Source organism: Rhinoderma darwinii, chromosome 1 (genome assembly GCF_050947455.1).
Source record: "Rhinoderma darwinii isolate aRhiDar2 chromosome 1, aRhiDar2.hap1, whole genome shotgun sequence".
NCBI lineage: Eukaryota > Metazoa > Chordata > Amphibia > Anura > Rhinodermatidae > Rhinoderma > Rhinoderma darwinii.
The window spans coordinates 24280813-24352901 of record NC_134687.1 but is presented as its reverse complement, the minus strand read 5'-3'; the positions used below and the strand labels follow the sequence as shown (position 1 = coordinate 24352901).

At 43.6% G+C, this 72089-nt stretch overlaps 1 protein-coding gene across 5 annotated transcripts; it reads right to left on the bottom strand.

The window, feature by feature from the left end:
• Nucleotides 1–25151: 25151 nt before the first annotated feature.
• Nucleotides 25152–58824, bottom strand: KRCC1 (lysine rich coiled-coil 1). Of its 5 annotated transcripts, none has more exons than XM_075856413.1 (7): nucleotides 58754–58824; nucleotides 41246–41352; nucleotides 38294–38395; nucleotides 37505–37688; nucleotides 35157–35414; nucleotides 34491–34587; nucleotides 25152–26325 (listed from the first exon to the last, which is right to left on the bottom strand). In XM_075856413.1, the coding sequence occupies exons 2-7, from the start codon at nucleotides 41348–41350 to the stop codon at nucleotides 25581–25583; spliced, it is 1491 nt and encodes a 496-aa protein (XP_075712528.1). In that variant the 5' UTR covers nucleotides 41351–41352; nucleotides 58754–58824; the 3' UTR covers nucleotides 25152–25580. The 5 variants fall into 5 exon arrangements, with proteins under 5 accessions (XP_075712528.1, XP_075712501.1, XP_075712511.1 ...); XM_075856386.1 differs by lacking the exon at nucleotides 58754–58824 and adding an exon at nucleotides 58533–58747; XM_075856396.1 differs by lacking the exon at nucleotides 58754–58824 and adding an exon at nucleotides 58533–58747 and having other exon boundaries at nucleotides 34491–34584.
• Nucleotides 58825–72089: the final 13265 nt, after the last annotated feature.

Genomic DNA, 72089 nt, shown 5'->3' with positions numbered 1-72089 from the left:
ATATGTACCTTATAAAGTTATTCTGTTATGTATACCACACCGTAAGTGGCATAAATTTAAGACGCAAAAAAGAATGGTGAAATTTAAATTACGGTTTCATTTCCCTTACCCCCCAAAAAGGTTAAGAAAACGTAAGATTAAAACGTAAATTAATGGTACCCCAACATGATGCCATTAAAAATACAACTTGTTCCGCAAAAAACAAGCCCTCACACGACCACGTCTATGGAAATATAAAAAGTTATGGCTTTTGAAATGCGATGATCAAAAAAACTGAAAAAAATCCCTCCGCCACTAAGACCCAAAATAGGCTGGTCACTAAAGGGTTAAAGGGGTTTTCCGATAATCGATATTTATCCCCTAACCATGGGATAAGTAATAAATATCTGATCAGTGGGGGCCCGATCGCTGGGACCCACACCATCCTGAGAAGGGCTTACCTGGCCATCCCTATGCGCCCGATATGAATGGCGCGCTACCGCTAAATTCACTTTCTATGGGGCTGCCAGAAATGGCCCCATAGAAAATGAATGGAGCGATGGCCAAGCATGCACATTACTGATATGGGGTGCACAGGGCCCGCCAGATAAGCCCGTTCTCGTTATTTATCACCTATCCTGTGGACACGTGATGAATATCGATTATGGGAAAACTACTTTAATCGTAGCAACCCGTACAATACTATGAACAAATTATTTATAATGAATTTCCCCATAATAAAACATAATATAAATGAAGTCCTTACTTACAGTATGTGTATCAGAAAATGACGCCTAAAAAAACTACCACTGCCAAAAACAAGTTCTCATACACCTGCGTCGTTGTAAAAATAAAAAAGTGGAAATTGGAAAAGCAAAAAGAAAAATTCTGGCCGTCTGAACATAAACTGCAGCTAAAATGACAACAGTAAAAGGGTTAAATTACAAACTTTGTGGCATGCAGCGGTCTCCCTCTGAGGGTATATTTTTACACATGGCGTTTTCGCCGACATTTTTGGCATTCTTTGGTAAAAATGTCAGGAAAGTATAATTGTGTAATTTTTACAAAAATAAAACCACAAAAAAGTGCAGTAAAAACCACAGCGAAAGCGCCATGTGTGAACCTTACTCCCGATGACGGCAGGATCGGTGTATAGTATACTGGTAAATGTAAGGAGTTGAGGCAAAAGGTGCCCACTATGACCCATCACCCAAGGCCCCACATAAAGCTGGATCTGGCCCGGTCTGGTATTTTAAATCAATTTCTAGAACACAAGATAGGCGGTGGTTGAGTGGTTAATGTAAATGAAATGATGTTACAGAAACTGAGAGCTGAGTGCTCGGTGTTAGTCATGTCTGTGGGGAGATCTGTTTTCCCTCTGTCTCCCACATGGATGGAAGCCCCAAAGTCTGCTACAGAGACGTCACGGACTATGATTCATGGTGAATAACGGTGAGGGTTCCCTGCCAAGACCCAGTAATGTATTCGCTGTTCTGTCACGATCAGTTTTCGCTTTGTTGTATGGATCATGTTTAAATAGATATAACAAAAACTCCAATGTAGTTTTTAAATTTTTTATATTTGTAGGGTAGAAAAACTATTTTTGCTTTTTTAATGTTGCTTTAAGATGTATTTATTTATTTATTTAATCATTCATTTATTAAATCAGCAAAGCTGGAATGTGAGCTTCACAAGGCAGGAAACATCGCCTATTGTGTTTGCCCCAGTGGCTATTGTGTTTCCGGAATTTTTTATGTGGATAGTCACATAAAAATAAAATGAGTTTACCATAAAAGCCTAATTTAAGTCATGTCATTTCGAGGTGATATATTCAGTTAGTCATATTTTATATGCAAATTTTGTCCATTTTTGCAATTCCCAGTGTCAATGTTAGTTAGGCCCCACGCACACGACCGTGCTTTGCGGAGCCGCAATTGCGTATAGTATAGGACACATTCCATTCCATAGGCCAATGCACACGACCGTTGTTTCCACGGTCCGTGGATTGGCTGGGAACCCGTACGCCCAAAAAATAGGACAAGTAATTTTTATGGGCCGCATTTGCGGTCCGGGCTACTTACAGTCAATGCACATCTTGGATGACACTCCGTGGCTGTCTGTGTCCGTAATTACGGGCTGTGCAAACGGCTATGGCCGTGTCCATGAGGCCTTAATGGAGCAACATTTTTTAAACATGCTTATCCTTTTTATAGGCCATGTTGGGGGCCATGTCCTCCTCATTGTAGCCTATGGAGACGGAGCTTCATTATTTAATACAGTTTTGGAAACAAGGTCTATGATGACGCAAGTCAATTGCCTGTAGTCTAAAAAGTCAAATTAGTCTCAGAAGAAGAATATGCCCCTTTGGATGACTGTGATGTACCAGGTTACAAATTGGTAATAAATGTGTAAATATGAAGTGTCTAATAGTCAAATGAGGGCCTATGTCCTGATGGGACAATCCGTTTAAAAGAGTTAATCAATTTCCGTATTGTTTTTGTTGAGGTAAAAAGCTTAAAAGGCTCAGTAAACCATTGAGCACATTTTATATATTTTTTTTATATATAAAACAACGTATTCCAGGATTTTAGACAACTTTTAAACTGTTTTTATTTAAAAAGTTTAACTTTTTGGGATTCAGCTTTTATGTATCCTGGATACATAGAAGCTGTATCTTGCGCTCAAACTTGAATCCATCAGGTCAGCAGGACTGACGGCTTAGGTGATAGCGGTGATACGCAGGATCCACCTGTTATCGATCACATCTAAATTATGAACATAGATGTGGTCGATAACAGGTGTAAAGGAGCCGTTGTCACCTAAGCCGTCATTCCCGCTGACCTGACGGATTCCGGTTTGAGTGCAAGATAAAGCTTCTATGTATCCAGAACACAGAAGCTGTCTCTCAAAAAGTAAAAAAATAAATAAAAACAAATCAAAAAGCTGCCTAAAATCCTCTAATATGTTGTTTTTTTAAGAAAAAAACTGGTGCATGAGGGAGCCCAAAGGACCCACGCCACATAAAAAGACAGCAGTATTAGGTAACAGGGTAGGTAACGGGCCGTGTTACACATTTTGTATCGGGGTCCAGGACCTTAATTACTCTTTGCAAAAGTCTGTGGGGCCTGGCAAACCTTCCTGTGGGGGAAACAAGGATTGGGTGGGTGGGAGTTTTTTTTTCTCCTATCCTTTTATTCCCCCAATCCCACCAGATTTGTCAGCCACGCATCTCCGGGGCTGTATCCTAATATGCAGGTTCGGTCAAGCAGAACTTGTATGTCAGAAGATGCCATTGGTGAATGCATAGGCGGTCCAATTGCAGTGAATAGGAGAGCCTAACTAAGAATTGGCGGACTGAAGATCTCTGAATTGGATGATAAAAGGGCACAGAGCTCCTCCAGTGGGGGACATAGGGCAATTATAGTAGGCAGCAGTCAGCTAAAGAAGAATAACAATACGGAGAGGGAACAACTTTCACATGTCTACAGTTTCCAAACAAAGCGAAAAGCAGAACAGTTTTCCCATATATACAAAAATTGTGAAAGTGAACGCACAATAATTCCAGATGTAACCATGTGCAATATGAAATCACTAAGAGTAACAAACTTAGCCTGTGTTCACACCACTTTGTTGTGCATGTTCTGTATATGTGCCGGGAGTATCTACTGGAGTGTATGCTGAAGGAGTTCATAGACCACCATAGAACTGATGAAGGCCACGAGGCAAGTTTTTTTTTTTTTTTTTACTGTATAGTAAAGCGTAGTCTGCTGCACTTCCTAAACAGTCGACCACCACTAAAAAATGTATACCGTGTGGTATAGATTATTTTTGCATGGGGCCTATAGATGATGTATGCCACTCTATGCTTGTTTGTTGCTAATTTTTTCCTCCTTCCATTGTCTTTGTTTTTCTTAGATGCAATTCTAATATTTTAGGGGCGTCTATGATTGGTCATCAGACACAAAGTTTATTGTAACCCTATATTATTTACTGACTGTATCTGATGGTTGTTGGCCCTCTGACCTGATGAATGTTTTAGGTCTTAAAATGTAAATAAAAATGAATCACAAAAAAGATTACAGCTCAGTTCACATCTGCGCCTGAGGCTTCGTTAGAAGCCTCCGTCGCAGATTCCACGCTATTTAGTCTGGCAAAATGATAGACACCATATCAGAAACCTGACAGAACCCATTAGAGTCAATAAGTTCCGTTGGTTGCCGTTGGTTTCTATCGTACGACAAATCCGGTGGCTCAGTTTTTTTGTTGTTCTGCTTGTAAGACATCGTAAAACAATAGAAAGCCTTGGCGTAATGGCAACAAAGGCTAATTCTACAAACATTCGCACTGGTCCAGATATTCAGACAGTATGAATGTTGCAATGTGGTGCTGAGTTTTTCTCTGGGTCATGAGTTAGAGGTTGGCATTCGGCAAAAAAGTGTCAAGTGCTGCTACTTGAGTGTCTTGCAGAAGAGCATAAGGCGGAGGCTATTTGGTGACAGAGTTGGAAATTTGGGGATGGTTGAAAAATTACTTGTAATTTTTGTCCCCTCGGGATATAATTGGGGCAGCAAGTGACCATGATTAAACTGCAATATACCCCCATTTTCGGTCATCCTTAGTGTGGCTACCTGGACTTTTTGTAGCCCAGCTTTCCAATTTTACCTACGGCGACAGCTGCAGACAGATAAATACTTCGAGCTGCATGCAGCATGGTGCACCCCGTGGACAGCAGCTATCACTCAACAGTTAAAATTGGAAAGTCACGCTACAAAAAGTCTCCATGTAGCCCCAGCCTTACGCTCCCAAAATTCTGGAAAATTAAAAACACATTTAGGACCTTTTTATATTGTCCTTAAAGCCATACCTATACATGAAAACCATTTTAAATGAGTCGTATTGCCCTATAAATAGGCAGCCTACGCAAAAACTGGTACTTACAGCAGTGCTAGATCAATAAGATCATGGTCCAAAATCTCCAGGACCACAACAAGTGCATTCAATTTTGTAACTTTTTATAGATAAATGCTTTTTGCATTCAAGTACACATTATTTTTGGGTAAAAATGCCCTTTGAATAGTCAAAATAAACAAAACATAAGTTCCAACAATAGCCTTGGAGAATGTATTTCTGCCCCTCACCTTTCACTATATAGAATTATAAGCCATATATTATAATTCTGCCTGTTAGTCGATGTTGATTTTCACCGTCCTGGTATCCTACTTTTCATCGCAGCTGTTTTTTTGTGCTTTTGTTTTGTGTTAACTGCAGTTTTCTTTTTGCTTTTTTGATCTTTTGCTACAAAGTAACTTCTGACCCACATTGATTGTCATCTCTCAACATCTGGAGCATCTGCTTTCCCACTTATGAATGAAGCTTTACTATTGAACTCATCTAGTTTTAAGCCTAAGACCATATTACGGGTCCGTGCTGTATGGATCTGTTATACTGCACCCGTAGACTGCTGTGGCCCCATACTGTATCGCATGTGCCTCCCATTATACAAGGCGCCTCGCAGAGGGTTGTTTCTCATGCATTCAGAAAGAAATAAAATTGTGGAATGTTCCATTGGAAACCAGATATATTCTCCCCTGCAAGCATTGCATCTATGGTTCCCTGTGGAAGCACTATATGGCAGCACGTAGTGCCTATAGTAGATCTATATGAACTTTGTTCTCCTTATGCATGGCTTTGCAGTATGCATGGTCCTTGAGGCTGTTTTTGACAGATTTTTTGGGGAAACATGAATGTTTTGGGGAAAATAACACAATAACTGCGTCAAAACTTTGGAGAAAAACAGCATGCGTGCATTCAGTCGATGAGCGCATCTAAATGGCGGTACTTTTAGTCTATGATAGGTCAATAAAAATAGGAAACCCTTTCTGCTGTCCTCTGTTGGGATCTCCTCCCGTATCTGCTCCCGTTTTGGCATTAAATATACAGAGCTATCACTGACCCCCAAAAATACAGTTGTGGGAATGTGCCCTATGACGATGCTTCTCTGCTGTCCTTGTCACTGACATATTATTGAGGCCTTATTCACTCCGTGTACCACCATATGAGGTCTCCGCACGGCACCGTATTCTCCATAGGAGCAATGCTTCAGGGGAGAATACCATTGTAATATGGCACGTAATGGAAAATGCCATGTATACCCATATAACCAATATAGAATCAGCATGGGGCATAGGGAGGTAGAGTGTGAGTGCATTTCTATGGGGGACGCATTATGGATCATTACAAAACGGATCTGTTATATTCGCGTGTGCGTCAGTCCTTTTACATAGAGTTTCCATAAACTGGCCGAGGAATCAGTGATATTGTTTTCTTTTCAGTATTAGTATTGGTACAAATCTTTAGAGATGATCTGAACAACATTCCATTGAAAAATTGTCCCAAATGTAGCAAACATCAGTAGGGATTTACACCTATGTTACCGAACATGGAAAATTCTCAGCCGAATATCGATAAACACATAGACAAAAACATATTTATTGTCTATAAAATATAGTTTTAAGTGCTTACTATTGGTCGGTCACAATAGGTTAGGTCATGAATGGCCCGAGCTCCCGCCAAATTCCTACACTCTTGCTTGGCCACTGTTTTTATGGAACATAATTGAAAGCAAACATAAAAAAATTTAGAAAGTTGAAAAAAAAACTTTCTCCTTAATCAAGTGGTCATGCAGTACCTAGATCTAGATTACAGCCAAATTTATATTAAACATGTAACTCTTTTAGGTTTTATACCAATGTTTGGACTAAACACAAAAAATGTTTTTCACCCAACGTTTCCCGAATACTAAAAAAAGACGCAAACATTTTTAACTTCTAAGATGAAAATTTTGTTTGTTTTCGTATTCGTTTTTTTTTACAGATTTTGTAAAAATGAAATAGCAATAAACATGTAAACGCGATATTAAACAACATGTTAAAAAAATGAAATAAATAACAAATAATGAAATGCTTAAAATATCTGAGATGTTTGTTTCAAAATCTTTTATAGGTAAAAGTTTGATTAAAAAAGATAATACCCGTTGTTTTGAAGCGGTTTTGTTTTCACTCTCATAATGAGAGTTGCCAAATATTGTTATGAAGGCCCAGAGTAGGGAGTTATAGATGGTAATAATAATATCCCGTGTACAATGTTTTTTAAATTTTTGCTTGAAAATTATTACAAAATGTAATTCCATTAATAATGATTAATTCTACTAAAATATAAAACACAAAAACATTTTCCTTCTTTCTGATCAAGACATTACTAATAAACACTTGTACACTTCAATTTCTGTTTCGTTTTAGCAACAAGCGTCTAAAGCTCGAATTCAATCTAAAAAATTGAAATTGATTTAAAAAGTTAGAATTTCCTTCTCAAGTCTAGACTAGTTCTGAAACGATCTGAACAGTCCAGAATTTTTCTGAAATGAAATAAAAATTCTAAAGAAAATTCTTGGAATTCTGTACACAATTGTGAATAACTTTTTTGTAATATTGACAAACTAATAAAACATTCCTTACATTTTTTCTCAAAATTGTTAGGAAACCATAAATTGCCCCATATCACTGAGATACACGGTGTAGAGACTTCTCTCATAAAACTGTAAAGGTTTCTCATTTTTTTTATTGGTGGGATCATTTGTCTGAGATTTCAAAAATATCTCGCATGTATATATTATGTAGAAGTCTGGTGGTGACAATACTTTATTAATGAACCAATCAAAATCATTGTCCGATCACAAGACAAAGGCCGAAAAGTTATCACAAGATAGTAGTTTTATTATATGAAACATAACATTGCACAAAATGACATGTCATATTGACTTCGAAAAAAAAAGTTCTGTTGTGGCGTCTATGACAAACGTAAATATTTTAATGCATTACCACAATTCTAGTCAAGACATGATTTTTAACAGCATTACGCTTTCCAACTATATTACTGTCAGATGTCAAAAGGACATAATCTATCTATCTATCTATCTATCTATCTATCTATCTATCTATCTATCTATCTATCTCTCTATCTCATATCTATCTATCTATCTATCTATCTATCTATCTATCTATCTATCTATCTATCTATCTATCTATCTATCTATCTATCTATCTATCTATCTATCTATCTATCTATCTATCTATCTATCTATCTATCTATCTATCTATCTATCTATCTATCTATCTATCATCTATCTCATATCTATCTATCTATCTATCTATCTATCTATCTATCTATCTATCTATCTATCTATCTATCTATCTATCTATCTCTATCTATCTATCTATCTATCTATCTATCTATCTATCTATCTATCTATCGATCTATCTATCATCTATCTATCATCTATCTATCTATCTATCTATCTATCTCATATCTATCTATCTATCTATCTATCTATCTATCTATCTATCTATCTATCTATCTATCTATCTATCTATCTATCTATCTATCTCATATCTATCTATCTATCTAGCTATCTATCTCATAGCTATCTATCTATCAATCTATCTCACATCTATCTATCTATCTATCTATCTCACATCTATCTATCTATCTATCTATCTCATATCTATCTATCTATCTCATATCTATCTATCTATCCAACCTTCTTGTTTGTTTGTTCTTCTTGATTACTAGATAGGTCATAGATAAATAATAGATAGATAGTAATATAGATATGTAGATAGACAGGTAGATAAATTGTAGATAGAAAGACCAATAATATATAGATAATGGATAAATAATAGATACGGTAGTTAATATATAGATAGATAAATAATAGATAGATGTTGCAGCATAGCCCAGAGGCCCCTCTGCTACATAAGAAAACACTAGTATTTTAAAAGGCCTAGGGTTTGGGCCCTGCAACAGATTTTGCTTTCCGGCCTAGGAGAAGTTACACCTTTAGATAGATAGATAGATAGATAGATAGATAGATAGATAGATAGATAGATAGATAGATAGATAGATAGATAGATAGATAGATAGATAGATAGATAGATAGATAGATAGATATATGAGATAGATAGATAGATAGATAGATGGATATGAGATAGATAGATGATAGATAGATAGATAGATAGATAGATAGATAGATAGATAGATAGATAGATAGATAGATAGATAAATATGAGATAGATAGAGTCTACATTAAAATGGTAACTGAGACATTTGCCATCTTTAGGCCACCATCGTTGTATAGGTCTCACCATTACCACATAATTGACCAACACGAGCGGAATTTACCATGATCCCATTAGGAAACCGATGGATTGTTCTTATAATATAAAATTATATATACACCAAGTGAGACGGCTGCTTCAATTGTTGATTGGGCAAAAATCCAGTTATTAAAGTCAGACAATATTAGCACTACCAACCGTCTCAGAAGTTCAATATCAGTCCTACGTTTCTTGGCGAGCCATACCATGTAGGTAAATTACTACAACATAATGTATATTAGGTTTAGTCACCAGTTATACAGCAATTACACCAGTCGTATATAGAATTGCCTTAACCAAGCCTTACAGTCATGAGTCACTAGAATACATTGTATCACACATGTCCTAGATTTGTTATCATCTCATCTCCCCCCGTCACCTGCTTACCTGTCACATAGAAACCGATGAAGAAGAAGTAAAGTGTGATGCAGGACTTCTTCAGTCCATGCTGCTTCATCTTTGCAGAACACTTGGGTATAAGATGCCTGCAGCTGACTCCGTGTAAACCATATACAACATCCTCCTACAGACACACGTGTACCAGCCGCCAGCCAATTACACGCTGTCACAGCTTCTTACTAGAAACCTCAAGGAGTCAGCAAGACATCCTGCATGGGTCTAGTCAATGGTGGCCACACCGATAGATATTGAAGGCCGGTATGTGGACACCTACAAAGGTCCATTAATGGCTCTAACCACCCAATGAAGCCACGTTCTACTATATGCGGTGACATTGCTCCTTATATGAAATTATATTTATATAAATTATATCTGGACCCTGGTTGTGGCTGTAACCTCTACACTAGCAATTGCTGTGCCGCTGTAATGCCATGAATGCCTCACAATACCCTCATAATGCAGACACCATAGTTATAGTCAAACAAGATATCATAACAAGATACACATCATTTACTCCTAAGAGGGTTAATCCATCTATGCAACCCTATCTTAGACTGAAGCCTCTCCAATGATTGGCTGCAGGTCCGGCTTATCTAAGGCTTCGTTCACATCTGCACCGGGACTCCGTTCATGGGTTCCGTTGGACCTTTCCGTCAGGGGAACCCATAAACAAAATCCAAACTGAAACAAACGAAAACCATAGGTTTCCGTTTGCATCACCATTGATTTCAATGGTGACGGATGCGGTGAAAATGGCAGTCGACTACGGTATTGATTTAGTAAAAACAATGGAACCCTTACACAGCGGTGACAAACAGAAACCATTTGCACCGGATCCGTCACCTTTGGAACCAATGGTGATGCAAACGGAAATCTATGGTTTTCGTTTGCTTCAGTTTGGAGTCCGTTCATGGGTTCCCCTGACGGAATGGTCAGACGCAACCCATGTAGATGTGAACAAAGCCTAATCGCAGTTTTTGCTGCAAAAATTTGGCAAGTGACCAGCATGCCATGAGTTGTGGCACATGTATAATGCAGTGTGTGCCATCTTGATCAATTTGACAGTATTATCAACAATTTATGCTGTGTTAACAAAAACGTTGGAGGCTCTGCTAGGAAAATAATGGTGGGAATAGTAGCACAAAATGCAGGGCTGTTTTGTCTTTAATGTTTGCGCTGCATGACGGAAACCAGATGGACCACAATATAGTCAATGGGGTCCGTTGTTGGTGTCTGTCCTGCGACATATCCATCACTTCCGTCAGTTTCATTGTTCTGCTCATATGACGGAACAGAACAATGGTAATAAACAACGCAGGTGTGAACAGAGCCTTACATGTCATTCATACAACGCTAGTGGTAAATTGTCCGAGTGTATTTAAAAACCAACAAATGTAGAGAAACAAAGAGTAAAAGTACAATATAATTTGTACACTGAATCCATTTGAGAGAAAAACCTTAAAGATTGCTTACGTCTTGAATTTGGGGTGGACGTCAAAGAGAAGAAAGCAATGCTGAGAGCTGAGAGAATAAATCCATCCACCGTATGAGCAAATATAATGTAATAATACTTATTATAATAATAATAAAAAATATAATAATAATAAAAAATGATATTGACAATAAAAAATAATAATAATGGTGATAATAATTAAAAGAATAATAATATAATAATAAAAATGAATAATATAATACAAATAATAATAGTAGTAATAATAATAAAAATAATGTAATAATAATATTATTACAAATAATATAATAATAAAAATAATAATAAAAAAATATTCTATAGCTGGTTGTATGCTACAAGTACATGACTCATATACAAATATATTTCTGTCTTCTTCTTTTGAAACATCTTGGACATAATATATCACACAGTGTATGCACTGTAAACTTTAACCAAGAATTATGTCCCACATTTAACCAAAAAAACTTTTTTTTCAACAAGAATATCTGATTTAACGTATACAAGATTGTTTGTAATTTACACATGGAGGCTTGTAACTTAAGGCCGATCTACATGGGCCAATGATTAGGTGAACGAGCGTTCATATGAACGATCATTCTGATCATGTAAACAGGGCAGCGATCAGCCGACGATTCATCTGCTCATTTCATCTTTTATGCTGTCCAGCCTGAAGAAGGAGCCTCTGAAAGCCGCATATAGAACTTTTATGGTTAGCCAATAAAGATATCATACCTATTATACTTTTGTCTTTTTTGACAAAAAAGTATTTAACATTTCATATTGTCCTGAAAATCATCGTTGTCGGCAGCACATCTCATATAAACAGGGGATGTGCTGCCGACGTTATCTAGACTGTATGGGGACTGAACGATTGTATTAAAGAGAACTCGTCCCCATACAGTTTACATTGGCCCATGTAAAGGGCCTTTAAACGAGCGCCTATCAACCTTGTAAACCCACTTGGCCCGTCTTAACCCACCCTGACACATGGAATCTTGTAAATGACAAAAGAGTTTCTTAAACTTACACAAAGATCTTTGTAGCGAGAATGTTTGTAATTTACACAACGATTTTAGTAGATTACACAAGGATTTCTGTAATTTACCCAAAGATTATTGTAATTTACACAAGGATTTTTATAATTTAAGTAATGTAATAAATATTTTGCGCAGTTCCTCCAAGTACCCATCATCTAATAACATGCAGCTTCTAAAAATATAAAAATATATAAAAATAAGATAAAATATTCTGTAGAAAGGGAGTGAAGACAATTCTGTATGAGATGTGTTTGTAGATGATCCTACAGGGAGATATATAGAGTGTATGATTATTACTCATTGAGATAATGTAGTAGGTTTACCTACAGTCCTATGCAAATACGCAGATAACTGACCAACTAAGCTCTGCTACATCTGTATATATTATAGATACAATATTTTATTATCAAATGCATTTTATTATAACAAAATAGGATGGATATGAAATATATGTAATTTACTACTAAATATGAAGAAAAATATTGAAAATATTTTTGTATTTTCTTTGCAGAACTGAGATGAAAAAATAAAAATAAAAAATTCCAAGAAAATAAATTCTTGTAGCATTGAGTAAGGCTTCGTTCACATCTGCGTCAGGACTCCGTTCGTGGGTTCCGTCTGACCTTTCAATCAGGGGAACCCATGAATAGAAACCATAGGTTTCCATATGCATCACCATCAATTTCAATAATGGATCCGGTGCAAATGGTTTCCGTTTGTCACCGCTGTGTAAGGGTTCCGTTGTTTTGACGGAATCGACTGTGGTATTGATTCCGTCAGAACAATGGAACCCTTACACAACCGTTTGCACCAGATCCGTTACTATTGAAATCAATGGTGATGCAAATAGAAACCTATGGTTTCCGTTTGTATTCTGTTCATGGGTTCCCCTGACGGAAAGGTCCGACGGAACCCATGAACGGAGCCCCGACGCAGATGTGAACGAAGCCTAAGCTGCACATTACTATATATAAAATCTAGAGTCTCGTGGGACATTCTCTGATCATATGTAACCAACCATCCCAACATAACATCTCTCTATGGAACTGTCCCTATTGTTTAACGATTAACCAACTGCCCATTGTTTGACTTCCATTGAAATTATTGGGATCCATGAAAGCATCCCTTGCTTAATGGGATTGTCTGCTCCCCAAAAATAAGGGACCTCCCCAGCGAGCAGACGTAAAAGATATACTTTGCAGCATGTATGAACTCAGCCTAATGTAGGTGACTCAATTGGATCACCACATCAATATGGCTATTATGCCGTGTCGCCCCGTTACTCCCTGCGGCATCTGATGACCATATTCAGCACGCGGTGTAGTAAGACAGTCAATTTTTCCCTTTGTTCATTTTTTTTTTTTTTATGTTTCACAACTGATCTTAACAGATTGAAAACTGACGGCAAATTGTAAAGAAAACAGAAGAACCCCAACCCACTTAATTGATATATTTTGACAATCATTTTTTGGGTCCTCTAGAAATCAATGGGATCGACGGCATCAGAATTTTTAACAAGATACCAGGGGAAAATAAATAGAGAAACTTGTATAGATGAACTTCTCCATCCTTAGAGTGCAATGAAAAATATTTTATAGTCCCTTGAAGCCATATGATGGTAATGATGATGAATTGTTCTAGTAATGGTATCCCACAGGACAGGACATTGATGGAAAACCATTTTGCACTTGTAACATGTCTAGATTAAAGAAAAAAAAATCCAAAGAAAATCTGTATTTTTAATTGTTTAAAAAAATTAGGATTTAATCAATCGTGTATACAAAATATATATATATATATATATATATATATATATATATATATATATATATATATATATAAATCTTAAATCTATCAATCATCTACGTATCCCAAATCTGTGTCTCTCTCTCACATATTTATCGGTCTAGTTAAAGAGGCTCTGTCACCAGATTTTGCAGCCCCTATCTGCTATTGCAGCAGATCGGCGCTGCAATGTAGATAACAGTAACGTTTTTATTTTTAAAAAACGAGCATTTTTGGCCAAGTTATGACCATTTTTGTATTTATGCAAATGAGGCTTGCAAAAGTCCAAGTGGGCGTGTTTAAAAGTAAAAGTCCAAGTGGGCGTGTATTATGTGCGTACATCGGGGCGTTTTTAATACTTTTACTAGCTGGGAGTTCTGACGAGAAGTATCATCCACTTCTCTTCAGAACGCCCAGCTTCTGGCAGATCACGCTGTGACGTCACTCACAGGTCCTGCATCGTGTCAGACGAGCGAGGACACATCGGCACCAGAGGCTACAGTTGATTCTGCAGCAGCATCGGCGTTTGCAGGTAACTTCTCGTCAGAACGCCCAGCTAGTAAAAGTAGTAAACACGCCCCGATGTACGCACATAATACACGCCCACTTGGACTTTTACTTTTAAACACGCCCACTTGGACTTTTGCAAGCCTCATTTGCATAAATACAAAAATGGTCATAACTTGGCCAAAAATGCTCGTTTTTTAAAAATAAAAACGTTACTGTTATCTACATTGCAGCGCCGATCTGCTGCAATAGCAGATAGGGGTTGCAAAATATGGTGACAGAGCCTCTTTAAGTGTTATTCATCTATCTAAATATGAGGCAGCACAGATCAGAGGGCTGCCTTATATTTGGATTTTTGCTGTTAAGATTTATGGCACTGGTCGTGTGACTGATGAGGACTTGCTATACAGGGTGGTGCTGCCTTTCTAACCAGATGCTATCTATCTATCCTCATATCTATCTATCTATCTATCTATCTATCTATCTATCTATCTATCTATCTATCTATCTATCTATCTATCTATCTATCTATCTATCTCATATCTATCTATCCTCATATCTATCTATCCTCATATCTATCTATCTATCCTCATACCTATCTATCTATCCTCATACCTATCTATCTCCTATATATCTATCTATCCTCATATCTACCTATCTATCCTCATATCTATCTATCCTCATATCTATCTATCCTCATACCTATCTATCTATCCTCATATCTACCTATCTATCTATCCTCATATCTATCTATCCTCATATCTATCTATCCTCATATCTATCTATCTATCCTCATACCTATCTATCTCCTATATATCTATCTATCCTCATATCTACCTATCTATCCTCATATCTACCTATCTATCCTCATATCTACCTATCTATCCTCATATCTACCTATCTATCCTCATATCTATCTATCCTCATATCTATCTATCCTCATATCTATCTATCCTCATATCTATCTATCTATCCTCATACCTATCTATCTCCTATATATCTATCTATCCTCATATCTACCTATCTATCTATCCTCATATCTATCTATCTATCTATCCTCATACCTATCTATCTATCCTCATACCTATCTATCTCCTATATATCTATCTATCCTCATATCTACCTATCTATCCTCATATCTAACTATCTATCCTCATATCTATCTATCCTCATATCTATCTATCCATCTATCCTCATACCTATCTATCTCCTATATATCTATCTATCCTCATATCTACCTATCTATCTATCCTCATATCTATCTATCCTCATATCTATCTATCCTCATATCTATCTATCCTCATACCTATCTATCTATCTATCTATCTATCTATCTATCTATCTATCTATCTATCTATCTATCTATCTATCTATCTATCTATCCTCATACCTATCTATCTATCTATCCTCATATCTATCTATCTATCCTCATACCTATCTACCTATCTATCCTCATATCTACCTATCTATCCTCATATCTATCTATCCTCATACCTATCTATCTCCTATATATCTATCTATCCTCATATCTACCTATCTATCCTCATATCTACCTATCTATCCTCATATCTATCTATCTATCCTCATACCTATCTATCTCCTATATATCTATCTATCCTCATATCTACCTATCTATCCTCATATCTATCTATCCTCATCAGTGGCGGACACAGACTGCAAAAGGCCCCTGTGCAGATAATGTGCCAGGGCCCCCCCGCCCCCCCCCCAATACCGACAAAGTTACCTAAACATATATATGCATATAAAAATAAACCTTACTAATAAAAATTATGAAGGAAGATTTATATTGTACATTTTATTACCAGTTTAGAACACAAGTAACACATTTTTTTCCGGGTTAAATTCTTATCTAAACTAAGTCCCTAAATGTGGGCAAAGAAAATGAAAAACCTATACTCACCTCCTCCGGCGCCTCCGTTCCCCCTCCGCAGCCCCTATCCCTTTCTGTGTTTACAAAGCTGCTGTGGTGACGCGCGGTCGATGGCACATGACCGCTGCAGCCAATCAATGCCCTCAACAGCGATTTGCTGTGGAACTACTGTCCTCAGCAGCACACCAATGAGGAGTTATTGGCAGCAGCGGTCACGTGCCATCGGCAGCGCGTCACCAGTGCAGCCTTGTACACTTGTAACACAGACCGAGACAGGAGGATGGGGGCTGCGGCGGGTGAACGGAGGCGAGGGAGGAGGTGAGTATAGTTTTTTTATTTTCTTTGCCCACATTTAGAGACTTAGGTTAAATTGAATCATTGAATATAACACAAAGCACTCATGCAACTGAGATGCAATAATTTAGATGATCTTATCATGCTTAGCTTACTGCACTGTTACCTATCAAGCAGGACTGAATCTCAAGATATCTACAGAGGGGGCTGTATGGCGTTATCTACAGGGGGGACTGTATGGCGCTATCAACAGAGGGGGCTGTATGGCGTTATCTACAGGGGGGACTGTATGGCGCTATCTACAGAGGGGTCTGTATGGCGCTATCTACAGGGGGGTCTGTATGGCGCTATCTACAGGGGGGTCTGTATGGCGCTATCTACAGGGGGGACTGTATGGCGCTATCTACAGGGGGGACTGTATGGCGCTATCTACAGGGGGGACTGTATGGCGCTATCTACAGGGGGGACTGTATGGCGCTATCTACAGGGGGGACTGTATGGCGCTATCTACAGGGGGGACTGTATGGCGCTATCTACAGGGGGGACTGTATGGCGCTATCTACAGGGGGGACTGTATGGCGCTATCTACAGAGGGGGCTGTATGGCGTTATCTACAGGGGGGCTGTATGGCGTTATCTACAGGGGGCTGTATGGTGTTATCTACAGGGGGGACTTTATGGCGTTATCTACAGTGGGGTCTGTATGGCGTTATCTACAGGGGTTCTGTATGGCGTTCCCTACAGGGGGGGTCTGTAGGGAAAGTCATACAGCCCCCCCCTGTAGGGAACGCCATACAGACCCCCCTTTAGGGAACGCCATACAGACCCCCCTGTAGGGAACGCTATACAGCCCCCCCTGTAGGGAACGCTATACAGCCCCCCCTGTAGGGAACGCCTTACAGCCCCCCCCTGTAGGGAACGCTATACAGCCCCCCCCCTGTAGGGAACGCCATACACCCCCAATCACTCAAAAAAATGCGACCTACAGTGTGAAAAGACAAAAGACATGTATCCCCTATCCACAGGATAGGGGATACATGTGTGATCGCTGGCATTGATAGGGAGAGCGGGGGACCGAAAGTCCCCCGAAGTTCTCCATCACTCACCTCTGACTTCCGGTGTCTGCGCAGCTCAAGTGTGACCGGCGCTCCATTCATTTCTACGGAGCTGCCGACACAGACCCCGGAAGTCCGAGGTTTGTGATGGAGAACTTCAGGGGACTTTCGGTCCCCCGTTCTCCCTATCAATGCCAGCGATCACACACGTATCCCCTATCCTGTGGATAGGGGATACATGTCTTATGTTTAATGGCAGAGCGGGGAGATACTCCCTGCTCTGCCGTAGTGTTCCGTGGCATCGCGCTGTAGCAGCCATAGCGGCAGCTAGCGGAGATTCCGGCCAAGGTGGGGGCCCGTGCCGGCAGGTGACGCGGGCCCCCTCATGCCGCGGCCCCGTAGCAGCCGCTACGGCTGCTATAGCAGTAGTTACGCCCCTGTGTTAGGGGGAGTTCACACTGAGGTTTTTTTCGCGAAAAACGTCAGAAAGTGCCTCCCATTGAAATCCATGAAATTTTTCCTGCGAGCAGTAAAAACCGCATGCGGGAAAAAGAAGCGCAATGCCCTTTCTTCGGGCGTTTCTGTCTCTGACTTCCCATTGACAACAATGGCAGGCAGAAAATGCGTTTTTTGCTGCGTTTCCCTGCCCACGGCCCGATGGCCGAAAAACGCCACAAAAAAACGCAATGAAAAACGCGGGAAGTGTTCTACCGGCAGGTCAAAATATGCCTCAAAATTCCGGAAGGAATTATGAGGCAGATTTTTCTACATAAAAACTTCTCCCTTCTGACATGAACTTTTTAACTTCATCTACCTGTCCTCTGCAGTCTGCACGTCCTCCACTCGTCCTGTGTCTGTCCTCCGCTCATCCTATGAGTTCTCCGGCAGTCCTGACTGTACTGTCCAGCCGCCCGAAGTCTTACGTCGCACCGCCCCCTGTCCTCTCCCCTGCCTGAGCGCTCCTCCTACCACCAGCATCGCCGTCCTGTCCTATTCATCTGTGCCAGATTGGCAGTGCAGTGTAGCGGCTATCACCGGGCCCGGGCACCCGCCCCCTCCCTCCCGATTGGTAGTGCAGTGTGGCGGCTATCACCGGGCCCCCGCCCCCTCCCTCCCCTCATGCCTAGTGTTGTGATGCTACTAGGCATGAGGGGGCCCGTGCCGCCAGGTCTGGTACATAAAATGTAATGTGCCTGTCAGGGCGACACGGGCCCCCCCATGCCGCGGGCCCCGTAGCAGCTGCTACGGCTGCTACTGTGGTAGTTACGCCACTGAACGGGCCCCCTTCCCACGCGGGGCCCTTGTGCAGCTGCACCGGCTGCACATGCGGTATGTCCGCCCCTGATCCTCATATCTATCTATCTATCCTCATATCTATCTATCCTCAAATCTATCTATCTATCCTCATATCTATCGATCTATCCTCATACCTATCTATCTATCCTCATATCTATCTATCTATCCTCATATCTACCTATCTATCCTCATATCTATCTATCCTCATACCTATCTATCTCCTATATATCTATCTATCCTCATATCTACCTATCTATCTATCCTCATATCTACCTATCTATCCTCATATCTATCTATCTATCTATCCTCATATCTATCTATCTATCCTCATATCTATCTATCTATCCTCATATCTACCTATCTATCCTCATATCTATCTATCCTCATACCTATCTATCTCCTATATATCTATCTATCCTCATATCTACCTATCTATCCTCATATCTACCTATCTATCCTCATATCTATCTATCCTCATATCTATCTATCTCCTATATATCTATCTATCCTCATATCTACCTATCTATCCTCATATCTATCTATCCTCATATCTATCTATCTATCCTCATATCTATCTATCCTCAAATCTATCTATCTATCTATCCTCATATCTATCGATCTATCCTCATACCTATCTATCTATCTATCATCATACCTATCTATCTCCTATATATCTATCTATCCTCATATCTACCTATCTATCTATCCTCATATCTACCTATCTATCCTCATATCTATCTATCTATCCTCATATCTATCTATCTATCCTCATATCTACCTATCTATCCTCATATCTACCTATCTATCCTCATATCTATCTATCTATCCTCATATCTATCTATCCTCATATCTACCTATCTATCCTCATATCTATCTATCTATCCTCTTATCTATCTATCCTCATACCTATCTATCTCCTATCTATCGATCTATCTCATATCTATCTATCTATCCTCATACCTATCTATCTATCTATCTCATATCTATCTATCTATCCTCATACCTATCTATCTATCTATCGCTCTCATGTCTATCATTTAAATTGCCCATAGTGGCCAATTTAATGGCTTTCATGGTTTTTACTTTTGACTTATTCTTTTTTGCCTTTCACCAGACTTCAGCTTTCTTGCTTTTGAAAAAATAGTCAATCTAATGTATGATTCCCTGCTTAATAAAATTAAATTAAATATCGGTTTGTTCACATCCAGAAAAAACATTTATAGTTTTGAGCATAGTTCATAAGAGGTAAACTAGTTGGTGAAGATGTTTTCTGAGCCAAAAACCTAATAGCTAAGAAAAATATCCAGCCTGTGATTGTCCATGTAAAATAAATGACAGACATGAGATAGACAGACATGAGATAGACAGACATGAGATAGACAGACATGAGATAGACAGATAGATAGATATGAGAGAGAGAGAGAGATAGATAGATAGATAGATAGATAGATAGATAGATAGATAGATATGAGATAGGAGAGATGTGAGATAGATAGATGATAGATAGAGAGATAGATAGGAGAGATGTGAGATAGATAGATGATAGATAGATAGAGAGATAGATAGGAGAGATGTGAGATAGATAGATAGATGGATGATAGATAGATAGGAGAGATATGAGATAGATAGGAGAGATGTGAGATAGATAGATAGATGATTGATAGATAGATAGGAGAGATATGAGATAGATAGGAGAGATGTGAGATAGATAGATAGATGGATGATAGATAGATAGGAGAGATATGAGATAGATAGGAGAGATGTGAGATAGATAGATAGATGATTGATAGATAGATAGGAGAGATATGAGATAGATAGATAGATAGATAGATAGATAGATAGGAGAGATATGAGATAGATAGATAGATAGATAGATAGATAGATAGATAGATAGATAGATAGATAGATAGATAGGAGAGATATGAGATAGATAGATAGATAGATAGATAGATAGATAGATAGATAGATAGATAGATAGATAGATAGGAGAGATATGAGATAGATAGGAGAGATGTGAGATAGATAGATAGATAGATGATTGATAGATAGATAGGAGAGATATGAGATAGATAGGAGAGATATGAGAGATAGATATGAGATAGATAGATATGAGATAGATAGATAGAACAATTCTTATAACTGTTACATACATTTCTTAGAGATGTTCAGGCAGCAGTTTATAAAGGGTTAATATGAGTTTTCTCTTGGCAGGAGACGCAGTGATGATAAACCTTTATACTTCTGGCCTAACCACAGAATTGACCACATTGACATCCTTTCTAGGCTACACGTGCACGAACCCTCTACAGTCTCCGTGAAACCAGTAAAGTGCGCCAGCAGCGACATGTCTGAACCTTCACGTCTATTTACTTACTAGATTATATTTAATATTAACCTTCTATTTTTAATTAATTCCAAATTACACCCCATCCTCTTTAAGGTTTTTTGGCACAGTATATTTATTTCATTAATTTATTGAGCACCAACATATTCTGCAGCGCTGTACAGAGATTCTCATCACTCACATGGGGCTCACAATCTAAGCTGGAGTTATCCTATCTGTACGTTTTTGGAGTGTGGGTGGAAACTAGAAGAACCTGCAGGCAGATGTTGTCCATGGTCAGGATCTAACCCAGGACCCCAGTCCTGTAAGGCACCCACCACACTGCCCAGTATATACAGATTTAAATTAAAAGATCCAATCATAAATGAATCTTTTGGCAAAAGTACGTGAACCCCTAAATTATCGGCTCCATCACAGTAACAATTAGGGGAGTTTGAGCCTATGGGATGACAGTTAGGTCTCAGGGACACGGGTAAGTTACAGCTCTGATAGAATTAGACCAGGTTGGGATCCGCTCTCATCCTTGGCTCAAAAAAAATAAAAATATATATGTACACAGTTTATGTGATAATACAGATGTGCGTAAGATCTGCAACCAAAATATAATATTCCCATCATAAGCCCGTGTTTATATCCACATCATGAACGGATAATTGGAAGAATAACTTTTTGGATTACGTGGTAATCGCTATAGTGGCCTCCATCTACTGGCAAGGCTCTACAAGATTTTGGAACGGGTCTGTGGGAATTTTTGCCCATTCATCCAGAAGAACATTTGTGAGGTCAGACACTGGTGTTGGGGGAGGGGGCCTGGCTCACAATCTCCTTTCTAGATCATCCCAAACTTGTTGGATGGGGTTGAGGTCAGGACTCTGTGCAGCCAGTCAAGTTCTTCCACACCAAACCAACCATGTATTCATGGACCTTGTGCACTGGGGCGCAGTCATGCTGGAAGAGGAAAGGGCCAAACCCCAGTGTTGGAAGAATACAAAGTTCCCATAAAGTTGGAATAATACAATTGTGTAAAATGTCTTTGTACGCTGCAGCATTAACATTACCCTTCACTATAAATAAGGGAGCAAACCCTAAAAAACAGCTCCAGATCATGTTCCCTCCTGTGCCACGTTACAGTATGCCAGTGGGTAGTGTTCTCCTGGCATCAGACAAACCCAGATTCCTCCATCATACTGAGACGTGATTCATCTTTCCAGAGAACACGCTGCTCAAGAGTCCAGGGACGACGTGCTTTACATCACTACAGCAGACACTTGGCATTGTGCATGGTGATCTTGGGCTTGTGGGCAGCGACCATGGAAACCCATTTCATGAAGCACTGACTGCACAGTTCTGGTGCTGATGTCACCTCCAAAGGCCGTGTGGATCTCTGTAGTGAATGATACAACAGATTATAGGTGACTTATGCGTCAAACACTTCAGCACTCGTCAGCCCGCTCTGTGAATTTGTGTGGTCTACCGATTCATGGCTGAGCTGTTGTTACACCATGATGCTTTCTTTTCACAATAATAACACAGGTGTCCGGGACAGATCTAGCAGATAATAGTAGTACTTACAGGTGACCAGGGCAGATTGAGACGATAATAACACAGGTGACAAGGGCAGATTGAGACGATAACACAGATCTAGCAGATAACACTTACATGTGACCGGGGCAGATCTAGCAGATAATTACAGCACTTATAGGTGACTGGGACAGATCTAGCAGATAATAATAGCACTTACAGGTGACCGGGGCAGATCTAGCAGATAATAATAACACTTACAGGTGACCGGGGCAGATCTAGCAGATAATAATAGCACTTACAGGTGACCGGGGCAGATCTAGCAGATAATAATAACACTTACAGGTGACCGGGGCAGATCTAGCAGATGGTAATAGCACTTACAGGTGACTGGGGCAGATCTAGCAGATAATAATAGCACTTACAGGTGACCGGGGCAGATCTAGCAGATAATAACACTTACAAGTGACCGGGGCAGATCTAGCAGATGATAATAATAACACTTACAGGTGACCGGGGCAGATCTAGCAGATAATAATATTTACAGGTGACCGGGGCAGATCTAGCAGATGGTAATAGCACTTACAGATGACCGGGGCAGATCTAGCACATAATAGCACTTACAGGTGACCGGGGCAGATCTAGCAGATAATAGTAGTACTTACAGGTGACCAGGGCAGATCGAGACGATAATAACACAGATGACAAGGGCAGATTGAGACGATAACACAGATCTAGCAGATAATAGCACTTACATGTGACCGGGGCAGATCTAGCAGATAATTACAGCACTTACAGGTGACTGGGGCAGATCTAGCAGATAATAACACTTACAGGTGACCGGGGCAGATCTAGCAGATAATAATAGCACTTACAGGTGACCGGGGCAGATCTAGAACATGGTAATAGCACTTACTGGTGACCGGGGCAGATCTAGCAGATAATAATATTTACAGGTGACCGGGGCAGATCTAGCAGATGGTAATAGCACTTACAGGTGACCGGGGCAGATCTAGCAGATAATATCACTTACAGGTGACCAAGGCAGATCATACAGATTAGAAATTTCACCATCTGCCTTGTGGAATTCTATGACAGTGACAAATGTAAAGTCACAGAGCGCTTCAGTACGACCCATACTGCTAGCGATGGTTGTCTGTGGAGATTACACGGCTGTGTGCTTGATTATATGCACCTGTGTGCAATGGGTGTGGCTGAAACACCTGTGCTCAATAATTAGGAGGGATGTCCACAAACTCTTGATCATATAATGTATCATTGCAGGACCCTGTAGTGGTTGCTCACATGTATCTTCCATTTCACAGGGAACACAGCACAGGAGCAGGGACCGGTAAGTACTATTATTTTAAGCAACTTAAAAGGAGCAATACAGTCAAAACAGTTATGATGTTGTGCCTAATGCAGACCATAACTGGTATTCTCTTTGGTGCTCTTCAAATCCCTGTGTCATGCTTTGACCCCCTCAGGCCTCGCCTTAACCCTTTTGTTGCCGGGACAATTTTTACACTTTTGACATAAATATAAAACCTTAATTACCAAGAAAAATGATATTATACTCCGATATCTACTGAAAGTAGACATCTTGCACATGGTAAATATGCCACCCAGAGCCTCACACCCATGAGCGCCGTCATGCAACTTTGCATCAAAGTGTAATATTTTGTAAAAAATGCATCAAAATTTGTGCCTAAAAGTCTGACCCAAGCAGAGCCTTAGATGCACAGTTCAGGATGTGCAGAGATCATACATGACACTTATACCCATGTCTACATGAATATATCTTCACCCAATGACCGAAAAACATCCGAGTCCCACGAATGTCCTGATCAAGTGCAGGGGAACATTACATGTGCAACTTCTCATCTCCTCACCCCTGTAGTAGGGAAAATTGACAATCAGAGAGCTCATATCTCATTGGCAGGAGGGATGATAACGTGATCTGCCATTAAAGTTATAACTGTAGATATAAGCCCTACCTGTAGGGGGCATCATCAGCTTGAACGTATATCTATAGATTGGCGGTGGGAAGGGGTTAAATAGTTACTGTCAAAAAAGTTAACCAGTTAGGCTGCGATTTTTATTGGGGTGCAGTAAATGTCGAAAAGTTTTTTTTGTAATCCATGAACTAAAAACTTTAAACCCACACAAAACAAACCAAAGAACAAGACTCACCCTAAAAAAAAAAAATCTGGAAAGAAATAAAACAATTTTATATCGTTTAAGGAAATGACCCATGTAGGACAATTTTTTTTTTTCTCCAATAATTATTCCACAGGGCTTAAAATCCATAGTACACCGGAATATAAAAGCCAAACCAAAATAAATGCAATAAAGTGAAACTGCAGACGACTCTGGGTTTACTCATAGAAAAAGTCGCTCACATAATCACAAACGTATAAATCCCCTTTGTAGCAGCAGCGGATAGGTTTGAGCCTACACAAAGTAAATTGGTATTTTTTTAGAAGGGAAAAAAAAAAAAAAAAAGTTTCTCGGGAAGAAAAAGAATCGAGCCCTTAAAGTCCGACTATACTGGTTAAACAAAAAAAAAACAAAAAAAACGGATAAAATAAATTAGAACAGATCTATGAGACACAATTCGGCAAAATACTCTATAGACGCCGGGGCCTCCGGCTACTTTTCCGTGGCCTCCTCCACCGTTTCAAAAAAGTACAATGAGGCTTTTCACACTGATCTGGCCCCATCCTCCTGGACCCATGATTCTCCGAAGACCATTTACCATAGAAATGTTATCTGTTATTCTACAGGTTGTCAGAACCCCAGTATGGACTCGTCCCACAACATCTCTTCTTCCGTCCTTTGGTCCTCAATCCTTTTAGTCTTTTTGTGTTTCTTGCCCTCTTTGTCGGCAGGCGGCTCTTCTTTCTTCTTCTTGTCTTTCCGGTGTTTGGACTTGTCCGTTGACCACTCTTGGACTTTCTTGTCTCGCTCGCTGTCGTCTTTGTCTCGCTCGCTGTCGGAATCCTCTATTTTCCGTTTTTTCCTCTCGCTGCTCCCGTTTTCTCGCCTGGCTTTGCTGTGGTGCTTCCGCTCTTTGCTTCGGTGTTCTCTTTTGGGTCTTCTCTCCTTCTTGTAGGAGCCGCTGCTTTCTCCGGAGGAGGAGTCATCGTCGCTGGAGTCTGGGCTGGAACGAGGGTGTTTTCTGGGCGGGATGGGTTTGTTGGGTAATTTTGCCATTGGTCTTTGAGGCCTGTAAGGCTTATTATCCCAGCCAGCCAATCTTGGATCAGGTGGATGATGTGGATTGTATGCAGGGTACGGCATGGGGTGATGAGGAGGATACTTATAAGCGGCACCAGGACCAGTTTTTGGATGAGGCGGTGCAGACACGGCTTCTTCTTCCCCGCAGCTGTCAGAGGGATCCTTATCTTGCCTGAACTGAGTTTTAGGCTCCAGCCCTCTCGCTTTCTGCACTTTTATATAATCTGCTAATTCATCTTGAAAAGAATCGTACGACTTCTTTGTAGTTTTCATTACATTTGCCACCATGGTCTCTCTGAGGATACACAATGATATACAATGATATAAATATATGTGTTCGTCTGGGATGGAATCTTTATTAACGAATTTATTAAATTTTCTACTCTGTTATTAAAGGGGTTCTCCCACCAAAGACATTTATGAGAACTCCACCTACAAGGAGAATGGAGGTCCCTAGACCCTCCTTCCAGGTTAGGTACTGGCTCCAGGCAGAGATCGAGGTGGCTGTGCATGTCTATGGCTCTCTTCCTTTATGTCCGCCTGGGGACCCTCATTCACCCCAGCTAGTTTTAATGTTAAGGACGCAGCAACATTTTTCGCTTTTGCCGCAACGCACTCCCGATGGTGTAACTTTATTTTGAATGGGGTTTTCCCCAGAATCATAAATTATCATATTCTTTCGCTGGGACCATGAGAACCGGGGATCTGAACTTGTAGATCCTCCTCACTGCTCCCCCGCAGTGAGGAGGAGCTTGAATGGAGCGGCACCACTGTGTATGAGAATGACGGAAACAGCCAAGCACTGTACTCGGCTATTTCCAGCATTCCCATACACATTGAATAGAGCGGCAATGCGCATGCTCGACCGTCGCTCCATTCAATGTCCCACTCATTGCCGTTCAGGACTCCCGTTTTAACGATTAGTGGGGGTCCCAGCGATCAGAACATTATCACCTATCCTGTGCATAGGTGACAATTTATCATTTTGGGAACACCCCTTCGATGTAGCTGTATGAGGTTTGATGTTTGCAAAAAAAAATAATGTATTTTTCAGCAGTTCATATACAGTATAAAAGTCATTTGGGTGGGTGGAATGCAAGAAAAAAAATTATTCCGTCAATGTTTTATTTTACTGCTGATTATAATATTCTACGGGTCATTAAGATTATGACAATACTATATTTGTATCGCAGATTTCTTTGTAATCACTTTGTTCAGTATATTTTTATGGAAACACATTTTTATTTTGCTTTTGTAACTTTCTTTTTCAAAACTTTTTGGAACTTTGGTTTTTCCGTCCTACTAGGCGACTGTCCGAGTTCAGTTTTAGAATAATAATGCATTGGAATACCTATTGCCTGTCAGCAAAAAAACGGTCAGGAACCTATAAGGCCATACCTCACACGTGGCCTGAAAGGCATTTACATAGGATAGCATTGGAGGCCATTGTCAGGCCCCCAGCTCCTATATATAACCGTCAGCCCAAGCGATCGCGTGGGTTAATAATTAGCTGTAAAAGGGAGCCCCCTTCCCTTTGTCTATATCCCTGAGGTGCCAAGACATCTAAGGGGTTAAACTGCCGGGATCAGACTTATCACCAATCTCAGGCATTACGGTGGCAGGGCAGCTGTCAATCAGCAGTGTCCGGACCATCAGTATGCGTAAAGCACTGCTGTCTGCGCTGCACATTTATGGCACGTTAAGGGGTTAATACAATGTTGAAAATTCGATCCTTGGAGAATGAATCCTTCTTCGCAAACGGTGTACAAGTGCAAATAATCACTCCCATTATCCGTAGTGCAGTCATAGCCATCAGGTCTTCTACTCCACCTAGTGGTTTATTATATTTCCTGCAGCGCGCGGATAAGATTTGTGCAAAACTCATCTACTTTCTGCTACTGTATTCTGTCCGCACATCCTCTAAGGCCTCATGCACACGACCGTAGCCGTGTGCACGGCCGTGATTTTCGGGTCGGCCGGCTGCGGACTGTCAGCCGCAGGCCGCCCGCACATGCACATGGCCGCGGCCATTGTTTTCAATGAGCCCGGACCGCAGAACCGGGCCGTAATAAGACATTCCCGTTCTTTCTGTGGTCCGGGCTCCCGGGCCGTGCATGGACCGCAAAAACTACGGTCGTGTGCACGGCCCCATAGAAAAGAATGGGGCCGCAATTCTCCCGTGGATTTTCGGGGGAATTGCGGCCGCAAAAACACGGTCGTGTGCATGAGGCCTAAGTGTGAACATATCCTTATGAGGCTACGGACTTCTAAACACCGAGACAAATAAGTGTCCTTGGTTCAGTGAGACAGTCCCCGAATGCCACACATGTGCCCCGATAGAAGAGACTAATCATATACCACATGGAATAAGGAGACCGGTAGGGTGGAGAGCGGAGCAGGATCATGGAGGAGATAATGTGGTATTATAGGAGCACCGTCTGGACATTACTGCCATACCAACTACTTTGTGGGCATCATTATGTTATGGGCACTGCTAAACTGTTTTTTTTTGGCAATTTTGTGTGGTGGACACAATGGTATGAGCAATCCCATGTGGGTGTTAGTATTGTGCTGGCACTACAGTGTGGTCTACACTTCTGTATGGGCACCGCAATGTAGACTATATGCAAGGTGGCATTACTGTACCGGTACTATATGGTCCTGGCGACGGTATGTTATGATCATTACTATTTGAAACTATTCAAGATCATCACTGGGAACTAACGAAATATTGTCCTAAGAGTACTGCCAGGGTAATGCGGGGGGGGGGCTTACATTTGAAAAATGTGTTGTATAGTAATACTAATACAATAATAATAATAATTTTTATTTATATAGCGCCAACATATTCCGCAGCACTTTACATGTTTCAAAAAGGACACGGTTTAAAAAAAAACAGAAAAAAAAAAACTGACACCCACACCTATTGCTAGAACAAAGGGGCAGAAGCGCTCCGCGGAGGCGGGTTTGACATGTGCGGGCTATAAACTTTCTATTCACCAGAACAGAGAAGAGGCGGAAACAGCCGACGACAGCTGAATGTTGGGGGGTTCTCAGCGCAATGGCATGACTATCACCGCTGCGTAATGTAACGTCACCACCAAGAGGAAGTTTGTCAGCTGCTCTGCACTATGGCAATGGTAACCCTTTATAGTCAATGGGTCTTACCGTATGTTACCGATCTCTTCAGGCTACACTCACATAGTTGTCAAGTAGTAACAGTAGAATTGACTTGTAGTGGGACAACCACAATGGTCTATGCCCATATTCACTAATGGAGGTTTTAATAACTGCGTAGACTTACTGACTAAAGACTAAAATATATGGGGCGTGGCCTAGCAGCAGATGTAAGCGGACGTGTGTGGCTGGAGCTCCTGCTGTATTCATCCTGAAAGTACAGATTATCCCTGAATTACCCGGTAATATTCACCGATCTGGAAGCTGGGAGGCTGGAGGAGTCGGTACCGCTTAATACAGCTACAATGACCCGTTCTAAGAAGCAAAAAACGCCGCCGGCGAGTCCGGGACCGAGAAGGCAAGATGGCGCCGAGGAGACTGAATGCAGGAGCAGGCACATGCGGTCTGAGGCGGCAGACAGGCTGGAGAGATTTGCAAGAACCCCTCGTGCGAGCGGATCTGCAGCAGGCAAGACGCCGATGGCTGGCAGTGGGAAGGCAGACAACTTGGCCTCCGGTTCCAGATACTCCGTGCTGGGAGAGGACACGGTGAGTGAGGAGGAGGAAGAGCTGGGGAGTCAGCGGCGGGACAGGCATGTGGAGGAAGATGGCGGCAGAACGCATAGCAGGAGAGACCAGGTGAAGGAGCCTTCCCTTGTGGATATATTCGCTGCGGTAAAGCAGAACTCCTCAATTTTATCTGTGCTGACCGGGCAGGTGGGAGGCCTGAAGGAAGATATTCTGCTGTTACGTAATGACTTACAGAAAGTGGCAGAAAGAACCACAGTTATTGAGGGGAGAGTGTCTGAAGTGGAAGATGTTCTGCCGGAGCTCAGGCGGGATGTGCAGTCTCAGTCCTTGGCGGTGGTTGCCCTGCAGGCTAAGGCGGATGATTTAGAGAATCGGCTACGCAGAAACAACGTGCGTTTGGTCGGAGTGCCGGAAAAAACGGAGGGCAATAACTCGGATGAGTTTTTTGAAAAATGGCTGCTGGAGCAGTTTGGCCGGGATGAATTGTCTCCGTTATATGCTGTTGGATGGGCGCACAGAGTGCCTACCAGACCGGGACCACCGGGGAGGCCCCCGAGGCCGGTCTTAGTGAAGCTGTTGCATTACAAGGACAGAGATAAGATCCTGAGGAAGGCAAGGGAACGGCAGGATATCTCCATTAATGGCGCCAAAATATCCTTTTATCCGGATTTCTCCGCGGAGGTGCAGAAGAAGCGGCTGCAATATTGGGATGTAAAGAAACGTCTGAGGAACTCGTCCATACCATATTCCATGATGTATCCGGCCAAATTGCGGGTGGTTGCTTTTGGGACTGCTTCATTCTTTGAGAACCCCAGAGAGGCTGCAAGATGGCTGGATAGCAATGAGGCACGGGTGCGGAGACCGGCTGGAGGAGAAGATGCGTGAAAGCCCGCCTGGGCGGTGAAGTCTGGAGCCATGTTGGCGTTTATGGGACTGTAGCATATTATATGTTATTATGCAGTTCTCTGGTGTGTGAACACCCTTGTCTGAAACACCGCAGGGTGGTATCCTTTTAACAAAATGGCCGCACCTGACGGCAATGTTATTGAGGGAATGTTACTGGGTACCTAATGTATCTGTAAACTCTGCTGATTGTGTGGGATTGTTTAATACATGCGAATAGCAGTGGGAGCCAGCGCTCACTGGAAGTGGTGAGAAAGTTAAATGGTTCAAAGAGAAGATGCCAGTAGGGCATGGTAAAAGTTCGCACTATGGTGCGTTTCTGCTGGATAGGAGAGACAGTACATGTCGCTCTGACCCTTTTCGGAGGGGAGGTTTTGTTGGGGGGGGGAGGGGAGGAGAGAGGGAACGCACGGCCTAATATCTTGACTGGAGCAGGCTGGAGGAGTAACAGATTTCTTAAAAATATGACGCCTGATGGGATCGGTTAAATGTCTATCCTGGAACGTCCGGGGAATACGGGAAGCTAGGAAACGGCAGGCAATCTTTAACTGGGTTAAACAGCAAAATGCCCTGCAAGAAACGCATCTGACTGGAGAGTCTGTATCCCTATTGCAGAGAGTGTGGATCGCACATGGGTTTCACTCCTTTCATACGACTTATTCCAGGGGGGTGAGTTTGCTGATACACAGGAGTCTTCCCTTTGTCTGTCATTCGTCCTTTTCTGATGAGGAGGGGAGATATGTGGGAGTGCACTGTACTATATATCACTGGGAGTGTATTCTGGTAGTGCTGTATATCCCTCCGCCTTATGCTAGCACTGTACTGAAACGAGTTACGGAGAAACTCTCCAGGTGGCCTGAGGTACCGCTAATTGTGATGGGGGATTTTAATGCTGTGATGTCTGAAGGGTTGGACAGGTTTCATAGAGGAGGAGGAGGGCAAAGAGGAGACCTGACTGCCTTTGGAAGATTAATGGAGGAATTGGGTCTGCGGGATATTTGGAGAGATAAACATCCAGGGGTGAGGCAGTTCTCATGTGCATCATCCACATTTCAGTCACTTTCCCGAATAGACATGGTGGCATGCTCAGCTTCAGCGGTGCCGTACATAGCGCAAATAGAGTACCTACAGAGGGCGTTGTCAGACCACTCTCCGATGGCGGTGACGCTGGAAGTGGGTGTAAGGCATACCAGGAACCCCGGGAACTGGAAGCTGAATGCGTTTTGGTTAAGATTGATGGATGGAGGGGAAATACGGAACCTGATAAAAGAATATTTCCATTTTAATACTGAGTCGGTGCCGCGGGGAGTGTTGTGGGATGCCATGAAAGCCTGGCTGAGAGGAGTATTCATTCAAAATATTAAACAAATTAAAACTAAATCCAGGCAGTTGGGAGAAAGGTTAGAGGAGCGGGTGACAGAAACAGAAGGGAGACATGTAGAAGAGGGATCCGAGGAGACACTTCGACATTGGGTGGAGGCGCAGACGCTGTTAAAAAATCAGCAACTAACAATGGCGGATAATAAACGACTATTCCTTAAACAGCAATATTATGAGGAAGGGGAAATGGCGGGGAGATTACTTGCTAGGATGGCAAAACCGCATGGGGGCAATAATTTCATTCATGGCATTAGGGGGGAGGGGGGGAGGGTGGAGACAGACACGGGGCAAATCCTGCAAATATTCCAGCGGTTTTATACTGATCTATATACATCCAAAGTGCATTACAACACACAGCAATTGGACGAGTACCTGGGAAACATTAATTTGCCTACCTTGGGCCGGGAGGACCGTGACAGTTTGGAGACCCCTATTTCACTAGAGGAGTTGGAACAGGCGATAAGAGATATGGCAAATGAGAAAGCTCCGGGTCCAGATGGGTTACCGGGGGAAATCTATAAGGAATATGGGACGGAACTAGCGCCAGAATATTTGAGTACTTTGCAGGATAGTTTTGTCAGAGGTAAACTACCAGACTCCCTATATGAGGCTACGATAGTGGTTCTCCCAAAAGAGGGGAAAGACAGTCAATTACCGGAGTCATACAGACCAATATCCTTGTTGACATCGGATGTCAAGATCTTGGCAAAGATATTGGCACTGAGGCTGAACAGGGTGGTACAGCATGTTGTGCATGAAGACCAATCGGGGTTCATGCCCTCCAAATCGACAGCGGTCAACCTCAGGCGGCTGTTTTTAAATCTTCAGGCGGCACCGGATGAGCAAGGAGGAAGGGCGGTGCTAACGTTAGACGCCGCAAAAGCGTTCGACTGCGTAGAATGGGGGTATTTATGGCGGGTAATAGAAAAGATGGGATTCGGCCCTAACTTCGTAAAGTGGGTACAGTTGCTATATGTGGCCCCTACAGCCCGCATACGGGTGAATGGTACAATGTCTGAGAAATTTTCACTGGCCCGGGGTACACGACAGGGGTGCCCACTTTCACCATTACTATTCGCCTTGGCGGTGGAGCCACTGGCGTGCCTCATAAGACAGGAGGAACGTATAAGAGGCTTGCAATATGGGGAAATGGAGGAAAAAATTTCATTATATGCAGACGACATTTTAATATATATGACGGACACTGAGAATACACTGCAGGTAGTAATGGATACGATCACAAGGTTTGGGGAGTTCTCGGGATTAAATATTAACTGGACCAAGTCTGCTCTGATGCCACTTGACACAGTGAATATTGTAGATACTGGAGTGGGACCCCGGATTCCGATAGTTTCTGAATTTACGTACCTAGGGGTTAAGGTGACGGCTAGGGTCCAAGACTATATGTCTTTGAATGTCTCACCACTGCTGCTGAAGGTGAAACATAAGGTGGATGCCTGGAACAGGCTCCCGCTCTCTGCTCTGGGGAGGACTAACCTAATCAAGATGATCCTTATGCCTCAAGTTTTATACATTCTTCATAACTCCCCAGTATGGATACCTAAGCTCTGGTTCAGACGATTGCACAATCTCTTTCGGGATCTGGTATGGAAAAAAGGGGTTCCAAGGATTAAATTGGAGAAATTGCAATTGCCCAAAGATGAAGGGGGGGTCGCGCTGCCAAATGCCTGGATATATTACCTGGCTGCCCAGAGCCAACAATTTAAGGGATGGGAGGACACAGAGACTTGGGGTGCCAGTGCACGTTTATTGTCATACATGGGGGGAGGACATAATCCACTAGAGAGTCTGGAAGCGCATACCTTTAAGAGATTGGCGAGTGCTAAACCAACGTTACTCCTGATACATAAAGTATGGTGGCAATGCAAACAGATCCTGGGAGTGGGAATGTGCACCAAATATACTCCCCTATGGCATAATGGGAGCGGGATGTTGGTCAAGATGAGGGAAATTGTAGGAATGGTGAACTATAATATCCTGATGGAGCATAAGATATTTTCTAAAAGGGGCACGGAAAAAAAATTTGAGAAACAATGGAGCAGATGGATGGCCTGCCCTGAGGTGCTGTCACCTGAACTAAACAGAATAAGGGCGAGAGTTGTCTGAGGAACTGGAGAAGGTAGAGTCTGGAGCAAAAAAAGGGGTGGTGGGGAAACTTGATAAGAGAAATGTGCTCTGGCCAGGATTGGTGCTAGAAACGGGCAGAGATATAGTGGGGGGCCGTGCGGGGAGGGGGGACAGGGGGGAAGTTGGGGATTTCCTGATATGCTGTCATTATTGTATACGATGCTGGAAAATTGTAATGTGAATGTTACTATGTTATTTCTTTTATGTGTTCGTATCAATAAAATTGGTTTGATTTTAAAAAAAAAAGACTAAAATATATTATAAATGGATGTTATCAATCAAGTCCACTGTCTGGAGGGGAATCCACACGACTATTACTCACTTGATTTGGTGCTTGTTCCCTTGCATATGGGACTGGTACATCTCTATCGAGGTCAGGGTAATGTTGCAGATTGGGCACACAAATATTCCTTCTCCTGCTGGTCAGAGAGAGAGAGATCATAAGTTTATGGTTCCTAGAAAATACATTGATATACGAAAACTGGTGTCATACAGCGAACTTTAAAGTAACACTCCAAGCACAACTTTAAACTGCAAGTTCTACAAAGCGCAGGAACCTCAGGGGCGGGACATGACACAGGAATTCAAAAAGAATGGTTGTGTCATGCTCCGCCCCCTCAGGCCCTGCACTAGGCATTACACAGTGTAACAGTTTTGGGTGGAGTGTTCCTTTAATAACAGTGGTTCTCTTAGAGGACCCAACGTGTCTGCGCCTTACAGCCCCTTGATTTTAATAGACGCCGCGTGATGATTTATTTCCTTTGCAGTAATTAGAAACTCATCGATGGTGTTCCCCACCAATACCAGCGGATCACAGGGGTCTCGCTGCAGATAAGCTTATCCTTGGGGGAACCTTTAGTTGAAAATGAGTTGTAGAGTCAGATTTAATTCTGGAATTGCTGTTTGGGCAGTTCCCTAATACACGTCACATGGTCACTGTATGAAGATTCGGCATTACCAAGTCCATTTATGCTTTATTACTCCTTACCCGCAGAGTCCATAGTGACCCCGGTATCCCCCATCTCTTCCATCATTTTCCGGCGTGCTTCGTTGCGAGCGTGCTTTTTCCCGTTGTAGTGCTGCTGGGCCACCAGCGGCTTGTTGAACGAGGCGCAGCAGAGCTTGCAGTACTTGTTTGGGTCACTCAGGTCAATTGCATTGTCACCGCATGAAGGATCCGCGCTCACGTCCTGCTGGTTAGACTTCTCTGTCAGAGGAGACAATATGGAATTGGACTCAGCGACAGCTGCGAAGGAGAAGAAAAGCGACAGCTGAGACAACACATGGCACTACAGCTGTGGAGACCAGACCGGTTGTGTCTCCAGTCTCCAATATTCCCATGATTTATCAGGGTTTTTGTCCGGGACGACCTCTTTTTTTCTTCAAATAAATGTGTTCACTTCCCTAAATAATCAGACTTACTAATGTACACTAATAATAATAAATTCAGCCCTGCTCCCCATCCACCCGCCAAGGTCATGTGACCGCTGTATACTGTACACTCCACAGGTATAGGCCGTGTCCACATGTCGCTTTTCTACACGTCAGGGGTTTACGTTGGGAGTAATCCCCTCTGTATGCCTCTGACGTGTCCATAGGCCGCCATGCACCCAGTGTATGCCCAATGAGTGTCTTTTTGGCATACGCTGGGCCGTAATGTGGGGAAGTGGTGGACGAAAAAAAAAAAAAACAGCAATCCCGACATGTTTTTTGCCATTTAATTTCACAGCATTGACCATGCGCTATAAATAACACGCAGCTTTTATTCTGCGGGTCACTACGGTTACTGCGACCCCAAATTTATCCGGATTTTTTTATGTTCCACTACTTTTGCCCATTAAAAAAATCTTTAAGAATAAATAAATAAAAAAAATAGATTGCGGCAACACAAAAACTAAGAGCCATACAATGTTTCTTTTACTGTCGTCGGAGTGAAGTGACAGCTTATTTCTTTTTTTTGCAGGACAAGTTGTAGCTTTCATGGTACCATTTTGGAGTACCTAGGACTGGATTACTTGTTATTGCTGTTTTTGGGAGGCGAGAATTCTGCCTTTGTTTTACTTTTTTTTTCATTTTATAGCACGGGTCGTTACAGATCTGGCGATACCAATTATGTGGTTGTTTGTTTTTTGCATCATTACATTTTTTATTGATTTTTAAGAGAATTACAGAAAAGAACCAAAAGCACCAAAGTCACGAAAACGAATCACACACTTCAGCCGCAACACATGGCAATAGAACAGGGTTTAGGGGGCCCTGCTCTAGAGATAGTGGGACCCGCATCTTATGTCTCTCATGGGAAAACCCCCTTAAAGTAACTTAATGGATCGCACAAAAGTTACAGGAAACATTTCGAGTTCACGGTAACAGATGATGAGTAACTTCATGGAAGCATTTTACGGTTCATCACTATAATATCTATTATACATTTGGATTTTGTGTATGACCAACCAGAAGTTTTGCTCCAATAATCGACTGAATAGGAAACGCTCAATTCCCCTGCTGACTTCAACATATAATTTAGCTTTTCTTCCCTTTCCAATACATAATATTAAATTGTATCTAAAAGTGAGCCCTATGTGTAGGTTTTTAAAAAAAAAAAAAAATTGCTCTCGTACATGTCAGACCTGGGGGACGTTGTTAGATCCCTGGCTGCCATGGCAACCCGCTATCCTGCTGATGGGCTTACAGAAGGAGCTACTTAGGTGCCACTTTGCGATTGATCTCTGTCATTAGAGCAAAAAATTGTTGCATAATGCAGCCGGCGAACGCAAATTACGGCGTGGGCATAGCTCATCACTGTGATATAATAGTACGGCGGTTCGTGGAAATGATCAACTCACTATGACATAATATTAGGGCGCAGGGTGGGAAGGAGTCAAGGAACCGCTAAAAATAAAGCTCCAACACTGAAGCCAATTTAAAGGGGTTGTCTGAGTTGACTGGTCAGTGCTCCGCGGGGGCGTACCTTCAGGCGGAGTTGGGCTTTCCGGCTCTGGCGGACGGAGGTCGGGGTCACACGGATGACGAACCTTATAGGAAGGATTGACCTTCTGGTCCTGGTGGGCTGGTTGTCTAAATTAGCTCAGTGTCCGTGGGCAGGGTGTATCCTGTAGGAGGGGGCTGCAACTTTGAATTCTTAGTGTCAAGCCTCCTAGCGGCAACAGCATATACCCACGGTCTGTGTCCCCCAATGTAATGAACGAGAAACCCCAAACCCCCGAAGTCCAGCTACATATAGTAATGTAAGAGCAATCACAAAGTCAATGGTTCTCTGAACAGACGTCCGCGGTGCCTTTAGTGTTGAAGCCACAGAAACTAACCGCCTGTCCTCACCTGTTTCTATCTGAGCGCTCTCTTGGGGGTCCGCTGACCACTCGTTCTGCTCTCCACTCATCTGCTTCAGCTTCTTGGCGTGAATCTTCCCTATGTAATGTGACTGGGCGACCACTGGAGAGCTGAACACCATGTTGCAGAGGCTGCAGAACTTGTTTTTGTCTAGAGCTAAGCCTTTCTCCACCTAGGTAGACATACAAGGGTTAATAAATAGCGAAGTTACACAACAGGGTTAGAAGATCTCGCCGCGTACATTAAATGTAGACTCCAATTATACTGACGGAGGCCAAAAGAGTGTCCTAGGGGGTGGTAAACGTCAGGGAAATCGGTTCTTCTGTATCGAATAGTGTAGTCTGCTACACTATTGTATCCACACATCCAGTGAAAAATGTATACAGCAGGGTATGCGTTTTTTTATCATTGGAGCGTATGGGTGACGTATGCCACTGTATAGCATCCGTTCAATGTGTATGTCATGAGATTTTCCGCCAAATAGACGCCATAATAGTCTATGGGTGATGGACACCGAACAGTGGCATCTGTCACCCGTAAGCTATAATGGTATCTGTTTACCGTATATGTTATAGCAAGGTCATGACGTATACGTTTAACGGATCCCATATTAGTCTATGGGTGATGGACGACATTGTTAGGCATCTGTCGCTGCCTCCGTTTAATGTATATGTTGGGAGCTTTTCCCGACGTATACGTTAAACGTCGGTCGAATAGTGATGTGAATGGGGCCTTAGAGGATTCACGGATGTGTAAAATCCTGGAGCGAAAACGTACATGAAAATCGACATGATCCACTTTCGGTTTCTTTTTATAAGTCAATTCTTCCAGCTCTTGCTTCAGGAAATGCAGGCGGACTTTTTGAGCGTGTCTTTTACCCTGCGGGAAGAAGGAAACGTATGATAGTATCAGAACGCAATAGTGAATGTGAGGTTTTCAGTCTTATGTCAATGAGGAATAATAATTGTATAATAAAGTTATGAACCTTTCGAACATATCTTTGTGTTCCGATGTCTGCTTGCTGTCAGTGAATGAAAACATGGGTACTTGCTGGAGTGTCTAAAGGGCTATACAAAACTTGGTAACCCTGACCATTGAGTTTAGAAAATTGGCCCCGGTGACTGGGCATTACTCCCTGCACTTCATGTATTTGGCGGGCAGGCGCTGAATGCATGGAGCTGGATGTAGTCACTGATAGTATTAGGCTAAGGCTGTACGGCAACTTTACACGCGACACAGGAGGCGCAGTCAATGATCGCCGGGGCGCTCTGACTGCATCGCAGGTAATAAAAGCCAATTGCTGCGACCGTCACAACACAGACGAAAGAAGTCCAGCGGGTTTGGATTCCTCGCATAGTGACCGCATTGACTCATTATCTGCTATGCAGCCAGGGCTACAAAGCGATCTTTGGCTGGGCAACCTATGTCACGGCCAAAGTTGCCATGTAGCCCTAACCTTAAGCTCCCTCCCTGTCCAGCAGAAGAGGTTACAGATCGCCCCTGTCTGGCCGTGAGGGTGCACAGAGGCTGTCAATGCGCTGCCAGTAGATGGCGCACTGCAGGAGCATATTGTAAATATTTGGAGCAGCGAGTAAGCCCTACTGTCACTACAAGGAGAAAAGGGGATTTTAATTTATCCAGGTACCGGATTATCACATGGTAATAAAAACTCTCTAGTTAGGGTACAAATGCTTTAGGAAAAAAAGCCCCCCCCAAAAAAAAGTTAGAAGGGGTTTTTCAGCCATTAAAAATTGATGGACTATCTTCAGGATAGGCCATCAATAGCTAATATGTCGGGTTTCGACTCCTGGGACCCCCGCCGATCAGCTGTTTTGTACGGGGTGCAGCACTCGTACGTGCGCTGCTTCCCCTTCATTTCTTCTTGCTCACTATGAATCTTCGTTACACATTTAGCGGCGATTCCCAGGTATTGCAGCCTTTTCTCCTATTGAAGTGAATGGGAGAAAAGGCTGCAGTACTGTGAATCACCACTAAATGTGTGCCGAAGATTCATAGTGAGCAAGTAGAAATGAAGGGGAAGCAGCGCACGTATGAGCCCTGCACCCCCTTTAAAACAGCTGATCAGCGGGGGTCCCAAGAATCAAACCCCGAGGATAGGCCATCAGTTTTTACTGGCTAGAAAACCTCTTTAACACAAAATGTTCTGTAAATTAGTTAATAAGGGGAAATTTGCAATCATTCTGTCTGCTGTGCTGGAAACGACAGAAACGTCCAGATTAGTGGATTTCGGATTTCTCAGTATTTACCAGCCTGCATTATAGCCCAGACCTGCGGTGACAATTGTTCTGGCTGTTATTAGAAACAGTCAACCAGTTTGTCGTCAGACACATTCTTAAAGGGGTAGCCCAGTTTAGAAAATCCATTTCCATACATCTTAATTAGGAATTGTAAGTTACTAGAGGGGGTCCCATGTTCAGGATCCCCATCTCTTTGCCAGATTGGAGAGTGGTTACAAAGAGCATCTCTCTCTGTAGGACCCATCCGCTCAATCCATTGATATGATTGGGCACTGTGTACTTCATCATTTCCCCTGTGGTGGCGCTGCAGAGATATTGAACACTTATTGCTAAATTTCCCCAGATTACAGCTGATCGCTGGGGGTCAAAGCAGGGGCAAAACTTTGTCATTATCTTAATGTCAAAGAACCCTTATATCAAGTAGGGATTATCCTAACCCCCTTTCACAGCTTAGCTAAATCCTATAATGCAGAGGGACAGTTGGTATTTTCTTACTTCAGATTACTGCACCGTTCCTGGTGTAGACAGAGAAAGTGATTAATAGCGGGAGAAAACCTTCGGTTGCCTTTTTTTTAGACTAAATGTATGTATTTTAGCACAAAAAGCACTTTACGATCAATACTTTTTTTTACATTTCGTACCGTTTCACTTCTGCAGCCTTTATGTATCACTGTACATAGAAGCTGCAGAACGCCGTTCGCTAAATTCCGTCAGTGAGCTGGACTAACGGCTCGATCTGCAGCGGCTTCTGTGTAGTCCTGGGCCATCATCTAAGTCTAAAACTGATCAAATCAAAAAGCCAACAAAGGTGTCCAGAATCCCTAAGCTCTAAAGCTTTCAGAATTGTGAATGCAGCTCCGGACCACAGCACAGACGGTAACTCAGGATCAGTGCAAGTAATAAAAGGACCTCGTTAGAAAAGTCGTACAAGTAAAAAAGTGGACGTTACCCACAGCAAGTTTCTTTTATTTGCTAACCTGCACTGGTAAAATGTTAGCTGGAATCGGATAGGGATGCTGTGGGCAGCCACTCCACTTTTTGACTGCACTCATTTCTTAAAGGGGTATACCCACCGTAGACATTTATGGCACATACATGGGATATGCCATAGATGTCCGATAGATGCGGGTCCCAGCTCAGGGACCAGAACGCATCTCAAGAATGGGGGAGATGCTCTTTGTACCCGCACTTCATTCTGGGTCAAGAAATGAGGATCCCGAACAGAGGACCCCCCTTTATTACCTCAGAATTACCTAATAGGTTGCATGGAAATTGGTTTTCTAAACTGGACATCTCCTTTAAACAGTCAGTATTTGCAATGTTACAATCTTCAAGCCCAGTCATCGCTGGAGCTCTATCGGGTTTTACCAATATGTAATGACGGAAGTTTTTCTTTTGGCTCGAGAACAAGACCCAGCCTGAAATTTGGGTGGAGAAACATCAAGTACATAGAGGTTTAAGAGCACAATACCTCATAATGGGCATTTCTGTGAGCTTCAAACTGTAAGACGGCCCCGCACACCCTACAGAAGGTGTCTGTAAAAAGTTCCTTTTTGGTTTTTTCATCCAGTACCATTTCTGTGGAACAAGAATGGGAATCATTTAGCAAATAACCAAAGTACAGCAAAGATATATCATGAAATAACCATATATCCCTAGCTAGAAGCAATGTATACAAAAATTGATAGTCAGCAATGTTTCTATTAAGATTTGTGTCCAAGTTGTAGTTGTCTGGTTGCCCTTGGTAACAGACAACAGTGTCACCCTGCTGTCAGACATGTGATCTGTCATCTGAGCTCCCACAGTGCACTGCTCTATGCTTACAGGAAACCACCAGAATTTTTGAAGTTCGCTTTTAGGCAGAAATGGAGAAGAAAATAGCATGAAAGATCTCAACTATTTATGTAGATGTTCTAAATTATTCAAACAATTCTTAACATTCAGTTGGCCTTATTCAGTGGTGGAGAATTGAAGTTCTCCACATGGTCCTCTAGATTGGACATAGGATGAGCATCAAGCCAAAATCAGGATTCTTATGATCCTTTGTTCTCACAAGAGATGAGCCCCTTCTGCCCAGTGAGGCCGACAACAAGCATAAGTGTATGGCAGCTTTACAGACCGTGAACGCTATGGATTCTAGTTAATCAGGCATTGGGGTTGATCAGTAATGTCTATCTGGCATGTTAGATGGAGGAGGGCATAACATTATATATCATGCAAGATAATATTTACTGATCACTAATTACTGAGATGTCCTCAAACAAACAAACATATTCTTGTACGGTGTGAACAAGGCCAAAGAGCTGCCAATAGGAAAGGCTTGTAGAAACTAGGTCATCTTTTTAGATGCCCTTAAACTGATTGTCAAGTTTAGAAAACCCATTTTCTTGTATCCTATTAGGGAACTCTGAGATAAGTAGGGGGATCCCTTCTTCAGGTGTACTGAATATGCACTGTGTAATTATTAATTTCCCCTGTGGTGGCGCTCCAGGGAAATTTAACACTTACGCCAGGTTTCCCCAGAGACACAGGTGATTGATGGGGGTCCCAGTAGAGGGACACTTTATGATCCACTTATAATCAAGGAACCCTTATAACAAGTAGGGATTGTCCAAAGCGGAGGTCCCCTTTAAAGAGTATTGGTGATCAACTGATTGGTAAAGTTTAAGTGAGTGAGTCAGATATGCCACTTAGCACATTTGGGTTGACTTACGGCCCATCAACATCTAAATTAGCTCTATCCACCTAAACTACAGTTGACTGCTGTAGAGCAGTGTTCGGGAGCCTTGTGGCTCTCAGCCCCCTGCATGTGGCTTCCCACCTAGTGTTAACTCTAAAAACTATTGTGCATTAGTGGGTCCAGGGAGGTCATACCATTACTAGAACATGGTATCAGGGTTAAAACCACATCACTGGCATTTAACACTCTGGTAAGAAATTGGTTATATCTTTAATAGGCTTGAGATTCAGTGTGGCTCAACACCATTTGTTATATTTGAAAATAGCAGAAAAGGTTTTGGACCTCTGAGGTATAGTATGAGCAAGCGACAGACTACCTCTTCCAAGTCAGACCTCCCAGTGCTGGATTGTGGACAGGATGACTGCTGGAGGAACTGCAGCCCACTTGTGCTCATTAAAGGGGCTGTCCCATCAGGACAACCCCTACCACATGGACCGCTAGGCCATATGGAAGTCAGAGGGACTAATCCACTCAGGGGCCTCTGTCTATTAACCTACTAGAGTGGAGAGCCACTGGCAAACTCAGGTTGTCCATCTGAATGGCCACCATGTAATGCTTTATTTCCCCTGTAGGGGCTGCTGTATGGAAAATGCCTCGGCTTCCCCTGGCAAAATCAGTTGGCCACGGCATGTGATCTGTCTTAGTGACAGGTTAATTCTAATAAATATTGTATTATTATTTCTTTTTAGTGATGCAAGTAACCAGGGAAAACCCCAGACTTATTTGCAAAAAAAAAAAAAAAAAAAAATATGGTTATCAAAACAAAGAAAATGAAAGGGTATCCTGATATGTCAGAAGCTTTGAACGGTGGGGGTCCAAGCACTGAGACCTCTACCAATTGCTAAAATGAAACGGCAGAAACGCAGTGCTGCTTAGTTTATGATCGTCTTGTCTTGGAAAGCTGAGCGAGCGGTGTACGGACTCAAAGACGTTCCAATGAGCCCGTACACCGATCCGAGGTAAGCCAATTGGAAACAAAGCGGTACAACGCTCACCTGGGCGCTTCTGCTGCTTCGTTTCAGCGATCGGTGGAAGTCTCAGTGCTCGGACCCTCACCGATCAAAACTTCTGACATGTCAAAAGTTATTTTAAAATTTTAATTACCCTTTAAATGTATTGTCTCACTAGGACCACCTCTGTCCATAAGCCATAAAAGGGCATATGGACATTATAGAGGGGGTCCCCTACATGAGCCAGAACAGAGAATCGCTAACACTCGCAGACCCAGAACATCCATGTATTGCATGGTTGGCCATTCATAAAAATGGTCAGAAATATCTTCCCCAGATCAGCGGAAGAGGGGTTGTCTCGGTGCGTCCCCCTTCACTGGTTTTCCCTGCACAGCAGAGCTCTAGGCTGTACTGTCCCAGAGGTTGGACCCCCACCAAATATAAAGTGATGGTATGTCCTAGCGATATGCCATCACTTTATAAGATGGGAATAACTCTGAGAAAGAATCAAAACAGGGAGATTGAGAGGGGTCTTCAGAAATCATGTATAGTTCTCTGCAAAGAAATGCTCAACTCCGCTGTTTATATATTTGCACAACTTTAGGGAAATGCTGGTGGGGACGACAAATAATAAGGATCTAGTGGCTGAGTTAAAGAGGAGCTGCCCCGTCTTCTGACATGTCTGTTTTAGTAAATACCTATATTCCCCATGAAATAATAATTTAGAAGTATATTTTCTTAGAACTCTGCCATTCCTCTGTTATTCCTCCTGGAAATGTATGAATAAATTAACAACTGGGCGTTACCAATGCCCTTGTCAATGGGGTCTTTTCCTACACCCCCGACACTCCAATCAGTGCTTTGTTGGGAGATATTTCATTGACAAGGGGAACGATACTGCCCAAATGTCAATTTCTGCATACACTTCCAGGGGGAATAACAAAGGTCCGTTACAGCGACATATCCATCTAGATATATACACACTATGAGCAATCTAAGCTCTAGAAATGAAATGCACCTGAAGACATGAGGCAGGTTGCAGGTTATTAGCAGTCTCAAGTGCCGTTCATCACCTGGCTGCCATAGACTTTTTATGTTTACAGCCTACTCTCATGTGAATCGCTGCTCCCGAGGTCTAGACATACTCTCTTTACAGCCACACTCCTAGTGGAGAGGTATTGTAGATTTCAGCACGATCTTCCAGATAAGATCTTCGAGAATGTAAGCTGCTCGTAAAAGAAACGCAAAAAGAGAAGCACAACTGCACGTCTCTCCTGTCCTGAAACCCGACAGAATCACCGCATCGGCAGCGTTTACTGGTAGAAAAGCCCGATACTGGGTTACGTGAACGCTGTAGTCACCTGAGACTTGTGACATGGCATGGGGGCAATGCTTCAGAGTCAAAGTCACCCGCAAAAGCCCCAAAAAAATACAAGGGTCCTACGTCATTTACATCGTACCTATTGTAAAAGAACAATTGCGCCTATTATTGAGAATACCATATTTAAAACCGTTGACAATAATCGGGTCAAAAACTTCCTGGCCAGAATGGATGACCCTTGCGGCCCCAAAGAACCATGATTGCAAGTTTTAGGACAAGGAAAAATGCATTTCGGTCAAGGCAATGTTTTTTTTTTCCATAATGAATTGTCACGGGAGACTTGCATCGATTCAAAGATGCAAATGGTTCCCCATGTCTTTTGGAACTAACTGCCCACTTACCCCTTATGTCTAAAACGGCAATTGGGGGTGATGCCCCATGTGCAGAAATTTTAGTTACACGCAATCGAACTTCTTGAACAAACTTTCCATGCGGGAAGATAAATCATAAAAAATTATTATAGGAAGGAGATAGACAATGTTAAGCTACCCCCTAAAGTCAAAAGTTGAGAACTAAGATTTGGTGGAAAGTTCCCTCAACACCAAATTCAAAAGTGGTATTACATCTTATAAAATGATGGTATATCGCTAGGATATGCTCACCCTTTATGACCGGTGGGGCTCTGACCTCTGGGACCCTACTGATTCGGAGAATGGGCCGCAGCGCTAATTTAGTGATGAGTCCCCTTCTAAGTTTGCCCTGCACAGCGGCACTCCCGGCCACCCACCCGCGCAGGGAACTGAAGCCATCCCTATTAGCGTAAATTGAGCCATGACACCGCCGTGCAAGGGAAACCAGTAAAGGGGACTAATTGGTAACTCAGCACTGCGGCCGAGTCATACTCAGGATCGTTCCAGAGGTCGGACCCCACCAATTATAAAGTGACGGCAAATCCTAGCGATGCGGCATCATTTTATAAGATGGGGATAAATGGACTTCTTCAAAAGTTCTGCTTCTGATATTGGCAGCATTGGAAAACGACATGTAATGGTCTTACCCGACCTTAGCTTAGATCCTGGCCATCCTCTCTGAGAATCCCGCAGACATTCTGGACCCTGCTGTATATGTTCTAACCAGATTACAAAGTTAGGAGTCCTGTCATGTAATCTCATGCTTAAAAAAGATCAATGATGTAGTGCAGACTTGCTTGGCCTCTAGTCATGACTTCAGGGTAGGAGATCTACTTTATCTTCGCTATATCAGCACATCTGATAGACACGTGAAGGGTCCACATGTAGCAGATTTTTTCCGAACAGATTTATTACATCACATGCAGATTACACCTTGACGGTATGTACACACGGGTCCGAAGCCCAGAAGATCGCTCCGAACCGTGTTTACTTTGGTGGCATTTTCAGCCAGATTTACCGCTGCAGAGAACAGTAGAGGGGATAAAAAAAAAACAAAAAACACCATACTCACCTCCCCTGACGCTCCTATAGCGACATGTCCATGCTCCCCCAGCTGGTTTTTTACGTCCCATGTGATCAAAACGTCATCACTTGATACCAGTTGCACAGAGACCAGCTGGAGTAGCCGGGACATGTCGCTACAGGAGTGTCAGGGGAGGTGAGTATGGGGGCTTTTTTTTTATTTTAAAGTGGAAATAGCTATTTTTTTTTTCTACTTGCAATTTTTTACAGCTGTTTCTCAGTTAAGTTGCAGCAAAAAATGCAACATTTTGCATTTGTTGGAAATTTTTACTTCCCCACTGAACACAATAGGAAAAATCTGCAACAAATGTGCAACCATTCCGTAGCATAAATTCACATATTCCGGATTGAAAAACTCACACGGCAGGTTTCCACCCGCAAATCTGGACAGAAAATCCAATTCTGCTACATGTGAACGTAGCCTAAGCATTACGAGGAATAAGGGCGTGAATTGAACGGTTAATTGTCACACATTTTCAGTGCAGAATCCTTACCGCAAAGTGTGAATTAACCCTAAGGCCTCATGCACACTTCCGCGTGCCGTTGAACGGCCGCTAATGACGGTTCAGTGAATCACAGAACACACACGGATGGCTTCTGTGTGCAGTCCGTTGTTTCACGGACCAAATCAATTTAAAGGCCGAGACTGTTCCGTCAAAAACGGGCAGGAGTAGGACCTGCCCTATTTTTGACGGAACGGTCGCACGGCTCCGTTAAAACAGAAGTGTGCATGGCCCCATTGAAATGAATGTGTCAGGGTGCTATCAGTTAAAGAAACGGATAGCACCCTGACGAAAAATACTGAAGTGGGCATGAGGCCTAAAGCAGTGGTCTCTAATCTGTGGCAATACAACTTGTCTACCATAGTTTGGAGACAGGTTGCAGATCCTCTAGGCTTGAGAAACATAGGAGCTTCTGTTATAAAGATGCCTAGAACATAGATAATGGAGGCAGAACTCATTAATGTTTGTGATATTAGAATTACCCAAAAAAAAAATTTGGGGATTTAAGTTTGGGGGCAATACACAAAAAGCAGTAAACTGGATCAATCCAGGTGACACGATAGTACTATTTTAGCATTGCTGGCTCCACTACAGAGGAATAAGGTACCACATGGATTGGAAAGTAATGAGGAGACACAATGCATTGCAATTTCGATTATATTATGGATCCCCAACCGAGAAGGTGCAGGATAGGGGCAGGAACTGGGAGACCCACAATGTGGTTTTTTTCTACCTGTTTTTCACATTAGGGTAAATGCCTTCACTATAATCTATTACTTTCAGCAAGTTCCTCACAGTCCTATTGTGCCAAAAAACATGGACCGCCCTACTGGCTGCATATCACCAAAAAGGACACGACAAGTGCTTGTTTGTAGGATGGTGAATGCTACATCTGGGTGTAGAATCTTCTCCACGAGCAAAAACTGCAAAGAATAGGCACCGTGCAAAACATTTCCCTTAGAGTGGGCACTACAGGGCAAGGGCTACTGCATCCAACCGTATATCAGCTCCATACCAGTTCTGAGTAGTACAGTCGTAATGTCACCCTATGGCGGTTTTTGTACCTCCATGTGATGCAGTATGTTTGTATGGAGGGGTTTTTGCACGCACTTCGTGTAGCTTCCCTCTTACAGCCTTTTCGGCGGTGCCATAAGGGCTCATGTTTTACTTTTCCCAACTCTTCCCGAAAGTGTCAGATAGTCACTCGTCAATAAGAAATGGAAACGTGATGGATGACCCATAAATATTACTAAGTCTGCACTGCCATCATCTGGTAACGTTGCCCAATTCTCTGAATGGTGTTGAGGGAAAGCTGGAGCAGTCTCCATTGACCCACACTATGAACCCCCAGGAGCTTATGAGCCATAGTTCACTCATGGGTATGGAAGTAACACTAGGCGGGACCGACTCTCCCAGTAGTTTAATATATTCAAAATTAAAAGTGACATGGCATTCGCCGAAGACGACCCGATGCATTTGTAGAGCAGATCGGCAATGAACTTGCAATTCTTCATTTCGCTCGCAGTTCTGTTGCAGGAAAAACTGAGGATTTTCTGGCAATTTCCCTTGGAAATGAGGCGGTCGCAGGGGTTCCTGACGCTTAATTTTAAAGGACCTTCTTAACAGAAAAAGAAATTACCCGAGACAAAAAAAAAAAAACTACGAATACAGCCAGGTACCCATGCCCAATGAGTTCATTCATACAGCCATATATTTCTTGCCAAAACATTTTTTTTTTTTTTTTATCAACTTCAGCACCCAATTTAGGCCAAAAATATACGAATGTAATATTAGGGTAGAACGCCCAAAAAGGCTCGTGCAATAGTCCAATTGATGACAACCCGTCATATAGAGGTCCGGCTCCTGGCAAACAAGGCTCCTGATTTTGCTGGATGAAGCCCTCTTTGGCCAGACATTTCCACTGCAGCGAAAATGTAGTGTTACATAGCGGCCCACGTGTGGGATCCCCTCTATGACATCCATGTAATAAGGCTTCCTTAGAAGTCTATGGGATATATATTTTAACTCCGTATAACATTTCATATCCGTATGAATTATTTGAGATTTTTCTGTCAGATTCAGATGGAATCTGAGAGAAAATAAGTGTGGCATGTTGCATCGCATGGCGTATAACATTCTTGGAGACACCATAAGGAGGCTCCATGGTGACTACTGAAGTAGCTCGTGTAGGAGATCGGTTCTCTCCAGTGTTACATACAATACGCTATGGGTAGATGTGGCTTGTTTATTGCATGATGGGAACAAAGTTCTTGAAAATGACTCACAACTGATATGCTGAAGGAGAACGGAAGTGAGACTAGGACGTCTCTAGAGATTATATGATGGTTTACTAAAGGATTCATTGTTTTTATTTATGACTAGTTTACAACGCTCTATCTATGCTCCACTCCATATTTCCATTGCCAAAAAGGGCACTGGATCCCAACAAAAGGGGCTGTTTTCCTTCTTTCCTCCCATTAGGACAGCTCTTGTTTTTGGGCAAGATACAAAACGATCATAAGGGCCGTAGTTTACATGTACAACCATTTTGAAAAGAAGGAAAAGGGGGCGGGGACCTGCATTGCCAAGTCACCAAATAAAACCATAGTGGCAAGGAGATGACTTAGCCATGCAGAAGACAACCTGTTGGTTTTGAAGTAACATCACAGTCAAGTTGCAGTGAAATGCAACTTGACCAATCGAAATTTGGTGTTACTACTCCTTTAAAAAGCTCAATAAAACTGTATAGGCCGTGACGTAAGAATCAATGACTAGCTTTAGTCTATGAAATGAACTTGCGAACGTCACATACATCAAACAAGACGCTCCACCAACACTACATCCAACAAAAATTCTCTTGTAGCATGAGCAGTTCTGGGTTGTCCCTCTCAGTATGTCATAGGGTACATCTGCTTGGTCTTGTCCTGCATTACATATTACTTAGTCATCCTAGTTTAACCACTGGGGTGTCAACTCCGTTAAAATACATTCTTTAAGAAAACATGGGAAATATTCCCAATACTTTCCTCCGATAATGCTGATTTTCTACTGGGATACACTCTTGTGCTATAAGGAAAACAATGGAAGGAGAACCTGATCTTGTACAAGCCCTTACCTCTAATAAAGTCCCATCAGTGGAGACCAGTCACTTCTAGCTCAGGTAAGTCTACCATTTGTGAATGTGAAAGTCCTCCACTGTTGAGACGCGCTCTTACTTTCCACTTCTGGTAGGAAGGTTGGAATTGCCAAAATCCTGTATACTTTCTCAGGAGGAGGCAGTGTAATGTGATCAGCCACTTATACTTCTGCCTCCTGGCTAGCACTGTATCCGGAGGATGTCTAGAGGTCATCAGGCTGGGTTATTTAGCAAGGGGTCACTAGGTATGATGGCATTCTCTGGCTCGGGCACTGGGTATGACAAAGCACACATACCGGGGGCCCTCTGGAGAACTGTGTATGAAGGCGCTCTCTGGCTGGTGCACGATCTATCAAGGCGCTCTCTGGCTGGTGCACGATCTATCTAGGCGCTCTCTGGCTGGTGCACGATCTATCAAGGCGCTCTCTGGCTGGTGCACGATCTATCAAGGCGCTCTCTGGCTGGTGCACGATCTATCAAGGCGCTCTCTGGCTGGTGCACGATCTATCAAGGCGCTCTCTGGCTGGTGCACGATCTATCAAGGCGCTCTCTGGCTGGTGCACGATCTATCAAGGCGCTCTCTGGCTGGGGCACGATCTATCAAGGCGCACACTCTGGATGGGGCACGATCTATCAAGGCACACTCTGGATGGGGCACTTTCTATCAAGGCGCTCTCTGGATAGGGAACTTTCTATCAAGGTGCGCCCTGACTAATGCACGGTCTATCAAGGCACTCTCTGGCTGGTGCACGGTGTATGAAGGCACTCTCTGGCTGGTGCACGGTCTATCAAAGCGCTCTCTGGCTGGTGCACTGTCTATGTAAGCGGTCTGTGGCTAGTGCACTGTCTATGTAGGCGCTCTGTGGCTGGTGCCTTGATAGAAAGTGCCCCATCCAGAGAGCGCCTTGATAGAAAGTACCCAATCCAGAGAGCACCTTGATACAGTGCACCAGCCAGAGAGCACCTTCATACAAAGTGCTCCAGAGAGTGCTTCCATTACCAGTGCTTCATACACCATGGCCCAAGCTTAGAGAGCCCCCATAAGCTTTGCCCCCGATATGTGTGCTTTGTCATACCCAGTGCCTGAGAACGCCATTGAAGGCTCTCTCTGGCCGCTGCACTGTCTATGAAGGTGCTCTCTGGTCGGTGCACTGTCTATGAAGATGCTCTCTGGCTGACGCATTGTGTATGAAAACACTCTCCCTGGGGAAATGGGTATAGGACACTACGGACGGATGGTATTATGGCTGGGGCACTGTAAATTTGAGTAGTTAGGTGCTGTATATAAAGGTAATTTAGGGCTAGGGCAGATGGGGGCACACCAGCTTGGGCAATGTGTAGGATGGAGCTCAAATTAGGGGCAATGGGTATGGAGGCACTGTCTGGCTGCAGCACTGTGTATAGAGGTGCTATATGGTTAAACCACTGGGTACGGCTGTAATATCTAGGGTACCGAGTATAGAGACACTGGCAGGCAATGAATATGGGGGGCAGTGTATGGGGCAATCCCTGGCAGGCAAATTTGTTTTTATTAAAAAAAATGTTTACTTTTTGAGATACAGCTGCCCTGTATTCTCTATAGAGCACCTGTATCTTTCGCTGACCTGAATCCGTCAGTCCCTCGGACCTGACGGATTGTGTGTCAGCGTGTCCTGCATGTCTCGGACACGCAAAATGCACCTGTAATCCATCGCATCTAAGTTATGAACTTAGATGTGATCACTTACAGGTGGATTCTGCGTGTTGAGACATGCAGGACACGCTGACACACAATCCGTCAGTCCCGCGGACCTGACAGGTACAGGATTCAGCGAACAATACAGCTGCTCTGTACACAGGATACAAAGCAGCTGTATCTCAAAAAGTAAAAAGAATAAAAACGAATTTGAAAGTTGCAAAAGAGACACTGGCATTTTTATTTAAAAAAAAAAAAAAGAAACCCCTTTCACAGGTTCACATAGCCTTTAAGAACTTCACGTTGTACAACCTGACACCCCTAGTATGGGATTGCTATGAAAGGTGGGCCCAAGCCGGGAATCAGTCCGGTTCCAGCTCTGAAGCAGGAATTGTCACAGAGGCAAAAGTGTCAAATTTAAGCAAACAACTCCGCTCGTTGACCAAGAACGCCCTAGATGGAGGCCACCAGGTATGAACACGGGTTTTTTTTTTTTTTTTTTTAAGAGCAGACAGAGGAATTTTAACGGGAATTCCATTTCCAGACATCTCATACATTAGTTGGACCCCCACTGATGTCTGGAACAATGAGTACTTGGTACTCAATTTGAACGTACCCCCTTCGGCACTCAACCAAGAGCCATCTTTTTTTAACGGAGCTGCGTCTTTTACGACAAGGTGCTATTGAAAAGACTGCCTAGTGGGTTTCAGATCTCTAAACATGTACTGTATGGATTGAGAAAAAAACAAAAATATCAATATCATCTGAATGCCAACCATCTATCTTTTTATTAGAAGTCAGGCAAAGACCGCTTCCATATACGAGATGATGTGTCTTGTATGTAGAGTACTAGGCTATCTGCAACAAGTCCTATGTATGACAGCAATGGATAAGCAAGCAACACAAACAGAAAATAAAAAGGTCATACCCCACACTCAAAGTGGAAGGTCCATTTTATTATACCATATATAGATGTATAGGGGGCTCCTCAGACCCAAATCATAGATCCAAAGGGCTCCCTAACCACATTATATATGAAATTAAGACTGGAGGAACCTAATGACATTGTTTAATTTTAATAGACTCTGGAGGTCCAAAAAACTCAAGACTAAAGACTCTCCAGATTTAAAGAACGAGGGGGTTTTGAGATCTTTAGGCTGGAGCTAGATTACCACTTTGGCAGCACATCTCTATTGGGCGGCTGTCGCACAGTCATGTGGTTTCCCATGGGACTGAAGCCATGACAATAACACAGAGGTGTCACTATCTACAACTCGGCCACTATGCCACAGGCGGGACAACCCACGTCAACAGGTAGGTTGACCCGGCATGCTACTTCAGGGCAAGAGTTCATTCTCCTCTGCATTGTAGTTGTCTAACTCCAGCCTCAAATCTCCATGGTCATGTTGGGTACATGGTGCCGTGAGGGCATCCCCTACTTTAGCATATTCGTGTTATGAAAACCTTCACTTTATTGGTAATGGAGATCAGGAAACATCCTGTTTACTTACATTTAATTCCAATGACATCAGTGAGTCAGCTCTATATTATAAACCTACTTACACGTGGTAGATCTCTCAGAGGAATACTGGAACAAGTTATTATACATACGGGGGGCCTAGAAAGTATGTTATCCCCATGGTGGATACTGCCACTCCTAGAACATTATTTTTTATTAGTCTATGGGAATCAGTGAAGTTAGACGGGAAGATCTGACCCTGATCCAATGTACATAACATGGTCAACATTAACCTAGGTCTGGAAGCTTGGTACCCCCTCAACCTGTACAGAGGGGTCACAATAGACCACATTGGCTATAGGTCAGGACTAAATTGTCTGGACTCTGGATCAGGGGGCACCACATGGAAGAACTTAGCAGAAACTGCCTTACCATGACATACCCTGGTGAGCCTACACTAATATATCAGGGAATTGCTAATTGCCTCTGCTAATTAGCTAATAGGGAAACCAACGGGAATATGAAATCTCATTGGGACGTTCAAGGCTGTAAAGACACATTCTGCTAGCTATGAAATTTTGCCGTTTTCCTTAAAGGGAGGGTTCACCTTTGAACATTTTCTGACAAGTCAGAAGATGTCATTGGTGGGGGTCTGTGTCCCTCGACCGTTGCTAGAATGAAGGGAGCCCATGTGGTCCTCCAAGTGCCGCGCTCCTTCTGACTCAAACACCTCTAAATTACCGAGTCTGTCGTCAGAAATCACCCCGTTACGGTGCACGGGACGTTACAATGACAGGAGATCTGAAGATCCCAGCGTCCAAAGATGATGGGACACAGAGCTCTTGAGAGCCGCTCGGGTCCACCTGAGCCAGAAAGGAGAGCAGCTCCCCTTATTGCGGACTCGAACGGACGCCATATGATACATTTCCCCTGCAGAACGCAGAGGCTTCCCCCGGCATAATCAGCTGTTCGCTAGGGGTGGCGGGAGCTAGACTGTTCTAAAAGGGGATGTCCCTGAAGAGAGAACTTCTTTAAAGAGCCTGTCCAGTGAATCCTTGAGTTGACCTCTTTCCAAAAGTGACAACAGTAGAAGGCAGACCTGATCGCTCCAATAGAGGTTGTCACCTATTTCCAAACGCCCAAAAGGATAAATCTGCCTGGTTAGACAAGATACTTCACTTGGCAGATTACCCATTCGGGAGTCTAGAAAAGTTGTAAAAATGTGAGGGAAGAGAATAACTGAAGGCCTCACATTTTATGGTGATTTAGGCACCATGCACACGACCGTAACAAAACCTCCGTTTTTGCGGACCGCAAAAATGGACCCATTGCCTTTCATTGAACGTGGACACCTTTCCGTAGCGCTACGGATGGGTGTCCGTGCCGTAGAAATGTTCCGAAAATTATGGAACATGTCTGTTTTGCATTTTGCGGGCAATGCTCCCATACTTTGTATGGGAGCACGGCCCGAAAATGCGGGTGGCAGTCGGCGGCCGGCCGTGCCCTGCAATCGCGGGCCGTGATTGCGGGCACGGTCAGGTGCATGGGGCCTCAGGCTTCGTTCACATCTGTGTTCAGGTTTACCGTTGTTCTGATCCGTCATAAGAGCAGAACAAAGAAAACCCAGAGCCACCAGATCAGTCACATGATGGAAACCAATGGCGCCTGATGGAACCCAATGACTAACAGGTTCCATCGAGTTTCCGTCATGGTGTCAATCGTTCTGACGGGCGCCCCTAATGAAATCTCCGACGCAAATATTAACAGAGCCTAAGATGGAAATGCTCTTGACTGGGCTGAGATATTTTGGAAAGTCTATGGTGAATCTATACTTGTAGTGTAAATACAATCACCCTATATCAGTGGTCTCCAACCTATGTCTCTCCAGCTGTTGGAAAACTACAACTCCCAACATGTACTGCTAGCCTAGGAGTTGTTATTTTGCAACAAAGAATAGGTTGGAGACCAATGCCCTATAAGCCATTATGCCCGATTAGCCAGAGCGATCCAATAATAAGGCTGAGAAGCGGTGGGGTAACCAAACTCCCTCCATCTTCCCAGTCGTAATTTCTCCCGACAGTTTAATGCCTCAATATTGGACCGTCCCTATGCAGGTGTAATTCCGTAACAGTGTATTAGGAGAGTGCTGTATATGCGATCACCTAATATACGAGACTGGGTCACTGATGCTGAACCTCTGTAAACACCATTATACCACCGCTGATGTGTGATACCAGGTAGAGGTGGTTATGCGCCCCCATATGTAACTTTGGCGCAACTTCTGGTTACTGATGCATTGTGACTTAAAGGAGAACTCCACACCATTTGGACAACCGTGCACAGTATAAATCTACACACGTCACTGAATCCTTGGCTTTACTTCTCTTGTACTGACCGAGTTACAATGGGGGAGATATAACTGGTGCAAAAGTAAAGTTGCCTTTAGCAACCAATTGCTTTCATTTTTCAAAGTGATTCTGAGAAAATAAAAGTGAAATCTGATTGGTTGCTCTACTTTTAGCCACTTTTGATATATCTCCTTAGTAAGGCGTTTTTCGGCACTGTTTTTGACTAAGAAACCGCCTCCCATTGATTTCAATGGGAGGCGGAGGGTTTTTTTTCCCTGCGATCGGAAAAAACGCTTGCGGAAAAAAGAGGCATCATGCCTTCTTCAGGCGTTTCCCTTCTCTGACCTCCCATTGAAATCAATGGGAGGCAGGGAAAGCAGTTTGCGCCTGCGGCGCACAATGGCTGCCGCTGAAGAAAAACATGGCAGAGCGTGCAGGCAGGTCAAAATCTGCCTCAAAATTCCTGAATTTTGAGGCAGATTTTTCCATCCAGCAAAAAACTTCACATGAACAGGTTAGGCCTCGTTCACACAGAGTTTTTTGCAGGAGGAAAATTCTGCCTCTAAATTCCGTTTGGTCTTTCGAGGCAGATTTTGACCTTCCTGCATGTAGTTTGCCGCGATTTTCACCGCGTTTTTCACTCGCGCCCATTGACTGCTACGGGCAAAAAACTCAGCGAAATACGCTTTCTCTGCCTCCCATTGATGTCATTGGGAGGTCAGAGGGGTAACCGCGTGAAGATAGGGCATGTCCCTTACTTCTCCCGCGAGGTGGTTTTACCGCTCGCGGGAAAAAACCACCCCCGCCTCCTATTGAAATCAATGGGAGGCGGCTTCGGACGGTTTTGCGGAGCGGTTTCCGAGCCAAAAAGTTTGTCAAAATACTCCGTGTGAACAGGCCCTATGGCCTCGTGCACACAAATGTGTTTTTGCATCCGCAGTTCATCCTAAAAAATACGGATGAATTGCGGACCCGTTCATTTCTATGGGCCCATGCACACGACCGTGGTTTCCACGGTCCATGCAGTGGTCGGGAGACCGGACCGCAACAAAAAATAGGACAATCATTATACGGTCCGGATTTGTCTGGGCTCATTGAAATAAATGTGTGCACGGTCCGTGAATTGCGGACAGCCCGCGGATGACACCTATACGGCCGCCTGTGCCGTAATCACAGCTATGGCAGTGTGCATGAGGCCTAAGTCTTCTCCAGTTTAAATTTAGTCTAATTTTCTGATCGCTGGGAACCCCACCAACCGTGAGAACGAGAGCCCGAACCCCCGTACCTCCTCTCTGTTCAACCGCAGTGAGAACATTGAATGGAGCGGGATCCCGCCAATTAAGTCAATGTCCTTTCATTCAGATATCTGTCCTTAGCACTACGAGGCCACGATAAGCCGGTATTTCACAACATCCGAACCTTGCGGTGTGGGAGGTCCGGTCGTAACACCAGCGGTAACTGCACCCGTGTGAAGACAGCCAAATATCAACGGGTCCACGAACAACCCTTCATGTTACATGACTGTGCGGTATATAGGTAAGGCACTTTTTTTCACTACGTATAGCGCGTGCACTGGGAAAGCAACCGACGTAAGCGCCAAACAGGTCCATAGGACCCCGTTAGCCAAGCAGAGGCCAAAAAAGTGTCATTTTGGCCTCCACCACCTGGTATAAGGGGATTTACCTTGTGTTTTTGAGGTATGGAATAAGGTAGTAAACTACGCCATTCCATCCATTCCCAACGCAGTCAACTTTTTTTTTTAACATAAGCGCCTACGGAAATCCATTAAACGTGTATGTCAGGACACGTACGTTAAACGAAAGCCATTATAGTCTATGTGACGGACGCCACTGTTACACATACATCTCATCTCCCGTATAATGTATACGCCAGCTTTCCCCAGCCTATATGATAAACGTAGGTCTAAAAACGTTATGTGAATGGGGCCCAAGGCTGAGTTCACATTGCGTTTTGTGAACACGTTTGGCATATGGGCCGCATGGGCTGAAGAAGCAATAGGCTCCCATTCACCCGACAGTAAAGCGCGTCCTTCAGAATCCATAGATACTGGCAGGATGTAGGAAGACACAGTAACAAAAAAACAGCGCAGTATGTGTTTTTGTTTTTTTACATAGACGCCTACGGGCGGTGAATGGCCTCAGCATACGTCCGGTATATACAGGAACGCAGTGTGAACGGAGCCTAAACCCCATACAGATCCAAGATGGAGTCAGCAAAATGGTTTCCTTCATTTTGTGTGTGAACGGAGAAGAAATCAAGCCATAGCTCAGATCAGTACAAGATATATCAAGGATTTACAAAGTGCCGCAACCTCAGCTGCGAAACGGCGCTCAATAGTGGAGTTGTCGTTTAACACAATTCTCGGGGGACAGAAAAAGCCCCAAGTCCAGACACCACAAGAGGGCGCTGAAAACCAAGACACTTTCTAATATACTTACCCTCGTCCCCCGCGTTGGTCTTACAGTGACGTAACATCCAGCAGTCGTGTGACATGTAACGTACGCAGCCATAGCGACATCACATGACCATGTCATCCAATGGAGTAGAGAATAACGACTACCGGATAAGGCGGTCACGTGATCGAGTATTGTTACATTGTTACGCTTGAAAGAGACGTAAAATCCTAGTCACATGACCAGGCGATGGCTCTAGCACTGATGACATCACAACCGCCAGCGGATTAGGTCACATGACTGCTGGATATCTTACATTGGACGAAGCATTGCTTGTACGTGAGCACGGTTTACAGGGGGGGGGGGTAATATATTAGAAAGCGTCTTGGTTTTTCGTTCTCCTTAGAGCCCTGTTACTTCCAGACACCCCCAGTCTTAGAACACCCCTCTAATCGTCTTGTAGCCTCTTCCTAAACGCAATACATCTCTCCAGCCAATCAGCTGCGACCACCTGGCCATGACTACAGCACAACTGGACTACAAGTCCCAGGATGCCCTAGACTTCCGTAGAGAACGAGGCATAGGACAGATCGAGGTATCAGTGGCAGAGGCCTGAGCCCGCCAGCTATATCGTATATACAGGGCCGGTATACGCAGCCTATGTGTCCCCCACCCCTCCGTGTACGGGGCCTGTCCCTGGCGGGGTCACTCACACTCACCTGTCTGGCAGGGGATGGTGGAGTGGGCACTACTACTAATGTCCCCCCCCGCCATGGATACGCTACAAGTGGTTGCAGTAGAGGGGCTGCTGTTCTGTGTTATACTCTCCACTAGCTGCGGGATGATCGCACCCTCCGACGCCATGTTACAGGCACTGTGTGAGCTCTCCCACTTCCCCCACCCTCAGAGGGACTGACCGCACCGGGGTGTGGACACCTACGTCACGCATGACGCACACGTACGCTCGTAGGAACGGTTATTTGGAGATTTCCCAGCAGCCCGTTCGAGCCGTGACCGGAAGTTTGTGCAGCACGTGATCACGGCGGGCGTCGCTACGGGCGGCCATTTTACTTAAGGGCAACACCAAGGGCTCTGCAAGCTATCCAATTATAACTCTCTATCCTTAACAGGGGCGGACATACCGCATGTGCAGCCGGTGCAGCTGCACAAGGGCCCCGCGTGGGAAGGGGGCCCGTTCCTCTGCTGGCCGACTCAGTTCTCAGCTGCGCGATGCTGAGGACTGAGACAGAGGCCCGTGGACCACTGGCGTAGCTATAGGGGTCGCAGCGGTCGCAATTGCGACCGGGCCCCGAAGCCAGGGGGGCCCACGGCCCCCCGCACCACATCAATAAAAAGTTACTATAGTAACTCGGGCCGCGGGCCCCTGTTACTATAGTAACATACTTTACTTACCTTCCTGGTTCCGGATCGCAGCGGAGGTCCTGACGTCAGGCGCTGTGCGCAGCACATGACGTCACAGCGCTATGCGCCGCGCACAGCATCGAGACGACAGAACTCCCGCCGCGGCCGAAGAGGAAGGTAAGATAGCCCTGACTGGCGGGGTCCGACTCCTGGGACCCGCCAATCAGCTGTTTTGAAGGGGCCGCAGCACTCGTACGAGAGCTGCTCCCCTTCATTCCTGTCACTTCATTCCGGTCACACTGTGAATCGGTTTCGGCGATTCACAGTGTGGGCGAGTAGTGAAATGAAGGGGAAGCAGCTCTCGTACGAGTGCTGCGGCCCCTTCAAAACAGCTGATTTGCGGGTCCCGGGCGACACATCAGCTATTGATGGCCTATCCTGAGGATAGGCCATCAATGTTTAGGGACTGCACAACCCCTAAGCCTACGATGTAGCAGGCTTAGGGGGCCCATGAGACAGGATCACAGATTGTGTGATGCTGTCTGCTGGGCCCTGTATCTAAGCCAATCACATGGTAGGCTTAGATACATGGCCCATGCGTGATCCTGTCTGCTGGGCCCTGTATCTAAGCCTACCACACTGTAGGTTTAGATACAGGGCCCCAGCACACAGTAATCTTATACTGTATAAGATTACTGTCTGCTGGACCCTGTATCTAAGCCTACCTTGTGGTAGGCTTAGATACAGGGTCCCACAGACAGTATCACACATGGGCCCTGTATCTAAGCCTTAGGGTATGTGCACAGACACTAATTACGTCCGTAAGTGACGGATGTATTTCGGCCGCAAGTACCGGACCGAACACACTGCAGGGAGCCGGGCTCCTAGCGTCGTACTTATGTACGACGCTAGGAGTCCCTGCCTCGCTGTGGGACAACTGTCCTGTACTGTAATCATGTTTTCAGTACCGGACAGTTGTCCGGCAGCGAGGCAGGGACTCCTAGCGTCGTACATAACTATGATGCTAGGAGCCCGGCTCCCTGCAGTGTGTTCGGTCCGGTACTTGCGGCCGAAATACGTCCGTCAATTCCGGACGTAATTAGTGTGTGTGCACATACCCTAACACATGTGTTACTAATCATTTTTTGTGTGTTTTCTTACAGGTTCGGTCGTTGGACTACGGCGGATTCCAGGACTACTTCGATGACAGCTTTTTTTTTTATTAATAAAATGGTTAATGAGGGTTGTGTTTTTTTTTTTTTATTTCAATAAAATATTTTTTCTATGTCTTTGTGGTTTTTTTTAAACTATATTACTACCGCCTTAGTAATGGCCGCCGGCTGATTGACAGCATCCATTGCTAAGGCAGGGCTTAGTGTTAGCCGATGCAGAGGCTAACACTAACCCCCTTTATTACCCCGGTACCCACCGCCACCAGGGGTGCTGGGAAGAGCCGGGTACGATCCAGTACCTGACCATCTGTAGTGATGGTCGGCCACTGGGGTGGCCGCAGGCTGGTATTATCAGGAGGGGAAAGGCCAGATACAGTGGCCCTTCCTACCCTGGTGATGCTAGGCTGCTGCTGCTTTATTGTATCTGGCTGGTTATGAAAATGGGGGGGACGCCACGTCATTTAAAAAATAATTGGAAAGAACGATGTCGGGTCCCCCCCAATTTTCATAACCAGCCAGATACAACACAGCAGCAGCAGGCAGCATTACAAGGGTGGGAAGGGCCACTGTTTTTGGCCTTCCCCAGCCTAATACTACCAGCCTGCGGCCACCCCGGTGCCTGCCCGTCACTACAGCTGGTCGGGTACTGGTTTGTACCCGGCTCTTCCCAGTACCCCTGGTGGCGGTGGGTACCGGGGTAATAATGGGGGTTAGTGTAGACTCTGCACCGGCTAACATTAAGCCTCGCCTTAGTAATGGAGGTTGTCAATCAGCCAGCGGCCATTACTAAGGCGGTGATAATAAAGTTTAAAAAGATACAAGCACATAGAAATTTTTTTTATTGAAATAAAAACACAACCCTCATTAACCATTTTATTGAGAATAAAAAAAACGCCGTCATTGAAGTCCTCGTATCCGAAGTCCAACAACCGAACCTGTAAAAAAAACAAACACACAAAAATAATCAGTAACACATAAAGAAGCAAAATTATTATTCTTACCTTTCCTGGGTCCAGCGCTGGAGCCGCAATGTCAGCGAGCTGGGCCCTGTATCTAATCCTATCATGTGTGATACAGTCTGCTGAGCTGTGTATCTAATCCAATCATGTATGATACTGTGCTGGGCCCTATATCTAATCCGATCATGTGTGATACTGTCTGCTGAGCCACTGTATCTAATCCTATCATGTGTGATACTGTCTGCTGAGCCACTGTATCTAATCCTATAATGTGTGGTACTGTCTGCTGAGCCACTGTATCTAATCCTATCATGTGTGATACTGTCTGCTGAGCCACTGTATCTAATCCTATCATGTGTGGTACTGTCTGCTGAGCCACTGTATCTAATCCTATCATGTGTGGTACTGTCTGCTGAGCCACTGTATCTAATCCTATCATGTGTGATACTGTCTGCTGGGCCACTGTATCTAATCCTATCATGTGTGATACTGTCTGCTGAGCTGTGTATCTAATCCTATCATGTGTGATACTGCCTTCTGAGCCACTGTATCTAATCCTATCATGTGTGATACTGTCTGCTCAGCCACTGTATCTAATCCTATCCATAGTTTATAGGGTCGTAGTGCTATAGATATGCTATGCTGTCTCCTATACACACACTTTTTTTTGGGGCGGACACATATGTATTGGGGCTATTTCCCGGACATTTTAAGCCCTGAGGGTATGTTCACACGGCAGCGTCTGTTACGGCTGAAATTACTGTGCTGTTTTCAGGAGAAAACAGCACCGTAATTTCAGCCGTAATGGCATGTGCAGGCGTCTTTTGCTGCGTCCACTACGGAAGTAATTGAAGCTGGTTTTCCATGGAGTCCATGGAAAACGGCTCCATTTACATCTGAAGAAGTGACAGGCAGTTTTTTACGCGCCGCCTTTCGACAGCGGCGCGTAAAAAAAAATGACCATCGGCACAGAACATCGTAAGACCCATTCAAATGAATGGGCAGATGTTTTCCGACGCTTTTGAGCCGCATTTTCGGATGTAATTCAATGCTAAAACGCCCAAATTACGTCCGTAAATAGTGTGTGTGTGAACCCAGCCTTAGTGACGCCCCGGCTGCTAGTGCTGCATTGTTGGGTCACTTAGGAGACCCAGCGATGCAGCTGAAAGCGGACCGTCGGCCATGAGAAGTTTGCGGGGGGGGGGGGGGCCCTGGCACATTATCTGCACAGGGGCCTTTTGCAGTCTGTGTCCGCCACTGATCCTTAACCTATATTTAAATACTGCTGGCGTATAAAGCACTGAGTTGTCACGACCACGCCTCCAGTCCAATTCCCTTTAGCTCAGTGTTGTGTCTATGACATCCCTCCTGGATGAAGTACTTACTGTACACACCGTTGGGTTATCTGTTTTTAGGGGGTGTTTGTGGGGTCCCCTGCTTGAGGGCCCCTTTTTTTATATACTGTAACGATTTGGGTATTTCATCGGCGGTTTGGTTTGGTCTGTATTATCCAAATAGCCTGGTATCGCTATTCTTACGTAACCCCTTGGAGACGCCGGCAATTTTCATTTTCGTTTTTTGCTCACCGTCTTTCAAAAGCGATTCCTTTTTTATTTTTCCGTCGGCATACCCTTATGAGGGCTGTTTCTTTGCGGGACAAGTTGTCGTTTTTCATGGCGTCATTTATTGTACCATATAATGTACTGGGAAACTGGAAAAAAAATATATATATGGGGTGGAACGTGCAAAAATAGTGATCCCTCCATTGTTTTTTGGGTTTTGTTTTTATGGCGTTCATCGCGCAGTAAGAACGACATGTTCACTTTATTCTACGGGTTGATACGATTCCGGCGATACCAAATTTATAGTTTTTTTTATATGGACAAAAGTATTGGGACACCTCTTAATCATTGAATTCAGGTGTTCCCTTCAGTTCCATTCCCCCCGGTGTATAAAATCCAGCACTCGCCCTGCCGTCACTTTACAAATATTTGTGACAAAATGGGTAGTTGTAAAGAGATCACTGAATCCCGGCGCGGTCCTGTAATGGGACGCCACCGTTGTAACAAGTCAGTTCCTCCAATTTCTTCCCTCCTAGATATTCCACCATCACCTGTGACTGGTATTCTTGTTAGGTGGAAGTCTTTAGGAACCACAACTCAGCCATAATGTGGAGACCATGTAAAGTTACAGAGCGAGGTCGCCGAGTGCTGAGGCGCAGAGTACATAAAAGTCACCAACGCTCTGCTGACTCAATAACTGCAGAGTATAAACCTCCTCTGGTATTAACATCAGCACAAAATCTGTGCCGGGAGCTTCATGGCATGAGGGCCGAGCAGCTGCATGCCAGCCTTACATCTCCAAGCACAATGCCAAGCGTCAGATGGAGGGGTGTAAAGCCGCCACCACTGTACTATGGAGCAGCGGAAACGTGTTCTATGGAGTGACGCTTCTCTGGCATCTGATGGACGGGTCTTGGTTTGGAGAATGCCAGGAGAACGTTACCCGCCTGACTGCGTTGTGCCAGCTGTAAGGTTTGGTGGAGGAGGGGTAATGCTATGGGGTTGTTTTTTAGGGGTTGGCCTAGGCCCTTAATTCCAGTGATGGGAAATCTTACTGATTCAGCGTACCAAGACATTGTGGACAATTGTAGCTTCCAACTTTTGTGGGAACAGTTTGGGGTGCGACTCTCATCTCCCTGAGGAAGGATTATTGGATGAAAGCTAAATATCTGCTGACAATTCACCATATGACTAAAAAATATTATATTATCAGAAAGAAAGGCAAACACAAACTAATGAAAAAAACGCAAAAAAGACGCGCAAAAAAAGAGAAAACACAAAAAGACGATATCCTCAGAACGAAGACCAAAGTTTAAATGTAGTAAAATTATCATATATATCGTCTGATGAACGTCTTCACTATCTAGAGGTTTGGGTTTTGCAGCCACTTTTGAACACTTAGGCCCCATGCACACGACCGTGCCCGCAATCACGGCCCGTATTGTACGGGATAACTATCTTATTAGAGGGGGAGATTGGAGAAGACAGCTTTTTGAATCGTCAAGCATTTTGGAACTTTATGCAAAGAACTTCTGATCCTAATGGTCTAGCTTTTAGATCGGCCCTTATATTACTTTATTATTGACTACTCTCTCGGTCCTGGGGTATGTGGACCCACTATGCCGCTCTGCCGTAATGGAGTGGCGGCTGGCCAAACAACAGTCTACGAAAAAGTCTTTAGCACAAGAGTATCTGTAAGAGTCCAAACAGACACCAGAAGATGTAGACGCTTTGGCACAGATGGTTCGTGGCACAGATGATGCTTGATGTGCCAGATGGTACCAGACGTGGCAGATGGTACCAGACGTGGCAGATGAGGCACACACGACTCCAACAATAGGCTCAGGAACAAACACAGAAACAGGTGGATACAACTATGGGACCATTTGCAATGCGAACATGGGTAGACAACAACGCTCAGGCAAGGTGGAAGAGGGCAGAGTCCTTTTTATACAGCAGGGAGAGTAGGGATTTGATAGGGAGCTTTTTGTAGGTGCATGCGCTGGCCCTTTAAGGCTAGGAGCGGGTGCGTGCGCACCCTAGCAACAGCCGAGGACAGTACAGTGTGCCGGCGTCTCAGAGGATGGAGACGTCGGCATGGGTCTGCGGTCGCGGCCATCAGTGGGTGAGTAATGTTGGCGGTCCGTGGCCATAACAACTAATATATACTATCTGTATTGTGTTTTATTTTCATATCGAAGGGAAATTTAAGCCATTTGCGCCAGCTTTGTGGCATAAAAAAGTCGTACATTTTGGTGCACGTGATATTTGCGCAATAATTTGCAACTTTTCTCTCTTTGATAAGTGTCAGGGAAAAGGGCGGGGTTAACCGTGAGGGGGAAGGGCCAGCAAGTTTCAGATAGATTAATAATTTTTGAAGCCAGAAAATGGCGAATGTTGTAGCGCAAATCTACGCAGGCATACATTTAATTTTCTGTCTTCATTACAGTCCGAGATTTCACTCCGACAAACTTCAGTTTAAGACTGGCACTTGAAACTCCAGTCTTCATAAATTTCCCCACTTTTTTCATATATAGGTAATCATTGAATCTTTCTCACAGCTTTTGAAACTGAGGTATATCAGGAGGGGTTTCCTGTTTTTTTTTTGGAGGTCTATGAATGGCATATGAATGTAATATAGACATCCCCCACATCAGAGTGTAGACCGTTACGTATCTCGCTCTGGAGGATCTGACTTGTCAATACATTACACGGACAGTAATGCTTCGTTTCCCCTGTGGTGGCGCTGCAGAGATATTGAACACTTGCTGCTGGGTTCCCTCATCAGTGATTGTCCAAAGCTCATGACCCTTTTAATCTCTGAGACTTTCTTCCAGTTTCTGCATATAATGTGTGGAGCCTCCCTGGTTCCTGTTGCACACGTTGTTGGTGTTCGGTTTTGTGGCATCACACGATTACAGTGTGCAGCAATGGCTTTCGGCCACCTGTCATCAGCTAGGTTTTCTGTTTTGGGATTAGAGGAAAGCACACATGCCTATTGTGAGATATTTTTAGGCATTACATTTGCGTTTAAGGGTCTGGACTTGAGTGGAGTTGAGCTGCAGATAAAGCAGGAATTCGGCTTCTGCAATTCCCACTTAGAACTGGTTCTATTAATAATTTTGCCAATTTAGAACTTCTTGGGTTACCAGGTGATGCATGGCTGAGAGGAAGCCATCGCTATGCTTATATAGTATAATATGTAAAAGCATATACAGTATCCTGGGCGGATATATAAGTCATCCTTTAGCAAATGCCTCTAGTATGTATGGTCCTTCTATGCATTAACGGATTGGTTTATTGTGAACTTTCATTGACTGTAATCATATAGATAAAAATATACTAATGTACTGTATTAGGGAAAGCTAAAAAGTAAGGTTCTCTTTATACAGTAAAATCTATCATAAGACCACCTCTTTGAGAAGACCACCCTTTATTTAGACCAAATTTTACTGTGACAGATTTCCAAATCCCTTGTATCCTATGTATATTGGGTCTCTTCTTTGAGAGGACCACTTTTCACTGCAATTTTGGGTGGTCGTCTCAAGGAGGATTCATTGTATATCTTACACATCTGATATAAACACATATCTTATTTATTTTTCAACATAATCCCTTACTCCCTTGAGATCCATGACTTATCAATAGACAATGGAACCAAATCCTGGCTCGTAAAAAGATTTGTTCTACTCATGTAACAATTTGTGGACGTTTTTCTGGAAGTTATCATAAGAACGAATGACTCCAAGATGTTTCTTCAGCTTCATCAGATGGTGCCAGGTCTGGGCTGGAGGCAGGAGGCTTCAAAACTTCCCAGGTCCAACTTTCCAGGAGATTCACAGTGTCACAAGTGATATTTGGCCAGGCATTTTTTATGTCTTGTTCTGGCTTTGAGAAAGACCCTGAGTGGATGAAACAGTCGTTGCCTCTTTTGACGGCCTAAATAAAAGTTAAGCATTATTTGGAAATTTCGGTGCCTTGTACCGTGCTTCTTTTCTACTATATCTGCGAACAGGTTGAAGGCCTCACGAAGCTAAACAAGGAAACAGCGGGTGGTGCTGGAAATCAACAGATTTTTTAATGTGGTCATGCAGCAGACCATTAAAGCTGGCCACTCACATCACATATCCGTCAGCTGCACACTTGCTCAACCGACAGCAAATTCGCAGACATCTTCATAAACATGCAGGCTTGGGAGAACGTACATGTTTCGTTCAGTGGGGTGGGGGAAATAAGCTGCTGCAGACACCTATAGTAGCGGTTATGAATTTCAATATGCCCAATCCCTCTTTTCATTGACCCCTGCCTTCAGGAGACAGTCGGTCCCAATACATATGATTTTGTTGGCCGATTCTGCCGAAATTTGCTGGTTTGGCAGACTTCTATCTCACGTGTATGACCAGGAAGATTACATCTCTGTTTCAAATGTTTCAGAGAAAAGTAGATCGAAGGGCATGGTTCAGTTCAATGGGCGCAGTGCCTATAAAATCTGTCAGATGGGATCTCTTCGTACCTCCACTCACACAGCAGGATGACCATTGCTAAACTGGCTGTATCAACAACATATTGACTGAACGAAATGTTTCTGCCATCTACTGGAAAAATAACAAACATGACATCACAGTTGTTTCCCGCTACAAGCAACACATCCACAGGAATAAACAACGGGGTCTTTTCTTATGAATTTCCTTCACACTGTGTTCATGATCTGTACTGTTTCAAAAAAGTTGATCAGAACTGAAGGGGCACTTTGCTCAGTAAGGTCCCATGCACACGACCGTGCATTTGCGGCCATATACGATCCGCAATTGCGGATAGTATAAAACACATGCTAACCTTCGGGCCAATGCACACAACCGTGGTTTCCATGGTCCGTGCATTGCTCGGAGCCCAGACTGCAAAAAAAATAGGACAAGTCATTATACGGTCTGCAGTTGCGGTCCGGGCTCATTAAAATGAATGCTCATCTTGTGTGTGGACGGTCCGTGATTGCGGATGGCCCGAAGATGACACTCCGCTGCCCGTCCGTGCCATAATCATGGACCGTCCACACAGCTACGATCGTGTGCTTGAGGCCTTATGCAGAGTGATCCAGCAAACTATGGGATCCAGAACCCGGACCCCCACCGATCAATACTTCTGACATGTCACTATGACAGGTAGACTTTAAGTGAAACATGTTGAAAGTTTCAGGTAGGGGGTCGACTGCTCAGCAGTGTTGTCTGGATTGGGCAGAAAGCGAGACCTTTTGGCACTGACCATTTCTGTCTGACCACCCAGTTGGCTCCTGGTTGGAAGATAAATAATGTTTGGATTAGATTGGGAATTAAAATATGACCTGCATCATAAAATCCTAAATACACATTTGTCCTGGCATTGCCAACCCAGATGCCCGGTCCATGTGCATACATTTGTTTAAATATGCTTCCAAGAAGAAGAAAACATAACATGAAGAAATACAGAGCTGTTACTGTGTACCAAGGCGTATTAGAAGTATCCTTCACTATATAATGGGGTGTATGTAGCAAAAAATGGAGCCCAAGTGGTTGCTATAGTGCCTGAGGATAGAGAAGGACCCCCTAGCCCATGTAGACCCCACATTTAGTTTTTATCTTTGGGATGTCCTCTCCTCCCTCTATCTATATGGCTTCATGTAGCCAGACAGTCAGAGAGTAACGGATGGGTTTGGGTGGACAGGGAGGTGCACTGGCTCTGAATATTGGATATTTGCAGTTAGCAGCCAGGAGATACAGAAGTAAATCAGCCCGGCCTGCAGTCCTGCTCCAATACAGAATGTAAACACTTATATTTTCGTGTTGGTGAAATGTGTCGCTACTGTGAAATTCCTTCCAAAGTTTATTTCAAAGTAGCAATGTTTAGTGATGAGGAGATTAAACAGGCAAAGAAAAAAGAGTCGTGGAGACAAATCCAACATAAATCTGGAGACACGCGCCAATCCAAATAAAGAGAGCGGTCTGAGCTATACAACTCCCCATATACATTACTTAATGCTGAGGAATATCTGCTCCCTATTTATACTGAGCCAACACTATCAGCCACTGAGATGTAATATACAAGATCTATATGTTCATGTTATCCAATTATTATTTACACTGGAATCACATCTATTGCACTATAGTGGCACTGCCCTGACTGCATTACACTGGCACTATAGTTGCTGCTTTACATTGGCACCCCACTAACTCCATTGCACTGGCACCACACACATACTGCGTTACTTTGGCTTCTCAGGTATCCTATAACACCAGCTTTACATCTACTGTATAATACTGGCATATCATTTACTACATTACACTGTCAATAAACTTACTTCCTTACACTGAATAACACTGGTACTACATTTGCTTAATTACTCTGACACCTCACCTATTGCATTACATAAACATCGTAACTACTGCATTATACTGACACTGCATTTACTACATTATACTGGCACTGAACTTACCATATTAAACGGGCATTTGACCGGTGAATGGGATAACTTGCTCCTTTAATTAACTAACCAACATAGATAAATACTCAGAGACATACACTACCGTTGAAAAGTTTGGGGTCACCCAGACAATTTTGTGTTTTCCATGAACACTCACACTTATATTTATCAAATGAGTTGCAAAATGACTAGAAAATATAGTCAAGACATTGACAAGGTTAGAAATAATGATTTTTATTTGAAATAATAATTTTCTCCTTCAAACTTTGATTTCATCAAAGAATGCTCCATTTGCAGCAATTACAGCATTGCAGACCTTTGGCATTCTAGCTGTTAATTTGCTGAGGTAATCGGGAGAAATTTCACCCCATGCTTCCAGAAGCCCCTCCCACAAGTTGGATTGGGTTGATGGGCACTTCTTGCGTACCATACGGTCAAGCTGCTCCCACAACAGCTCTATGGGGTTGAGATCTGGTGACTGCGCTGGCCACTCCATTACAGATAGAATACCAGCTGCCTGCTTCTTCCCTAAATAGTTCTTGCATAATTTGGAGGTGTGCTTTGGGTCATTGTCCTGTTGTAGGATGAAATTGGCTCCAATCAAGCGCTGTCCACAGGGTATGGCATGGCGTTGCAAAATGGAGTGATAGCCTTCCTTATTCAAAATCCCTTTTAACTTGTACAAATCTCCCACTTTACCAGCACCAAAGCAACCCCAGACCATCACATTACCTCCACCATGCTTGACAGATCGCGTCAGGCACTCTTCCAGCGTCTTTTCAGTGGTTCTGCGTCTCACAAATGTTCTTCTGTGTGATCCAAACACCTCAAACTTCGATTCGTCTGTCCATAACACTTTTTTCCAATCTTCCTCTGTCCAATGTCTGTGTGCTTTTGCCCATATTAATCTTTTCCTTTTATTAGCCAGTCTCAGATATGGCTTTTTCTTTGCCACTCTGCCCTGAAGGTCAGCATCCCGGAGTCGCCTCTTCACTGTAGACATTGACACTGGCGTTTTGCGGGTACTATTTAATGAAGCTGCCAGTTGAGGACCTGTCAGGCGTCTATTTCTCAAACTAGAGACTCTAATGTACTTGTCTTGTTTCTCAGTTGTGCAGCGGGGCCTCCCACTTCTCTTTCTACTCTCGTTAGAGCCTGTTTGTGCTGTCCTCTGAAGGGAGTAGTACACACCGTTGTAGGAAATCTTCAGTTTCTTGGCAATTTCTCGCATGGAATAGCCTTCTTTTCTAAGAACAAGAATAGACTGTCGAGTTTCACATGAAAGCTCTCTTTTTCTAGCCATTTTGAGAGTTTAATCGAACCCACAAATGTAATGCTCCAGATTCTCAACTAGCTCAAAGGAATGTCAGTTCTATAGCTCCTCTAAAAAGCAAAACTGTTTACAGCTGTGCTAACATAATTGCACAAGGGTTTTCAAGTGTTTTCTAATCATCCATTAGCCTTCTAACACAGTTAGCAAACACAATGTACCATTAGAATATTGGAGTGATGGTTGCTGGAAATGGGCCTCTATACACCTATGTAGATATTGCATTAAAAACCAGACGTTTGCAGCTAGAATAGTCATTTAGCACATTAACAATGTATAGAGTGTATTTCTGATTAATTTAATGTTATCTTCATTGAAAAAAACTGTGCTTTTCTTGCAAAAATAAGGAAATTTCTAAGTGACCCTAAACTTTTGAACGGTAGTGTATGTGTGATGACAGGGATAGGGAAACAGACAAGTGAGCCCTAATCTACCCGCCACTCAGTCCCTGCCTACTTGCAACGACCCGCCCTAGGCGACGGGGTACAACCGGGCGACGGTCCCTAAACTCAATAAGTGCACGACAGACAACAGACAAGGAAACACAGAACAAAGGGAAACGGGGCAGTTGCCCACGGCAACACCGTGAGCAACAAGAGTAGTAAACGAGCCGAGTCAAACCAGGAGAGTACGAGGTGCCAATTGTAGAGCAGGAGAATAGTGAACAAGCCGAGTCAAACCAGGAGTGTACGAGGTACCAAACGCAGAGCAGAAGAGTAGTCAGTAAGCCAGGGTCAATACGAAGCAGGGAAAAGTAGTTCAAGAAGCTGCAGCAGGGCCAGGAAACCAACAGAAAAGAATCACAAGCAAGGAGGAACAGGAAAGGCAGGTATAAATAGACAGAGGGCGGGAGCTAGCTCCGTCTGGCCAGGCTGTGATAGGCTCTCCCACTCCTAAGCCTGCCATCCTGAGTGGTGGAAGATGGAGTCAGTCTCACAGACATAGAAGCAGGTGCAGACTGATTACCTATGGGCGTGGATACAGAAGCTGTGCCTGGCAGATCCTTAACAGTACCCCCCCTTTTATGAGGGGCCACCGGACCCTTTCTAGATGGACCTGGTTTATTGGGAAAACGAAGGTGGAACCTCCTGACCAATACCCCAGCGTGAACATCCCGGGCGGGTACCCAAGTCCTCTCCTCAGGCCCGTATCCTCTCCAATGGACCAGGTACTGGAGGGAGCCTTGGACCATCTTGCTGTCCACAATCTTGGCCACCTCGAATTCTACCCCCTCAGGGGTGAGAACGGGGATAGGAGGTTTCCTCGAGGGAGCCAAGGACGGGGAGCAGCGTTTAAGGAGGGAGGCATGAAACACGTCGTGTACTTGAAAAGATGGGGGCAACTCCAGTCGGAAGGAGACAGGATTGAGAACTTCAATGACCTTGTACGGCCCTATAAACCGGGGAGCAAACTTCTTGGACGGGACTTTAATGCGCA

Coding starts and splice junctions, on each gene's coding strand:
- KRCC1 (XM_075856386.1), bottom strand. CDS start 58,677: ATGGCGTCGGAGGGTGCGATCATCCCGCAGCTAGTGGAGAGTATAACA. Junction 38,396..41,245: donor ACAGAAATGCCCATTATGAG/GTATTGTGCTCT, acceptor TTCTTCCCGCAG/GGTAAAAGACACGCTCAAAA. Junction 35,415..37,504: donor GAGCGCTCAGATAGAAACAG/GTGAGGACAGGC, acceptor TCTCCTTCGCAG/CTGTCGCTGAGTCCAATTCC.